Source organism: Sciurus vulgaris, assembly GCF_902686455.1.
Source record: "Sciurus vulgaris genome assembly, chromosome: 1".
NCBI lineage: Eukaryota > Metazoa > Chordata > Mammalia > Rodentia > Sciuridae > Sciurus > Sciurus vulgaris.
Genome location: NC_136461.1, coordinates 9,129,362 through 9,195,582, shown reverse-complemented (window position 1 = coordinate 9,195,582; position 66,221 = coordinate 9,129,362). Strand labels below are relative to the sequence as shown.

Here is a 66,221-nt window from a genome sequence, read left to right as displayed (position 1 = left end):
CTACCTGTGGGTGCCTTCTGACACCTTCGACAAGTGAGGAAATAGCAGATTTCATGACAAAAAAGCACAGGAGGAAAGGATTCATCCGATGGTGGACATATGCTGATGATTCCATTTCCACCTGAGTTCAGAATGAACGTCACCCTTCGAAGCACTGAGGAGCGTTCTACAGAGTTTCATTTTAGTATACAATTGTCGTAGATTCTGATTTAAAAATCATGGGGCTGGGAAGACAGCTCAGCTGGTAGAGTGCTTGCCTTGCAAGCACAAGGCCCTGAGTTCGATCCCCAGTACCGCAAAAATAAATAAATAAAAATCATGGAAATGGGTCAGAAATTTAACCGTGTGCAATAACTTATCTGAAATGACAGTGACGGAATTTCTCAAAGCAACTTAGAGTGGTTCCCCCTCACGAGAAGTATTTTCATGGCAATGCCTGTGACACCTGTGAGTGACTGTTTGTCAGCTGCACGTGGTAGACTCTCCTACCCCCGATCATACCTGGAACATGATATCGCATCCAGAGTAGGAGGTAAGAGCAGAGGCCTTCAAGAAGCCCCTTCCTGGCCTCCTGTGTGTCCGCACCTGTGGAACTCTGTGGAACTCTGATATTCAGGCAGGAGCGTGCATACTGTCATTAGAGACCTCTACATCACAGGGCCGAAAGACTATTTCCTGCAATACTAGCGTGCAACTTCTAGAACATTCTTGAGTCTTAGCTCATGGATTGTAAGGTGCTGAAAATCTGGAACAGAAATGATTTTACTCTGAGAATATCCAATATCATTTCAACTAATGGATTCATAGACATTAAGCATTTGGATAAAAGGAAGAAAATTCCATCAGCAACTCACGTGGCACATCAAAATTATTTCTAATTGGACCAGAGATCTTAATTTTATTTTTAATTAGCACCACACTGGGTATTTTATTTTATTGTTATTTTTATCTTTTTTTTTTTTTATTGAGACAGGCGATGTGGCTATCATCCTGGGGTACATTAGGATAATTTGATGTTTACGATCTGATGATCAAATTAGAGGAAGAAGCACTCCCGTCTCTTCAGATATGGGTGGTCTTTATGAATGGGAATCCCGTATGCTCCTACTCAGCGTGAAGTATGACAGATTGCTTTAACCAATGATTCTTGTTTTGTGATGTAGAAAACCAGGGCTAATTACCCCTCTCTAATTGTGTTCGGGGGCCCTTTTCTAACTTCTTTCCATCCCCCTCCTTCCTTCCCTTCCCAGACTCTTGTGACCAACCATTCCCACACCACAATTCTGTGAGATTCCCCTAATTTTTAATGTCCACAAATGAGTAAGAGCATGTGGTATTTTTCTTCCTGCGTTTCTGAGTCTGGCTCATTTCACTCACATAATGACCACCAGTTCCATCCATCTTGCTTCCAGTGATAGGATTTCAATCTTTTTCGTGGCTGAATAACATTCCATTGTGTACCTATAACACAATGTTTATTCACTCATTCACCAATTGGCATCTAGGCTGATTCCACATCTTAGCTATTGTGAGTCGTGTTGGAACAGACATGGTGCTGTGGTTTAGATGTGAGGAGTCCCCCAAAATCTTATGCATGAGACAATGCAAGAATATTCAGAGGTGAAATGATTAGATAATGAGAGCTGTAACTGGATTGATGGATTAACCCACTGACTGGATTAACTGGGTGGTAACTGCAGGTAAGGTGTAGCTAGAGAAGTAGTCACTGGAGGCATGCTGGGGGTTTATATTTTCTCCCTGGCAGCCCCCCTCCCTGCCTTCTCTCTCTCTCTGCTTCCTGGCTGTCATGAACTGAGCTACTTTCCTCCACCACACCCTTCCACCATGATGTTCCACCTCACTTTGGGCTCAAAGCTATGGAGTCTGCTGATCATGAACTGACCTTCTGAAACCATGACCCAAAATAAGCTTTTCCTACTCTAAGTTGTTCTTGTCAGGACTTGTGGTCACAGCGAGGAAAAACTGACTAAAACATGGGAAGACAAGTATTTCTTTGGGATAATGGTTTGACCTCCTTTGCTAGAGTATTGGGTTTCTATAAGTTGAAAAAAGACTATTTTTTTCAAGAGATGACAGTGTTCACAGAAAATGAGCAGCAAGTGAATTTTTTTTTTTTGTTTTTGTTTTTGTGCTTCCGTGTTCCAGGGGCAAGTGCTCTACCCCTGAGCTACCTCCGTAACTCAGCAAATAACCTGCAAAGATACATAGGGCTCTTGGGCTGGGGAGATAGCTCAGTTGGTAGAGTGCCTTCCTTGTAAGCACAGGCCCTGGGTTCGATTCCCCAGCACCCAAAAAAAAAAAAAGATACACAGGGCTCTCTAACTCACTCATTGGAGGGGAAATGACAAAAACGCACTAGCGTGCAATTTTTTCACCTATTGGATTGACAAAAATTCTCAACTCAGACACCGAACACTAAAGGCCAGGCTGTGGAGGGAACAGGGACTCTCCTACATTGATAGTGGGAACACAACATCCCATATCTATGTTATGGGGCGCAACTTAAGAACAGAGCGGTCACCACTGAGAAGTCCACATTTGAGAGTCTTTATTAAGCTGGTCGCTGACTGTCTCACACAAGGCCCCCAAAAATGGCTATCAGGAGAACAGCCCTGACCATAGGGTTGTAGAGGTTCTTATACCAAAAATCACATCAATCCTAAGTGTCTGTTGCTATGATTCAAGATTAAAAACTAACATCATGAGATCATCAACAGAGGGGGAAGTGGGTCAAAACAACCCTTACCTAGGTACAAACTAAAGAATGGTCACTAACATCCACACAATCACCATTTATATGGTACATTGGTTAAGAGCAATAGAGATCAAAAGAGCAGTTTTTCATTACATAAGCATTGTCATTCTGTATTGTTAAACATGTCACACTAAGTAACTGATGATGGGCACAGAGGTGGGGTGTTCCCATGGGAGAAGCTTATTTCCTACATAACTTGGAGTCTCAGAGCAGAATGGAGTCTGTTTAGCCATTTCCCTTAGAGTCTGGCCTAGAACATTCTCATGGAGCCAGATCTGTCAGCCTATCACATCTATGGAGGAGAATTGGGCAGCATCTAGTCAAATCCTATGTGCACACACGCTTATGGAAGATTGAAAGGAAAACCACAGACAAGCCAAATCTGACACAGGCACGTGAGCAGGGAACAGCTCACAGACCAGGCGGTACCACCAAGAGTGCAGGCAGCGAGCTCCTATAGGCCGGGCACCAAGCAGGCTCTGCACTTGATTGGCTACGGGTGAGGAGGCCTCTGCCTTAAGTGAATCGATGGGATGGGGGCGGGGTCTGCTACTCGTGTAACCAATCAGCTGGCAGGCTGCTTGTGATGGACTGAGATTCAGTTTTTTTTTTTTTTTTTTTTTTTTCTCAAGTCAGTTAAAAGAAGCATTTCCTCTTTAAGTGGCAGTGTGCTTACCAAAGGGCTCCAGGTACAGAAGCCAGCGCAGGCCTCTGGTCTATTTTGCTTCCACAGGAGAGATACCCAAGAAGTCTAGTCAAAGAAAAGAGGATCACCTGCAAGACCACCTGTGCAGTGTCCCTCCCTCAAGTAAAGAGGTTGAACTGGGCGCATGCGGGCGATTCCAGAGGCTCGGGAGGCTGAGGCAGGAGGATCCCGTGGTTGAAGCCAGCCTCAGCAAAAGCGAGGCACTAAGCCAGTCAGCAAGACCCTGTCTCTAAATAAAATATAAAAAAGACCTGGGGATATGGCCCAGTGGTTAAGGGTCCCAGGGTTCAATGGTGGTGGTGGGGGAGCAGGTGGGAGGGCACAACCTGGCAAAGATACAGAGAAACGTTTTCTTATACTTTAAAAGGAAATAAGGATAAGGAGAGCAAGAGCCCTCTCCAGATGTATCTTTTTTTTTTTTTAATTTGTTCTAATTTGTTGTGCATGACAGTAGAATGCCTTTATACATTTTGATAGATCATACATAAATGGAGTGTAATCTTATTTTTCTGATTATACATATGGTAGGATCACATCGGTCATGCAATCATATTTGTACCGGAGGTAATAATGAATGTTCACTCTACTATCATTCCTACCCCCAAACCCCTCTCCCTCCCTTCACTCCCCTCTGCCTGATATAAAGTAACTCTAGTCTTACCTAGCTGTGAAGCTTCTGCTTCGGAATTACTTAGATATTTTACATATTCGAAAAAAAAAACCAAACTAAATCAAAAGAAGGGGGAAAAGCCCTGCTGCCCCCTAAACATTGAAAAGAAATCAAAACAAATACTAAATTATTTATCAAATGGATGGTGTGTCCTAAAGATAAGAGAGTTATTTCAAGTTACATCTGAATGCAGCATAGGAAGCAAGCATCATAGCAGAACATACTTCAAAGTCAAAAGGCAGATGCAAAGCAAACCTAAACTTCACCAGTGGTCTTGTTAGTAGTGGTGTTGGTGTTGTAATTTTGAAATTATATGTGTATTACGGGTTAATAAGTCATTACAGCAATAACAATTATGGTTAAGAATTGAGACTTTTAGGGTAACAGAAAAAAACCACATGTTTAAATATAACATTAATCTAGCCAAAACTCGAGGATGTTAGCTATAAAGTGGACATATTATGAATTTTTGTGGCTTTTTCTTTTTGAAAACTATGTATTTTCTAGGCCAAAAGAAGCAATAACAACTCCATAGCAGTAAGCACAATATTCCCCACAAATAAACGAGAGCTTCTTAGAGAAAAATCAAGCCCAAATCAGAGGCAAGAAATGTTTGAGTTGGTTTTGGGGCTTCTTTTTGTACCAGAAGTCAAGAACACGATCCAAGACAAATGGGGTCTCATCAAAAAGCCCACTTCGTAAAGCTCCCACTGACCTAAGATGAAAGAACCTGAACTTCAAAAAGAATCACGACTATAATCAATTAAAACATAAGAAATAGATAAAAACCAGTGTTTACTGGTTGAGATAATCAGATTGAGACTGAGAAAAAAAAATAGCAGTTAAAAAAGAAAAATTCGTTGAGCACTTTGAGGTAGCCAGGACACCAACCCTGAAAACAGATAAAGGGAAAGGATTATTGCTGGACACAGTGGCACAGGCCTGTAATCCCAGCCTCGGGGAGGCTGAGGCAGGAGGATCACAAGTTCTGGACTCGCCTGGGTAACTTAGTGAGATGTTGTCTCAAAGATTTTTTAAAAGGGCTAGGAATGTAGCTCAGAGGTGGAACACTTGCCTAGGATGCATGAAGCCCTGGGTTAAATCCTTTAGTACTCCAAACAATAAAAATAAAATAAAATGAAATAAAGATAGATTTTGGGGGGGATGTAACTCAGTGGTAGAAGCATTGCCTAGCATGTGCAAGGCCCTGGGTTTAGCCTCCAGCACACACACACACACACACACACACACACACAATCGAATTGTTTTTTATCCTCATTTTGTTTGTTTAGTTTTTCTTTATGTGGTGCTGGGGATGGAGTCCAGTGCCTCACGCCGGCTAGGCAAGCGCTCTACCACTGAGTCACAACCACAGCCCCCAAAATTGAATTTTTAAGAGAGAGAATTAAGCATTGATCCTGTCTGTTCCATAAAAGCTGTATTTCCAGGTTAGTAAATGACCCAAGTTCATAAGGGAAAGTTCTTCTTTACAGGAGAATTTCAGCGAATCCATTTAGCAGGAATAATGGAATAAAAATCACCATGTTTTCAATTCCTTATTCAATAACTAGTCCAGAGATTTGATTGCAGCAAAACCTCGTGGACAGTAGTCAATGGAGAAAATTACAATGAACGTAATGACCAGCCTCAGCCTCACCACATGGGATGGCGAAGGCACGGGACAACGTGCCTTCTGATGAGCCGCCATGGAGAGCACACCAACAGACCAGTCATCATACGGAGCACCTGCAATGACTGTTTTTTTTTTTTGTTTTTTTGTTTTTTTGTTTTTTTTTGGCACTGGAATTTAATCCAGGGGCATTTTACCACTGAGTCACATCCTCAGCCCTTTTTATTTTTTATTTTGAGACAGGGTCTTGCTGAGTTGCCCAGGGTGGCCTTGAACTTGCCATCCTCCTGCCTCAGCCTCCCCAACCTCTGGGATTACAGGTGTTCATGACTGTGGCAGACATCCCATAATACATTCTATCAAAGGGGTTGAACCAAAACCCCATCAGGTCTTTAGACCTAACTCAATTTACAGGAGAAAAAAAGGGACAGAGCAACATGTTAAAGACCCGGATGAAAGTAATCAAGCAGACACAGCCCGGGGGACGTGCGGTGGGAAAACTGATCCAGTTTCTAAAATAAGTCCAGGCCTTGAGGAAAACAGGGGGCAAGGCAAGGGGGGTGTTCTAGGTTTTAAAAAGACGTAAGAACCATAATAACGCCATGCGTGGAGAGATTCGAGTATGAACTGGCACATCATTCTATTTAGGGATTTTAAGCAGTTAGAGGTGATGACGAGATTGTGGGAAGTGGCCTTATGTCTGCAGAAGTGTTTTGGGGTGAAATGACGAGGTGTTAAGGATGAGTTTGAGATGGCTAGAGAAGAAGAGAGAGAAGGAGGCAGCCTGGGAGGGAGCAGTAAAGAGGGTTGGATGTGGCAGGGGTCCCACCTGTGCCCAGCCTGGGACAAAATCAAAGTGTCAAGGCTGTTAAATCCCAGGATGGTGTCCAGCGGTTGACTATGCTTTGCTGTACATTTGCGATGGACACATTTATAATACAATTTTTTTTTTTTTTTTTAACGTTGGGGACTGAACCCAGGGCCTCTCATATGCTAGGCAAGTGATCTTTCGCTGCGATAAGATGGTTTTTAAAATCAGCCATCACTGAGGCACTTTGCCAAAGGTTTCGGGTGATGGGTACGTCCATCGCCCCTGGACAGAACTGTGGTCATGGCTGTGCTGGTATGGCTTTTCTCAGAGACACAGAGGGACACACAGGTGGGGTGAGCTGCCGAGTCTTCATTAAACACCAAAGAAGCGTCGATTCGGCAAACCCTCCTTTGCCTCACCTTCACAGGCTGCTTCAAACATTCCTTTGCCAAAAGTGTCCTGCAGGCCCAAACTGACGTTGGCTGCCCGAAATCTAGTGTAAAACCTAGCAGTTCGGTTCAGTACAGGCACCAAAAGGACAAGCGTTTTTATGACCTGGATTCAAAAACACATCGACCACATAAACAAGAACCTTCTGTGGGCCTTGCTCACGCTTGAGCATAAAGAGGTTGTGAGGATCAAAGAGTTAAAGAACTGCTGTTCCAGAGAAATCTGACGCTCCTCTACTTCTGGCCTCTTTGTAAGCATGACATTCACTCCTCCAATCAGCTCTTAAAAGAAGACACGGAAGAGGGAAGAAGTCTCTGCAAGGGACACACCAAGGGCAAGTGGCTGAGCCAGAATCCAATCAGGTCAGTGTGACTGTAAAGCTCAACCCATGAGCCACCAGGTGGCGCTCGCCAGCCCCAAGCTCCTTTTCCAACCCGGGTTTTGACTCTTGGCCATCCCGACTGCTTGAGAACCCATTCAGGCTGACCTTGAGGTCATGACCACGGGCCCTGGTTGTTCTTCCCATGCTGTGTTCAATGAACTGATTCAGTATCAGGTAAAGCCATTTGCTGAAGAACGAAGCATTGGCAGGGGGCATCCGTGACCGAGTCTTCAACGGCAAAGGACAACACAACAAATTTTCAAGGTGGCCGAAGCATAAGGGAATTTAACCTCCAAACGCAGCAAGAGGTGCACAGGTGACTGGGCTGCAGGCTCCGGTGCTGTGGCCCTGGCCTTCGTTCCTGTGTCTCTCTCACCCCTTTGTCAGCTGGGCCCCAATCCCATGGCTGGATGATGCAAGATGGCAGCCATCGTTCCTGGACGCACACCCAGAAATAACCTTTGCTCTAAGGGTCCCTTGACCTCTGGTTCAGAAAGCCTTTCGCAGAGGACCCCGCCTCCAGCAGTCTTCCTCCTTCTTTTCGTAGTCAGGATTAGCTCCTGTTCTTGTTCGAAATCGATCATGGGCCGGGGGAAGGGGAACGGGAAGGAGCCCTGGATTGACTTACGCTGACTGCCTGGAGATAACAGGTGTTGGGGAGTCCACCACATGTGGCCCACGCCCTTCATAACTGGAAAGTGGCTACGGTGACAGTGGACAGAGACAGGTGCAATCCCTCCTGGTGGATCAGACCCTTCTCGCTGGCTGTAGCAATGTCCCTCCCTTGTTACCAGTCCTCAGTAATGGGAGACCATCGCCAGGTGAGCTGGGAGTGGGGTAGAGCAGCCCCAGTGCCCCAATGTCCCTCTTCCCATTTCGCCAGCCAGACTTGGTGCTTTGATGGCTGCTGGTGACGCCGAAGTCCTTTTGCTACAACTCTAGTTGATTATCTAATGACATTGCCCAGGCAAGCAAACCCATAGCGGTTGAGTGTCCCCATCACAGCAGAAATGCTGTGATTTTCCAGAGCAAGGGTTCCTTTGAAGAAATGGTCGTGTTTCCATTTCCTGAGTGCACATTCAGAGGCAAGAAAACTGTGTTTGCTTTGATGAAATGTTAGGATCAATCACAGGTTATGTGAAGAGTCATTTGACAAATTTAGGAAGGTGGACTCATGCAAATATTTGTTCAGGTTCTTGGGACCACAGGCGGGGCTGGAGACACTAGGTTTTATTCTAAAGTAGCCTCTTTGGATCAGGAATAGATGGACTGTGTTCCACCCAAAGCTCAACCCCAGAGCGACTCTGCCAGCCACAAACCGCTTCCCTTGGCATCCTGGCAGTACCGTCACCGGGGGAGCCATGTGTGGTGTGGGTGAGTGGCAGAGCACATGCCCATCTGTAGCCAAAGGCAAACGGACATCCTCAGGGCCTGCGTCTACCGTCTTTGGGCCACAGTCCTCTCGTGGACATGTGTTACTTGTCAGAAAAAACACTCCTGAACAAATTGGAGGACCAATGAGAGAGGAGTCAGCTTGCTATCAGAAGCAGGACCATTCGGCGTGCCCAGTATAAAGACCAAATCCTTAACATGCGCGTGAGGCTGGGCTGGCCTGGCCCCACCTACCGGCCCGGGCTCCTCTCCTGCTCTCTCCCCTGGTCCTCAAACCCCAGCCACGGTGCTCTTCCTCAGTTCCTTCCTTCCGGAGAGTCCTCCTTCCTAGGATGTTCCTTCCCTGGGTTGGCCTGGCTAACTCCTAGTCCGTCAGATTCATTGGAAACTTCACTTTTCAGGAAGGTCTCCGTGACTCCTCATACTGGCTTGCATATCCCTTCTGTGGTTTGAGTATATGTGTTCCTCCAGAACTCATAGCTGAACTTGACACCCCAAGGTGATGGTATTAAGAGGTGGGACTTTGGGAAAGTAACTAAGTCATGCACTCTCCACCCTTGCGATCTGCAATATGTACAATCAGAAAAGTGACAAATTATACTCCATTTATGTATGACCTATCAAAACACATAAATGCATTCTACTGTCATGTGTAACTAATTAGAATAAATAAAAAATTTAAAAAGGAACTAAAGCATTTATAAAAGAAACTTCAGAGAGCTTCCTGGACCTTTCATCTCTTCTTCCGTGTGAGGGCACAGTGTCCCTTTGCCCTTCTACCTTCAACATGGAAGGACACAACACCTTCCAAGGTGCCATATTGGAAGCAGAGAATGGGCCTTCACCAGACAGTGAATCTCCCAGTGCCTCGATCTTGGACTTCCCAACTTCCAGAAATGTGCAAAAATAACTTCCTCTTTTTTTTTATAAATTACCCAGCTTCAGATATTTTGTTATAGCAGCACAGACTTAGACACGGTCAGGCGTTTTTTATCTCCTGCTCCTTCGACACACTACCTATTTGTTAGTGTGATTATTCAATCACTGTCTGACGCTTCATCCCATGACAGAAATCTTCACACAGGTAGGAGCCAAGTTTGTACAGCTCACTGCTTGACTTCCAGCGCTTGTCACAGTGCTAGGCACACAGTTGGCTATCGGGGATCTCTTCTGAACATATGAATGAGGTATACTTCATAGCTCTCTGCCTCCCTTCAGAAGGAGTTAGTTACTCTCTTCTCAAATATGGCTTAGAGTGAGGAACGGTCCCCACCGAGCCGACCCGAGTCTTCTGTGTGACAGTCTTCTCCTCCACCTCCCCTAAAGCGTCTTCTATCCCACTCTCCAGGACTCTCACTGACCAGAGTTGGCCTTGGCACTCTTTTCCAAAACTTACTCTTCACCTTCACCTTCATGCATCAGCAAACATCCCTTTTTGGATTCCATTATGCTCCAAGCCACATCAACAAACTAGACTTCAAGGTTCCAAAACTGTTTCCCATATGAGTTATGTTACTGCATGGCAAATTACTCATGGAGAATTGAGCATCTTAAAAGAACAATAAGCACTGACATCATAGCCTCTGTGGATCGGGACCTCCAGAGCAGCTTAGCTGGGTGGTTCTTTCTCTCAGGAGATCAGGTGCTCTCATGAGATTGCACACAAGATACCAGCCTGGGCTGTGGCCGGCTGAAGGCTTGCCTGGGGCCAGACAATGCCCTCTCAAGTGGTCCACTTGCACAACCTGCTGGCCAGGGCTGATGGTCACCAGAAAGCCTCCGTTCTTTATCACACGGCCTTCCCCACGGGGTTCCTTGAGCATCCTTGCAACATGGCCGCTAACTTCCTCTCTGGCAAGTGAGCCCAGAGCAAAAAAGAGAAGCAGACCATAATATGTTTTATGGACCTGCCTCCAAAGTCGTATTTCTTCATTCCCACAACTGCTGTTGGCTGCACAGGTCAGATCTAGTTAATGTCGACGGGGGCTGTATTAGGGTGTGGATCGCACCGCGGCCATGCCCAAGGCTTAACCCAACTGGACGGTCTCCTTCCTCTCATCGAACTTTTACTCTCCTGCTCCAAACCCTCCAATAGCTTCCTGCAACTCACAGAATGAAACCTAAAGTCCTTATCAACATTTCTCCCCATGTGATATGGCCCTTCCCTCCCACTCCTTTCTCTCTCTCTCTCTCTCTCTCTCTCTCTCTCTCCTTTCTCTCTCTTTCTCTCTCTCTCTCTCTCCCTCTCTCTCCACTCCAGCCACATTGGCCATCTTTTCTTCCTCAAGCTCCACACTCTTTCCTCTCTCAGGGTCGCTGATCGTGTGGCCTCCTGAGTCTGGAAACCTCTCCCTCCCGCCCACACTGCATTTCACAACCATGAGGCTGAAGACCGTATCTGAAGTGCTCGCAGCTCCAGCTGCGCTGTTTAGCGCTGCCTCTAGTTCACGCTCTGTGCTCAGCTGCTGTTTGGCGAAGAAATGAATGGTTGAATGACTACATCTGTGCCAAGAGGAGGCTGGATTCGATCTCTTTGTAGAGAACTGTGTGACGGGCACACGGACGGAGACTGAGAAATTGCAAGTGCACATTGAGAAACTTTCTTGGCAACTTGATATTGCTGCAATATACAGCTCAGGGCCCACGCTGATCCCATTAAAGCTGGTAGGACATCTCTGCGGTAGAGTTTGGATGCTGATTCACTTCTATGGTGAATCACGTGCATGTGGCACATGCCACAAACAAGTCACCCACAGCCGGACCACTTTAAGATGGATGATATTTTAGAGATAACTTGTTGGCTCTGTTCTAAGAGCATATAAAATCCAGATTATATTTCTTCCATTTAAAATTATTTAAATGCAATGATTGCTTTCCAGGGCAAATGGTGAGTGATGAAAAATTAAGTACAGAAATTACAGTCTCACCTGCTTTGTCCTAAATAAAGTGAGTACCCTGAGCTCGTGTCCCCTCTCCTCTGCAGTGTGGACCTTGATTTCCAAGGTTCAGATCGAGGCTTTATTTTTCTTCTCCAATAATGCAGTGGTATAACCCATAAGTAAAAGTGTTTGCTGGAGAGCTCAGAATGCTGCATCCAAGTTTCATTGCTGTGGCAAAACTGATTATGTACCAGCCAAACAGATTTGGAGATGTCTCTTCAAGCTGTGGTGTTTGAACACAAAATTATATTTTTCTCAAGTTACCATTTGAAATAAAATTCCCCTGTGTATTTGTAATGTCTAACCTAATTTTAAGTTTTTCTGGAGCCGTGAAAGAGCCTGCTGTCTATCCTGTGATTGTCCATTCTTATTGACTCTCTTCTACTTGTAAGTTTAAGCCGGGTGGCGTTTCTCTGGTCAGAGCGCATCACTAACACGAATTGAGCTTTTTGCGTGTGGCTCATGCCTGAAGTTCACAACGCCATGAACAGACCCTTTGTTCACCCTCTCTGTGCGACCTTTCCTCGTGGATGCTGAGGACTCTGCTTTGTGCTTCTCTGTCCCTAATTGCTCAGTGCACAAGAAGCCCAAGTCCTGTCCACACTTGGGTGGTAGCCCAGCTCACGTCCTGGTTTTCATTTCTGTGACAAGTCTTCCCAGTGAACTTCTTAGCAAACCAGGCTCATGAAAGCGTCAGAGAAGATGGACTAGACTAGAGGGTCCTGCTGAAGGGCTCTGGGATGGAACAAGAGCCCAGAGCCCTTGTGTGCATTTGGAAGTCCCAGCCTCCAGAACCGTGAACCAAAGGAGCCTCTATTCTTTATAAACTTCTCAGTCTGTGACGTTCAGTTATAGCTGCAGAAAACAGGCCGACACACTACCTTTCCCATACAGAGGGCGCAAAGGTCTGTGCCGGCCTCCTAGGAAAGCCCTGTGGGAACTGAGTGCCCAGGGATCCCCGTTCGCGCTGGGTAGAGTAGGAATGAGACACAGTTCCTGCTCTTTAAGAGGAATGTTGGGCTATCAATAAATGGGCAAGGAGCCGAACAGACACTGCTCAAAAGAAGAAATATGAATAGTCAACAAATATATGAAAAAATACTCAACATCTGTAGCAGTTTGAGAAATGCAAATTAAAACCACACTGAGATTTCATCTCACTCCAGTCAGAATGGCAATCATCAAGAATATAATAAACAATAAACGTTGGTGAGGATGTGGGGGAAAAGGTACTCTCCTACCTTGTTGTTGGGACTTCAAATTGATGCAACCAGTCTGGAAAGCAGTATGGAGATTCCTCAGAAAACTTGATATGGACCCACCATTTGACCCAGCTATCCCACTCCTCAGCTTATACTCAAAGGACTTAACATCAGCACACTACAGTGACGCAGCCACATCAATGTTCATAGCAGCTCAATTCACGATAGCTAAGCCATGGAACCAAACTAGGAGCTCTTCAATAGATGAATGGTTAAAAAAAAAAAATAGGTGTATATATACATAATATTACTCAGCCATGAAGAAGAATGACTTTATGACACTTGTTAATAAATGCATGAATCTGGAGAAAATCATGCTAAGTGAAATAATCCAACCCCAAAAACCTAAGTTTGAATATTTTCACATGTGGAGGCTAACACACAATAAGGGGTGGGGGAGAATAGAAGTTCAGTGGATTAGACAAAGGGGAATGAAGGGAAGGGAGGGGGGTGGGAAAAAGAAAGCAGAACAAATCACACGTAACTTTCCTACATACATATATGAATATACCGCAGTGAATCCCACCACTGTGCACATCCACAAGACTGGGGTCCCAATTAGAATAAGATATATTCCATGTTTGTATAATTAAATCAAAATGGACTCTACTGTCATGTATAACTAAAAAGAATCAATTACAGAAAGAGTTATATTGGGCTAAACGTGCCCGCCCCCCAGCACCTGTCTGTGTCTTAATCCCTGGAGACTGTGAATATTTCCTTACATGCCTGAAGATAATATTAAATTAAGGATCTCAAGAGGAGGTACTCATCTGGGATTATCTGATTGGCCACTAAATGCAGTCACATGTATCCTAATAAGGGAGAGATGGGATTTGGGGACAGTCACAGAAAGGAGAGTCACACAGAGAAGTGGTGTGTGAGTTTCTGTCACTGTGACAAAATAACTGAGAAAACCAACTTTAAAAATTTTTTTTTTTTTTTAGTTTTTTAATTTGTTCTGATTAACTGTACATGGTAGCAGAACGCATTTTGACACATTGTACACAAATAGAGTACAACTTCTTCCTCTGGTTGAACATGGTGCAGAGTCACACTGGTTGTGAATCATTCATGTATGTAGGGTAATAATGTCCGTCTCATTCCACCCTCACACCCCTCCCCTCCCCCCACTCCCCTCTGCTCCATCCAAAGTTCCTCCATTCTTCCCTATACCAGTCTGCCCCACTGTGGATCAGCATTTGCTTGTCAGAGAAAACATTTGGCCTTTGGTTTTTTTGAGATTGGCTTATTTCACTTAGCATGACAGTCTCCAGCTCCATCCATTTACTGGCAAATGCCATAATTTCATTCTTCTTTAAGGCTGAGTAATATTCCATTGTGTATATATATCACATTTTCTTTATCCATTCGTCTGTTGAAGGGCACCTAGGTTGCTTCCATGGCTTAGCTATTGTGAATTGAGCTGCTACAAATCTTGATGTGGTAGTATGCTAATGTTAAGTCCTTTGAGTATAAGCTGAGGAGTGGGATAGCTGGGTCAAATGGTGGTTCCATATCAAGTTTTCTGAGGAATTCCTCAATGCTTTCCATAGTGGTTGCACCAATCTGCTGACCTACCAATAACGTAAGAGTGTACCTTTTTCCCCAAATCCTTGCCAACACTTATTATTGCATGTGTTCTTGATAATTTTGCCATTCTGAATGGAGTGAGATGAAATCTTAGAGTAGTTTTGATTTGCATTTCCTTAATTGCAAGAGATGTTGAGCATTTTTTCATGTATTTGTTGATCGATGGTGTTTCTTATGTGAAGTGTCTGTTCAGTTGAGAAAACCAACTTACACAGAGGAACTTTTTGTTTTGGGTCATGATTCCAGGGGTGTCTGTCCATGGTCAGTTGGATCCATCATTTTGGGGCCTGTAACAAGGGAGTTCCTGATGGAGTGAATCTGCCCACCTAAGGGTAGTGGGAAGCAGAGGGAGAGAAGGAGGAAGGGGCTGGGGTCCCGATAAGTGCATGCCCCCCTCCAGGACCTCACTTCCTTCACGAGGCCTCACCTCCTGAAGCTTCAGCCCCCTCCCACAGAGCTGCAGGCTGTGACCAGCCTTCGACACGTGGGCCTTTGGAAGATATTCAAGTCCAGACTGCAGCCGAGAGGAGACCAGCTGAAGACAGTGATGAGCCGCAGCCAGGGGTCACCGGGAGCCCTGGAAACTGGAACAGGTGGGAAGACTCCCCTAGAGAAAGAGCAACCGCTGACGCCATGCTCTTGGATTCTAGCCTCTGGGACTGCGAGGGGAAAGAGCCTGCTGTGTCAGGTTGGTGGTTAGAGGTCGTTACCTTGGCCCTGGGAAACTCAGACAGGAGTCTACAGCCCAGCCGGGGAATGGACGTTGAAGGAGCTATCACGGACATCCTGTGTGCACAAGAGCGACGGCGACCACGGAGAGGAGGGTGTGTTGTTGATGGTGTCTTCCATGAAAGGGGGACCTGAGCTTGTCTGGGGGTGGGGAGGGTTTCAGGGAGGCCACACAGAGGGACAGCCATAGAGCCAGAGGCTGAGAGCTGTGGCGTCTGGGCTCAGCTCCACCTGCGTGCATGGTGACTGCAGGACAGCTATTTGATGTCTTCACGTCGTGTCTCTTTGGCTAGGTGAGAAAAACAGTCTTCACCTCCTGGGTTGCACACGGGTGTGGAAGGCCTCCCTTGCCAGGGCCTGGCGTGGCGTGAGTTCCGTAGAAGGAGCGGGGACAGAAAGGAAAAACCGCCCTCTGCAGCCGTCTGAAAACTGATCGCTCCTTGGTTTCCCCATCACAGAAGGCTTCTGGCTAAGAATGAGCTGTGCCCTGGGAAGCCCGCCCTCCGACCATCAGCATTGTTTCGTTTCCATCTGCCTCTGTGGCTGCGGTAACTCCAGGTCAACCAGTGAGAATTCTAACACAGGAAAGAACACCAGAGACCCATCCATCAAGCCCCAGTGGTTCCTGGGCTTCTTGACTAAATCAGGGCCGCAGCTGCTACTGGGAGGACCTCCCTCCAGTCACTGTGAGGTGATCCTGGGAGTCTTAAAGGACCCCGGGACCTTGGCCCTCTGTAACTTGCCCACCTCAAGGTGTGCGTCACGATGAGATGTTTGGTTTCAAGAACTGTCAGGCACTGGGACTCTGAATGCTGAGGACCAATCTGATTCAGTACAAAATGCCAGGTTCAAAGCTGCAGGTAGAGCTCAGCAGCAGAGCCCTTGCCTGGCGTGCACGAGGCCCTGGGATCCATCCCCAGTACTTCAGAAGTGAACAAAGCGCAAGCAAGAGCACGCCAGGTCCTCTCAGCCCCATGATCCTTCTACTCCACGCCCGGGACACTTAGGTACCAAAGCTCTCCAGGCCAGAAGCAAAGGGGAAAAGCCTCCGGCCTTGGATCCTTGGAAATGGAGGCAAGACTATTAACATGCCCTCAGATGTGATCTGTGCAGGGCTTTTAGCATGGCTGTCCTGAGCCTGGAGAACTTCCCAAGCAGGGAGGGTGAATGGAGACCTTTGTGTGTCCGCCTGACCGTTTGTGACTGAGAGGGTTCTGTGGGTTTGGTCTGATGCCTAAATCCACAGAGCAGACAAGAGACCACAGCTAGGGTGACGCAGGTTTATCTACAGAGCTGTGGCTAGAGGGCGGGCGGCACAGGCTGTGATTTAGATCCTTGTCACAGTGCCATGTCCTCCTGGGCCCCCCAGGCTGCATGCATCCTCCCCACCTTGTTGCTCACCAAGCCACAGACTGATTCCCCATGGTGGGCTGTGATTGACAGGAGCTGATTTCAGCCTTCGGGTCACAGAGGCGGGTCTAACCTCACATGAGCTGCCTGGTCAGCTATTTCCCCTGTCAATAGTCCTGCCCTGCCTGTGGAGAGGGACCACAGGCTAAAATCCGAGATGTCATGCTAAGACGGTTGCATTTGGTGGGTCCTCTCCAGGATGGTCTGGGGGCGCTCCGAGGTTGGCTCTTTGCCCACCAGGCCTAGGTTAATGCAGCAAAGGCAGATGATCCTGGCCCATGCTCACGTGCCTCTGCCTGGTGAACTGGTTTCCTGCAGCTGCTGTAACAGGTTCTACAAACTGGTGAGCCTACACAGCAACTCTATCCTCTCCCAGTCCTGGAGGCCACGAGTGTGACCTCTGGTTGTTCCCGAGCCACACTGCCTCCCAAGGCTCTTGGGGAGAACCTGCTCCTTGCCTCTCCCAGCTCTGGTGGCTGCCAGCCAGTGTTCCTTGACTTGTGGCTGCGTCCCTCCCATCTCTGCCTGCTCAGGCGCCGTCACCTCCTGTTCTGTTTCTTCTAAGAACATTTTCAGATTTACAGTCCAGCAGGGCAATCCAGGAAGATCTTCTCATCTCATGATCTTTAGTGACATCTGCAAAGACCCTTTCTCCAAATAGATCACATGTGCAGTGCTGGGGACTTGGATGTGGACACAGCTTTTGAGGGCCACCAATGAACCCGTCACGCCTGGATGCAGATTCTCTTCCCAATGTCAGTGTTCTTAAGTCAAGAACATGAGAGGGCGTGCTGTGGGGAGAAAAAAGTCCATGGCCCTCTGTCCCCGCAAAAGGGTTTTCCAGAAGAGGGTGAGAGGAGAGGGCTCAGTCCTCGCTATGTTTATGCTGATGGGTGGGTGACGGGGGGTGCGTTGACGGGCAGCTGCCAGCACCCCTCAACTCACCCCTCTGGATTTGCTCCTGCTGTCCTCCTCAGGAAGCCTCTCTGGGCCTCTGCAATTCCATTCGGCAGGTGCCGCGCAAATATCCGTCTCTGTGAGGGAGCACACACGACACTTGACCTAGAGCAACGGCCTTGGCAGGTGGGCACGGACAATCATCCTTTGGGGTGCAAGAAGATTTGGAGACTTCTTAGTGTGTACCTTCAAGAAAGAAAGAAACTAAGCCTTTCTAATATTCAATATGTGAATATCCAGAGGTCTGTGCATTTATGATGTCTGAACATATACTGGATTGCACGGCATGAAATTGTGATTAATTTCTGACCAGTTTTTTCCTACAAAAATGGCAATTTCATATGTTATGGGAGTGAGTGCTCACTGAGCTCACGCTGCTGGGACATGTCCTGGTCAGTACAATTGACACTCCCGCCTTATACCGTCCAGGGCTCCTGCAGCCGCTCAGGGTCTGTGTGGCTCCTTGCGTGTCTTTGCAGCCTGGGACTGGGCCTTATTGTGACCTGGGGCACTGGACTTGTGAAATGCAAAGTGAGCTCCCTCCCCAGGACTCCCCGCCTCCCCTCTGCACCTCTTCTCCTAATCCCGTTGCCAGACTTTTCCCTGAAGGAGCCCAGCCACACCCACCCAATAAGGCAAGTGGAAACATCTCGAAGGTACCCCAAACTCCACCCCACACTAAAAGACCAGGTGTGTGCGGCGTCCTTACCCAGGAGCTCCGGCTCTGACGCAAGATGGTGGCCAGGGTGATCCTACAGTGTCCCCAGGTTTTCAAGGCCTCAGAACACACATTCACAACAGCAGTGATAGAACATGACTTTGACAGGTGGCAACAATGGACTGGATGGCCACAGAGACTGGCCAAGGTGTGTGACATAGTCATCAAAGCGTAGGCAGGGACCTGCCGCCTGTTCCATGCCAAAATCCCAGACGGGAAGAGTCTCTGTTTGGAAGATCTTTTGCCACCTGTCCCCGGACACTGAAATTCCTCCATTGGTGATATTCCTTTGGTTCTTGGATTTTAAAAGAAAACATATTTCTCTAGACTAGACATGGGGATTCATGCAGGGGAGCTCTGCAGGTGTGACGCCTCATATTTGAGACACAGCAAGAAGAGTGTTATGGGGCGCAACTTAAGAACAGACCGCTCACCGCTGAGAAGTCCACATTTGAGAGTCTTTATTAAGCCGGCTGCTGACTGTCTCACACAAGGCCCCAAAAATGGCTATTGGGAGAACAGCCCCGACCATAGGGTTGTGGGGGTTCTTATACCAAAAATCACATCAATCCTAAGTGTCTGTTGCTATGATTTGAAATTACACACTGGGGCTGGGGAGATAGCTCAGCTGGTAGAGTGCTTGCCTCATAAGCACAAGGCCCTGGGTTCAATCCCCAGCACCGCAAAAAAAAAAAAAAAGAAATTACAAACTAACATCATGAGATTATCGACAGAGGGGGAAGTGGGTCAAAACGACCCTTACCTAGGTACAAACTAAAGAATGGTTACTAACATCCACACAATCACTGTTCACATGGTACATTGTTCAGGAGCAACAGGGATCAAAAGAGAGCAATGTTTCTTTACATAGGAATTATCACTCTGTATTGTTAAACATGTCACACTAAGTAACTGAGGATGGGGACAGAGGTGGGGTGTTCCCATGGGAGAAGCTTATTTCCTACATAACTTGGAGTCTCAGAGCAGAATGGAGTCTGTTTAGTCATTTCCCTTAGTCTGGCCTAGAACATTCTCATGGACCCAGATCTGTCAGCCCATCACAGAGAAGGAACCACGGAGAGTGATGGGTCCTGGGCGCCCACCACCAATGCAGCTGCCCCCGCTTGGCTTCCTCACCTGAAGAAGGATGAGGATTAGCAGCTCTGGGCACTAGAACCCACTGAGCACGGCGCCTGGACATGACGGTCCCTGTCAGACATTCCACGGCCTCTGACAGTCCCTGTCGGCCATCCCACGGCCTCTGCTGCTGCTTATGAAACACAATAGCTCCTTGCTCCAGGAGCGGTCTCTGAGCCAGCCTGGACGAGATAGCCTTTCTGTTTTAGAGAGAGACAGGCATTGAGCCACCGTGAGCTGCAAGCCAGGTCTGCCCCATGCCCAGCTCCTTCTACTCCTGTTCTCTCCCCTCTGGGAGACCCACTGGCAAGCTGAGGCCAAGCTCTTGGCAATGGGCAGAGCCCAGGAGCCGGAGGACCGGAGTGAGCGAAGGGGCGGAGAGAAGGGGACAAAGAGGTCTTTATTTGGCCAGCACCTTTCCTGAAGCTGTGGCCCCCGGAAGCTCCTCTACCCGCACCCCTGAGTGGCTGCTCTTACTGGGGGGCCGTGTGAATGGCTGCAATAGCCTCACCTGGGGGCTTCCATCTGCACAGTGCCTGGCGGGCGGGCGGACCCAGCCAGCGCTCACTAAGCAGACCTGGGGACTTTCCTCTCTTCAAAGCGCTTCTGCCCGCATGGCGGGCATGTTCGGAAGGAAGGCATTTCAGCCTTGGTCACGGTGGGGGAGGAGCAGCAGAGAGCGCCTGCCTGTCAGTCCACTCGTCAGGCTGGGGTTGGCTCTGCCTATTGTTCTAGGCCATATTTCTCTCACCGCGGGTTTCCTCCCACCTGCATGACAAACTGGATGACAGCACGGAAGGTCTGGTAACATCTGCCCGTCACAGAGGAAGCGCCGGGGCTGCCAGCGCATTGTTTGGGAGGATCAGGGGGATGCTGAGGTCAGAGCTGTAGAGGGCAGTGTGGCTGTCCATCCGGGATGGGCTGGCTGGGCAGCAGGGCTCTGCGGAGGCGGTTGCTCAGAAGGCTCATTAACTTCCTACGGAGGTTGTCACGCCGGCCACAAATCGGATGGCCTAAGACCACAGAAGTTTGTTCTCTCCCAGTCTGAAATCAAGGTGTGGGCGGGACCGTCTCCCTCTGGAGGGACTAAGGGAACCTTCCAGCCTCTTCCAGCTCTCCAGTGTCTCCAGGCCATCCTTGGCTTGTGGCCGTATCCACCTGGGTCACATCGTCTCTGTCCTGATCAGCACGTGGCCTTCTCCTCTGTGTTCCTTCTCTTCTGTCTTCTCGTCTGCTTATAAGAACACTGGCTTTTTGGATTTAGGGTCCACCCAGTTAATCCAGGATGATCTGCTCTTGAGATTCTGAATTCAATTACATCCATAAAGACTCACATTTCAAAAGAGATCTCCCTCGCAGGGAGCAAGGGCAAGGACTCGGAAATGTCTTTTGGGGACCTCCGTTCAACCTCCTGTATGTGGAGTTGACCCAAGTTGCTTTCTGAAAGTGACTGATAAAGTAACACATGGAGAAATCCTGATCCACATCAAGCTCCGGCCTTACTTCAAAGAGGAAATAATTTGAATCTAATTTTGTGTGCCTGGCTCTGCTTCATCATTTTGGAGGTCATTATTATGAAATCTTTCCAGTCTTAACATCTTCCCCATGAGTGTTGTGGACTCCGGTTGCCAAGAAGCGTTTCTCTTTTGAGTCAATTTCACATCTTTCAGTTCTTTTTTCTTTGACTCATTTATAAAATCTCTCTCATCTTCTGATAAATCTTCTCATATTTTTAAACAGGCATACCGATCTTAAAGTTCACTAAGTTGTATTTTTGTTAGGAATAATTAGCTCCAAATATATTTTTGTGGAAGTAGTTGAGGCATGTCTATCATTTGGAAAAAAAAATAATAAACATGTTTTATTCAAATGTTTTCACCTAGAAAAATGGTCAGGGTAGGTGGTCATCTGAAAGAAAACAGGTGGATAGGGTGAGGATCATTATAAATCCAATTAATTTAGATCTTTCTATAAGAATCAAGCTTATAATAAAATGCTAATTCCTGGTCAAGTTGGGATATTTAAATATGCAAAAAAGAAGCTCACTTAAATTTTTTTCTAGAGGACAAAATCCTGCTCTTTAGAAACATGGAAGTTCTTTGGATGTGACCCCACGTCGTGACACTGGAGTCAATGTCCTACGACACCTATTGACAGGTATTGTCAACACATGATGGTGTCCCCGTGACCCCATGCTCACCAGCTACCTGGTGATAGCAGAGTTCCAGCTGTCAGCTCGGATGAGGCTGGGGAACAGACCGTGGGTGGAGAAAGGAAGCGGCAGAAATCGATTCCACATATATAAAAGCTGAAAATACCACACAGTGATGCTCTACCTGATTGTGGATAAGTTCCTGTGACAGAGAAGGGCAAGGAATGTGCCCGTTTTCAGCCGAAATGCATCCGATTCAGAGAGTGGTCCCCCCGGGAAGGAGACAGGGAAGAAGTTGGTGTCAAAGGGTCCCCCAGGGACAATATGCTCAAGTTTTTATGTTTCAAGAAAAATGTGATAAAATGTTGGAATTTGTAGGAGCTGGATGGTGAGCATCTGGGATTTTGCTATTACTCTGGATTTTTCTATCTGTTTAAATATTTCATAATTTAAAAATAGGTTCTCTAATTTCCACCGGACAAACAAAGCATGCCTTCAAAAGCCACTGCCACCGAGCTGATGGTACGAGCGCTAAATGAAAGAGGACCCAGAATGAGTCGCGGCACCGCATCCTAGGTGTGCTCTGAGTGTTGCCTAACCCTGTAGTTTCAAGCGACTGTTTGAACTGCAGTTTCTTCATCTACAAAATGGGGGTAATTTCTGCCCCGCCTACTCACTTCACAGGGATGTTGTGAGAGTAAATGAGACTGTAAACACGAAGTGAAAAGTGACTGTTGGCTTAATTGCCGCCCATTATTGAGCGGTCGCTGTGATTGCAGATAAGCACTGAACGTTCATTATTTACTTTCCAGCCGATAATGACTGTGATGTAGGTACTGCTTTCCACATTTTTTTCCAGCTGTTCCTCCTTCTCCAACACCTCCCTGCAACAAGGAAGGGGGGATGGCTTGAGGGGCAGGTGGGGACCCATAGCGCTGAGGTGGCCTGGCAGGTGTAAAAGAGGATGGCGAGTAGCCAGGGGACCCACCTTCCTTGGACATCAGAAATGCTGGAAGCACAGAGTGAACCAGTCTGCTGGTCGCAGGGGCTAAAGCTGAGCTAACGCACCGAGAGGCCCCTGAAGCAAGGCAGGGGGCTTGCGGGCAGCCGCGCCAGGTAAGTCGTGAGTCGTAAATAAGCAGAATGGATGCTGTGAAGAGGCAGAAGCCAGGAAGTAGAGGATCGATGTGTCGCTTGGTTGCAAAGCAAATCACACTGATGGACACCCACCAACACCCGTGGGCGTCTCAATCAGGTGTCAGCGGCAGCACCTGAAACCTCAGGAGTGATGGGAAGCAGCTGAATGAAGGGGCTAGTTACAGGAGGAACCCAGGGTCAAGGAGGGACCGTGAGGCACCCGAGGGTCAGCAACCACGGGAAGCCCGTGACACCAACAGACCCAAAGAAGCAAGAGGAGGGATGGGATCCTGAAGCCTGTGAGACCCTGGCTGCGGGAGAGGCCCATCCCGCGGGAGCCGGGGCTTGTGGAAGACAGACAACCACAGGCGCACGCCGCCTTGCGGGAATAGATGCCCCAGCCGGTCTCGTCTGTCGCCTTTGGATCACGGCTCAGTGACTCCCGTTGGCCAAACTCAGCCTGAACGAGCAAACTCTACCTGAGCCGGGAAGCTCGGTTGATTTGATCCAGGTAGTTTCGTGGGTCACAGAGGTGAGGAAGGGTAGAAAGTGGACGCTGAGGGACAAATGAACGCTCTCCAGAACAGTGACATGGGTGTCCGGATAGTCCAGAATCCAGCCCAGTTTAGAAAACTCTCAATTTCTTGAGACTGAGCTCCACAGCTGCTTGGGAGCTCCCATGGGATTTATGTCCCTTCTTTCCATACGTGTCCGTGTGTTTTAGTCAGCCCTTTCTGTGCTGGGACCAAAGACCCAAGAAGAACAACACAGAGGAGGAAAAGTTTGTCTAGGGCTCACAGTTTCAGAGGTCCATGGACGGCAGCCTATTGCTCTGGGCCCAAGGTGAAGCAGAAGATCATGGCGGAAGGGTATGGAGGAGGAAAGAGTTCAGGATATGGCAACCAGGAAAGAGAGAGAGAGAGAGAACGAGCTCCCCTCACCAGGGACAAAATATAATCCCAAAGGCAAGCCTCCAGTGACCCACCTCCTCCAGCCACATTCCATCACCTGCCTACAGTTACCGCCCACTGAATTCCTATCAGGGGATTAACCCAGGGATTCAGTGAAGGTTCTCCTAACACGAGAAATAGAAAGAAGAGCCTTCAGCACGCAGGCAAGGGAAGAGGGAGAGGTGAGGGCCAGAGCTGGCAGACCAGCAAGCAGAGCTGGGAAGGGCAACCAATATGGCAGCAGGTCATGCGTGAGGGAAGATGGGTTCAAAACAGGGGTCAACTCATTGGTGGGATTGCCCATGAGTGCAAGCACTTTGGAAAGCAGTACAGAGAGTCCTCAAAAAACTAGGACTAGAACCACCCTTTGACCCAGCTATCCCACTCCTTGGTGTAAATCCAAAGGATTTAAAATCAGTATCCACAGTGACACAGCCACATCAATGTTTATAGCAGCTCAATTCATAATAGCTGAGCCACGGAGGCCAACCTAGGTGCCCTTCAACAGATGAATGGACGAAGAAAATGTGTTATATATACACAACGGAATATTACTCAGCCATTAAGAAAAATTGACTTTATGATGTTTTCCAGTAAAGAGATGGAACTGGAGACTATTATGTTAAATGAAATAAGTCAAACTCAGAAACTCACAGTTCGAGTGTTTTCTCTCATATGCGGAAGCTAGAGTAAAATAAAGGAAAGGGGGAGGGAAAGATAGGATAATATACAGAACCAATCAAATACCAATTAACAGACAAGCAAAAGGAAGTCTAGTAGAGTAGGGGAAGGAGAATGCGAGGGGCAGGGGAGGATGGGAGAGAAGGTGAGGAGGGAAAAGCGGGGATCGTGAACTGAATTGGATTCCCATGCATGTGTGATTTTGTCAGGATGAACCCAACTACTATGTGTAACTATAAAGTTCTAGTACAAAAGTGGGGTGGCGGGGAGTCAAGAACAGGGTTGATTGCTGTGGACAATGAATGTGGACAAGGCCAAGAAGAGGCCACTGGTATTGGAGATGGGAGGCCATTTGGAAGTAATTGAATGGAGTGGGTGGAAGCTGAACCCAGAGGCCACGGAGCTGCCTTTACGGCCTGAGATTCACGGTGTAGCATGGCCAGTGGGGAAAGCTGGGCTCCCCCACAGCAAGGGCAATTCAGTGTCCTCATTCTTCTCTAACCTGGCCCGATACATAGTTCCCGAGATGCCAGGAATTTTCAACAGAGGACATTCCTTTCCAGCGTTGGGGAAGTTTGTGTCCATCCATGGCAGTACTAAGCAACTCGGGGGGCTGGACTAGGGGTCAGAAGCTTGTCAGGCTGTGGTCCAGGACCCCTTTGGTGATCCCTCTGCCAATCTCTGACCCCTTGACTTTAAGGGACCCCAGAGCTCAGACCTTGGTCTTGTCCGTTTCGGATCACACCTCCTGTGTTTCAGTGTCATGGTGGTCAGGCACTGACAGCTCCTGAAATGTGTCCCAGCCAGCCAGCTGTGACCGAAGCTCACACGTCCAGCTGCCTGCTTGCCACCACCACCTGCAGGGCCTCAGACATCCCTATCCCGGCAGCCGCAGCCTGCCAGGCGCTGGGGCCAAGGTCCTCGGCATGACCTTGACTTCTGCTTTCCTTGTTTCCCACAACAGATCCTCCAGGTGGTTCTGACTTCATTGGGAATCTCACCAGAACCTGACCACCTCAGGCCCCGTCCACTGCTGTCATCTGGCTCTGAGCATCCATCACCTCATTGGCATGATCACAGGGGCCTTTTAACTGACCAGTTCCTGACATGAAGACAGACTGCCTGTTTTGTTTTTGTTTTTGAGATGGAGTCTTGCTAAGTTGCCCCTGCTGGCCTCGAACTCCTGGGCTCCTCCTGCGTCAGCCTCCTGAGCTGGCACATGAACGATTTTGTTGAAATGTTAAGTCAGATCATGCCACTCCTCTGCTCAATAACTTCCCAGGGCCCCGCATCTGCCAGAGCCCCCCTCTCCCCGTCCTCCACCAGCCTCCCTAATGCTCACTTTGCTCCAGTCGGAGCCTCAGGCCTTTGGTGTCTCCCTTGCCAGGAATGCTCTCCCCCAGGAACCCATTCGGCTCCCTCTCTCCCCTGTCGCAGACGTTGCTCCAATCTCAGCGAGGCCTCTCCCACACCAGCATCAACACTACGGCCTCTCCAACCCTGCACTCCTTCCCTCCGCTGCTACCTGCCTCTAACCTTCCATAGGCTCTGCGACAGACGCTTCATGTTGCGTCCGATCTGCCTCCCACGCTAGAAAGTGAGTCTCAATTGGAGGATCGATGGGTTTTGCTCACCACGTAGCCCCAGCACCCAGGATGAGCCCGGCAGCCCACCTCTGTTGAATGAACAGATGGTTCCTGCTCTGCGAGAGTTCTCAGCAACCCAAAGTACCTTGTCCACCTGAGCGAGTGTCCCTTGTTTCTGGACCTTGCTGGACAGACATCCGCACCACACCCCCCCTTTTCCAGCTCAGTCCGTCACGCAGCGCCAGCCTCCTCTGCAGGTGCTCCACGGGGGAGCAAAAGGTAGACAGGACCCAGCTTTCCCTCCAGTCAGGACATCGCACACCTCCCTGAGGCCGCACACGGCACTACTTGTGGGTTTGGCTACTCGAGCACACATTTTAGACTTTTTACTCATTGCAGGAGCGTCCAGGGCAGACCATGTCAAAAACACCTGCCAGCTTCCCCCAGTGCATGTGATTCTCTCCTCAAAGATTTATAGCAGGGGACATTATAAGCACTCGTAGAAAAAGAAGAAGGTGGAACAAGTTCTCAGGGCCACATGAGGGACATGGCTAGGAGCCCTGGATGCAGAAATAGAACACCACGCTGTACTGTGGCCTATTAAAATGATCCCACTGGCTGGGGATGTAGCTCAGTGGGTAGAGTGCTTGCTTGCAAGCATAAGGCCCTGGGTTCAATCCCCAGCACTGCAAAAAAAAAATTAATAATAATAAAAAGATCCCAGAAGCACAAAAGTGCAGAGGAATAATGAGTCCAGGCATTCAGCTGACCCTGGGACCAAAACTCAGCTCCTTCACACCCGTGGGACAGTCTTCAATCTTCTACTCCAAGGCTTCGGGTTTATTCTGTGTTGTGGACCAGTAACCTCAGTCATGCCCTTTTGCATTTATTGAATTTAGAAACTGAGGCTCCACCACACATTCAGACCCGATTTTAAGCTTCGAGAAGGACAAATGCAATGTGCCAGGAAACCAGTCTCCCACACACGGGCCCCAAGGGCACAACTGCTCCCAGCAACGTGTGAACGTTCAGCTGTGCTTCTGGCACATCCTCCCCCACGCGCTGGACCTTTAATTAGCAAAAAAGCCTAAACATCAAAGTATGCATCCTTCCCGTGGGTCTCTGCAGCCCCCGGCCCTGCAGAACAGATAACAGGAATTAAAATAAAGAGGGATTGAGTTACTCATCCCTCCCTGTCCATTAAAGCCAGTCCTCGGAGGTGGGACATGAAGCAGAACCAACCCCGGTTTTCAATTGGCTCTTTTGGATTGAAAGGAGGAAAAACTGGGGTTAAAAACAAGGTTTCAGTGGAGTGCAAACAGCTAACTTCAGCAAGACCAGGCCCCAGATGTGCCTGATGGAGGAGTGCGGAGTTGTTCCTTAGACTTCCAGGACCTCTGGCAGCTGTCAGTCTCTCGTCATCTCCTGGGCGTAGCGTGTGATGGGATATAAACATGCTCTCGGCATACAGAGGGCCCGTCAGCCTAAGGGACAAGGTCAGCACGCTTAGCTCTCTGCTAGAAACTGACCACCTGCATGGAACTTCTTATGAAGAAGCCCAAAGAAGCCAAGTGACTGTCCGACGGGGGCAGAGCTGTCAAGAGGCAAGGAAAGTTCTGGAGTCACCATCTTTTCCAGTGGAACAGGCACCTAGGACTCCTGGGGTCTGGCACGTTGAATCATCCCGATTAAACAAAAACTGAGTGCAGGTCGAGTATCCCTTGTCCAAACTTCTGAAATGCTCCCCAGTTCACACCTTCGTGAGAGGCGACCTGATGCTGGGTCTTGGATTTGGAGCATCTTGGATTTTGGAGTTTTCCATTAGGGATGCTCACGGGTACCTGCTGCATGGTTATTCCCAAATCCGAACCACGTGCCATCTGAACACTTCTGGTGGCAGGCGTCTGGGGCAAGGGTTACCCAGCTTGTATTAATTCTGCACCTACCACCGACTTTTTCGAGGGGACTCAGGCATGACAGTGGAATCCCCAGGGAGCAGTGGGGTGGGGACAGAGGGGGCCCAGCCCCCTGGCCAGGGCAGTGTCCGGGCAGGATTAGGACAAGCAGTTCTGGGGCAGGATGCTGCCACACAGGCCTGTGGGCAGCTGGAGACCCTCTGAGGGTCTCCTGTTCTTGGGTAGCCAGGCCCTACACACCTGAAGTCAGGTTCCCAGGGTGGACCTGACTGGCAGGGCAAGACGAAATTTCCCCTCACTGGCTTCTCCCTACAGTGCAGAGAAACAAGGGACTAGGGAAAATCCTCGCTAACCCTTTGGAACCAAAGAGGGAACAAAGAACCCAAAGGTGCCGCTGGTCTTTTTCTCTCCTGGAGCTTCACCCCTTGACTTTGGCAGGACCTAGGTGACAACTGCAGTTCGTGTCTTCCCTGTGGAGGAACTTCCTTGACCATGACAACAGACTGTCCATCAAGTGGACGGGCAGACAAGACATTCACAGATGTCAGGATCTTACCTGGAGATGTTCCCAAGTGTGGCCCAGAGATGTCCCATCACAGATCTGACTCACTCTGATACACAATCATCCGTTTTATTTGAAGATGTGTCTACACTGCATTGAACACCAACACAGGTGTGACTAAGAAACCCAGAGCCCTGTCCCAGCAGGCATGGGGTCCAGTGTGTGACTTGGGAAGGACTGTTATTTTTCACAGTGAGGGAGGCACGGGGAGAAAGAAGGGAGAGGAGAGAAGTGGGCATTACTCCTAACGCCGGTTCAAGAGTCTGAATGCTGAAATGGAAAGATATTGAACTCCGCTGGCTCCTCCTAACTGCTTCCCTCAGTCAGCTGATGTTCAAGTGCAGGACCCAGTGGGCCAGCTGGACTTGGACAGTGCACGGATGCGCTGTTTAAAATAACATCCACACGGGACTGCAAAGACTGGGCGGAACAGGCTGTGCTTCCGACAGAGCGTTTACTTTTTCCTGTTTTATGAACTCTTCTGCGCTTATAGGACATGGGATTGCACAACCCCAAGCATGCAAGAGCATCTGGTAAGCAGAAAAACCTCTTGGGTAGGAAAAAGAATTCGTGTGTTTGGGGGGAGAGAAGTAGTGAGCATGAAGGTGCTCCTTTATTTTGAGCCCTTTAGTACGACCCTGTTGAAAGATGTGGTATGTCACAAAAAACGGAATTACTTTTATTTTTAAATCAGACCTTTAAATCCAGCTGCTTTTTTTTAATAAAAAATTAGTATTGTACAAGATTATGTTTTGCTTTCCCCAACTTTCCTTGGAGAGAAAAAAAGGGTTAAAAAAAACCTGGTGGGTGTTACTTTCCACGTCAGAGGTACACGCAGGGCTTCCTTCTGCTTGGGGATCAAGCTTGGTTCTTGTTTTCTAGAATGATGGAGCCTCTAGCTTCCTGGGGCATCCAGAAGCTTCCTCCACATCTGGAGCCGAAATCTCCATGCTCACAACAAAGCAGCGAATCCAGAGGATTTGCGTCACAGGGAAGAGGGAACGTGGCCCTTGACTGGGACTCAAGCGGAGAGGCCAGGTGGGACCCAACCTTGGCATCATCCTCGTTGGCCTGGAAGATGCTCGGGGAGCTTGTGAGAAGCACAGTCCCTTCCCCAAGTAGACTTCCTGCTTATGATCTACAGGGATGGCTTTGAAATGTTCATCTGAACCTTCTAAAGGCAGAGGCTTTATCACGTCTTACCCAAGTTTAGGCTTTCTGCTTGATTATTCGTAAAGAACAGGCCAAACTAGCCTGGAATGTGTGCACGTCAACAGACCCCAGTGGCTAAATGCCTGTGCCACTTACTGGCGAGCACTGGATCCAAGGACATAAACATTCCAGATTCCTCTGCACTTTTACGAACAGAGAACAACCGGACATCTCCACCGCCCACGGAAGGATGCCCTCTCAGTTACAGATCAGTTCACGTAGTTGTGCTTCCTTTCTGTGCATTTTGTCCTGTAAATTACCTTGTATAAAATTTATATTTAAAAATGTGTTTCAACAGGTTCAAGCTCAGAGGAGCCAGGTCTTGTGGATGATCTTGCTTGTGCTTCCTTGGCAAGTGGAGGGGTCGCCATGGACTCTGACCAGGGTGGGTGAGCATTCCATGGGTCATCTTCTCCCGGAAGCTCGGGGAATGGGCTGAGGGGTGTCAGAAGCTCTTCTTCAACATGTTGACAGAATGGCAGGATCTCTCAGCGCGTTAGGGCCTGTGAAAACAGAGAGGGGCGATGGCTTCCTTTTCGGGCACCGTGATTAGCATCTACTCGCATCCTAGTTCTCTAAGTCTGGAACCTTCTGGAACCCTTCTCCTTTCCTCCTCAGCCTCCTCCATACCTAGTCCTGCACAGCCAGGCAACTTCCTAGGCACTTCCAGACATGCTACTGCCCTGACTGTATGGCCAGCCACAGCCCCAACCCCCTTCCCAATTATCATCTCCCCAAGAGACATAAGAAAAGGTTTTCCTCCAGCCCTGAATTTGAATATTCTGAATTCTTGGGCAAGTTTCATTAAGTAGAAAGAAGGCCTTCCCCTTGTCGATCATCAGCCTGGGAGGACGTGATGGCCAAGTGTGGAGGTGTGTAGGGCAGGAAAGGAGGGATCTGAGTCAAAAAGACCCCGTCACCGGTGGGACCCCGTGTCAGAACGGGAGCTTGGCTCTGCGACAGGTGCTTCTTCAGAAATCACCCTCCCCTGATGGCTGGCGACAGGGGGATTAGGCCTCATGCTAAAACTTGGTTTGGTTTTTTTTTTCCCCCCCTCAAGTTCAGTTAGTTGGGAAATTAAGACAAGGACCGGAATTTTGTCAGATCTCACGAGAAGTCAGTAGAAGAGTCCCGTCTGGCCTGAGCAGACGTCTGGCCTGCTGGGGAAGCTTCAGGCAGTACTCGAGGAGGTGACGGGCTTTGGAACACCACCTTCCCTAGGAGGGCTTCTATGAGTTGGCAGGTTTGAGTTCTGAACCTGACGGCGCTCACTCACCCCCCACACGGGTGTGCGTACTTACGAGTACCCTCCCGACATTTTCCGAACAACCACAAAGATGATCCAACCAATGAAGCCAATGGCCAGTAAGACCCCGACTATGATTCCAACCAGGGTCACCGTGGCCAAGCCATCTGCACAGGAGGGAAAAAAAGCATGAGCCCAGATGAGAAATAGCCCATGGTAGCACATGTCACAATAACCACGCCACTGCCCTACTAGCACCTACGAGCGAAGGTGCTCTGTGCTGTTTCTCCTGGGTCCGGGTGGTTGGCTTATGAGGGAAGAGCTGGGCTCTTTTCCTTTCCAGTGCTGGGGAAGGAGCCCCGGGCCTTACACAAACCAGGCAAGCACTTGACCCCTGAGCCACGCCCCAGCCCTTCTCTACCTACTCGTCTTAGGAGCAAAAAGATCTTTGGGTCTCAGGATCTGTCGTGCCTAACACACTGACTTCTCTTAGTGCGTGGTGTTTTTATATGGCTTGTCAGCGGGCTCCTACTTTGATTCTTCATGACCCTAAATGGGAGTATAATATCATTCCCATAGCTGTCTTTGAGTGAAAAGTTTGCTTTTTCTCCTCCTCTTTATCTTTTTCACAGTGCGAGAGAAGGAACCCAGGACATCATGTACCCTATTGCTGTCCCTGTGCTACACCATCAGTCAGTTCTATGTCGTTTCAAGTAAAGGGAATTCTTTGTACTTGCTTAAAATATATAAATAAACAAATATATATATATATTTTATATATATATATATATGCGAAAACTGTTCTCAAAAGGTTTTCTCTTCTGCTCTTGTTGACTATAATCCAGGAAAAGTACATAACTCATCAAAAAGATTGGGTTCAAAGAAACCTTGCTTTCTAAGCCCATAGGAATATTTTGAAACCATCATCTTGCCTACCTTTCTCAACTGTTGTTTGTGTCTCTTCACCTGCTTTCTCTGTAAAGAGAGATAATGATATCGCATTATTAGGATTTAATAACTATAATTTAACAATTGGCAAAAGATATGCAATGTAGCAAAACACCCAAAGGATAATTTCTTAAATAAATCGGATAGGGGGCTTTTAAGCAAGCTCTGACATGACGCAGTCTGGGTACCTGTCATTATCAAATTCACCAACGCTTCTTCACATCTACGTGTTCACAGCACATCTGTGTACATTTTTTTTTTTTTCCTCATCCAATTTAGAAAGCAGAGTCAAGGACACTAAGCCACAGAGATATGAAATAAATGGTCAAAACGTTTCAGAGATTACAGTGGCCAAAGAATCCAGAGCTGTGGCTATTTAGTCCAAAATTAAGATCACGGAAAACTTACAGACCGTGCCCAGGGCTATTACTCACTTGGAGAGTAATACTCTAATCTGGGAAGAGGTGACAGGGCTGTGATTTGTCTCATGCCATCTATTCCCTGGTTTGGTGGACTTCACAAGGCAGCAGGATGCCTAGCTTAGTTTCATCTGTTTATGCCACTGAGTTACTTAAAGATTTCTATCAACAGTCAGATCTACTCTAGAACTTATAATACAAATATTCTCCATTGTGAGTCCTTCTAGATAATTCGACACAGTTCCTAATTTAAAATAAAAGTGTTTTACTTTGTTCCTCCATATTGAGTCCTTAACTTGGGGCTCACAGTTGGCCCCTAAAGTGGTGTGGGGAGCTGTCTTGAAGGACTGAGCCCTCAACCTATAGGATCTGACACCATGTCCAGGTAGATAACGTAGGAACTGAATTGAATTAGAGGATGCTCAGCTGATGTCCAAGGTAGAAAGGCTTGTTTGGTGTTGGTGCGGGGAGGGGCATGCATTTGATGTGAGGAGTGCTCTGTATTGGGAGGAGGAGAGACAGTCTTGAGTTTGAATTTGGGGTTGGTTTTTCCCAACACACTAGTCAACCACCATCTAAAAGATGCTTACTTTCACCAGTCTGTTGGGTTTGAAAATAATCCACCCAAAAACAAGGTACCTTTTCAAGATGGCCCCAGGGTAGTGTCCAGACCCAGGTGTCCTTGCAGTAGCTGATCCCATGGCTCTGGAACACTTATTCGGAGTGCATGCTGACTGCACTATCCCCAGAAAATGGAGAGGAGACTGCTGGGGTTGAGCTGGGGTTGAGAGGTGTCATTGAATCAGACTGCCCTCCTGGGCAGCCAACCGCAGCAGAGATAGCTGAGTCATTGGCTTATCAGGTCCTAGCCCGGTGGCTGCTAGTTCCAGGCTCAAAACACACGATTATCACCACCAAAGATACCATCGGTTAGAAAATATATTACTGAAAATAAAGTTGGTGGAAGAGCTTTTTAGTTCTGTATTCCCACCTTCCCAATGACACTGTCCGTGACTACGAGCATGTGTCACGCATGGGAACATCATCGCACTTGGACACTTCATGGGGAAACTGGCCATCTGCTGCCCTAATAATATTACCTCTTAAAATCAAGTGCTCATAATGACATTTTAACTCCCATGTGCAGTATCTTGGGATAATGGCACACAAAGTGAGAATGAGCATAGGACAGAATCTCCTTCCCCTGTGAGGCTGAATAATATTCCACTCTATGTATACACGATATTTTGTTTATCCATTCATTGGTCCATGGACACTTGGGTTGCTTCCATATTTTAGCTATTGTGAATGCTGCTGCTATGAACATAGGAGTATAAGTATAAAAGCATTTATTTTAATCCTCAGAAGTGCTGTAGAGTTTTAAAAACGAGATTGGCAACTGGACCCAGAAGTGTTTACTGAAAAATAAAGAACAACTTTATAGTTGGGGGCAGTGGTGTGTGCCTGTGGTCCCAGCTACTGGAGATGCTTACACAAGAGGAGGGAGTTTTTTGTTTTTGGTATCAGGTCTTGAACCCAGGGACACTTAACCACTGACTTACATCCTAGTCCTTTAAAAAAAAAAAATTATTTAGAGACAGGGTCTTGCTAAGTTACTTAGGGCCTCACTGAGTTGCTGAGGCTGGCTTTGAACTCTCAATCCTCCTGCCTCAGCCTCCCAAGTCTCTGGGATTACAGGCCTGCACCACCATGCCCAGCACACAGAGGGGTTTGAGTTCAAGGCTAGTCTTAGAGAGCCGATCTCAAAGAAAAAACACAAAAATGTGCATTGTTAATGGAGATATAGCTCAATAGTAGAGCGTCTGCCTAGCATGCACGAGGCCCTGGGTTCAATCCCCAGCACTAACATACACACATGAGCGCGTGCACGCATGCACACACACACACACACACACACACACACACACACACACACACACAAAGACTGACGACTTTCTGGGTGTTCAGATGTGTAGTTGGTTTGGGGAACATTGCTTCAGCCATGGTCTTTACATTGGTTTCGTCTTAAAGACAGAAACATAAAACCTAATTAGATAACATAATTTATATAAAACCTCTTCTGTTAGCAAGCACGCCTTGGAGTTACTTGCGGATTCGGTCATTTTCTCTCCTACAAAATAAGGTACTTAAAAAAAAAAAAAACAACTCAAATAGCTAAATTTCCTTTACAAAATCTCTGGACGTAGGAATGAACCATCCATTGCTGAGAACAACCTTCCCTCACGCTCATCGGTGACGGTGTGACTCTCATAACGGTTATGACCCCAAAGTCCCTGCCAGAGCTTCTCCATTTGCACGGCTGCCCTTGCCGACCACAGATCAAATATCCAACCCCAGAACCACATCAATCTGGCATCGAAGATTCTCGCTCCACGGAGGCAGACGTGACCTTCGTGGGAAAGGGTCAGTATTGGAACAGAGTCTATTAAGATGTCCTGGCCGAGTTTCATGCGGCTGAGTGCTGACACCAAGTTCTCCAAGAACTTCATAGGGTCGGCAGCACAACCTCAGGAGCTGCTTAGCTCACCCCGGCAGGGGCCCTAGCACTAGCTATCATTCAAGGTAGAGCGATTTCTAGTAACCTGACAGTTCGAATTTGATTTAGTAACTCATAAATTGAATTCTGAACCCACCACACAAAGCTTGGTTCAGAATTCATTCTTCCCTCTCCCTCCCCTCTCCTTCCTCCTTCTTCTTCTTCATCCTAGGAGTTGAACCAGGAGTACTTTTCCACTGAGCTCTACCTGCAAGCCCTTTTTATTTTTTTATTTTGAGACAGGGTCTTGCTAGGTTGCTGAGGCTGGCCTCAAACTTGCAATCCTCCTGACTCAGCCTCCTAAGTAGCTGGGATTACAGGAATGTATCATGGTGCACACTCTTACCTTCCAATATGTCCCCTGGAATTACATTTGGACAGCACGGGTTATGCAAAAGCAGATCAACCCCACGGGGGTGACGGGTCTCCTTACCTACGGAGCGGCTAGTTGCCACGTCGGGGGCTGCGGTGCTGTGGCTTTCTTTGTGGGTGTGGACTGAGCCATCTGGGGTGGGCAGATCCTCAATGCGAACCTCCGTTCTACCCTCTGCACCTGTTGGCACCTATTAGACAGGCAAATGAGGCCAAATGGAAAAAAAGCCTAAGGTTTTAAAGCTCACACTCTGGCTTACAGCAGAATAGGGTTTGAGGTGGCACAAAGATACACAATACAGAGGGCACGAATCCCAAGTGGAAACAAGGAAGCCAAACACCAGGGGTGCGAACGGGAACGAAGCCAGGTCTGCTGCAGGAGTGGGTTCCAAATGCCTGGCACGCCGACCTCCTGGTGGCTGACTTCCTCCAAGGCCACTGGATCCCCCGGCTTTGATTCTTGCTTTGCCCTAGACCCCAGTAGCACCTTCCCCTGAAACATGTATTGGGCATACATTTCTCTCATCCTAATGTCCTCCCTCCCGCAACGAGAGTGACCGCTGGCCTTCACGGAGAGCTTATGGGATGCCAGGCCCTGGAGGTGCTTTCTCAGTCCACGCGCGACCTTGGGAAATAGATCCAACTATTAGTCCTACATACAAACACAGCTCCGAATGATGTGACTATATGCTCAACTCTTACTGCCCTCTAAATGACAGGGAAGGACTTGAAGTGGTGCTGGCTCGACAGTTCATTCTAGAGACTATTACAAAGGATGCAGATGAAGAGATGCAGGAGGAAAGATTATACAGGGCTTCCAGGCCCTCTCTGGGCACCGCCCTGCAGGGGCCTCCAGGGGCCTCCAGGAATTCAGCTCTCGGCACCTTGTCCTGAGTCCAGACAGAGACTTCGTTACATATGCATGATCGATTCAACCACTGGCCAATGGCGATCAATTTCACCTTCAGCCCTTCCCTGGAGGTTGGGGTGAACCTGAGCGTCCTTTTAATCCCACCCTGGTGACCAGTCCCCCTCCTGAAGCTACCTAGGGGCTGGCAGCTCTCAGTCAACTCATTAGTACAGAAGAAGACACTTTAGCACTTTGAAGATTCCAAAGAAGTGGTTCTACTGACTCCAAAGTCCACGCCAAAGTAGCATTTAACAAACTAGTGAGCCCAGGCAACACAACCAAAATCAAACAAATAGGATCACATCAAACTTAAAACTGTGTATGTCCCAAGGGGCACTAACCACAGGGGGAAAGGCCACCAACCCACCCGGGAGAAAATATCTGCAAACCATTTCTCTGATAAGGGTATAAAGAACTCCTCCAACTGAACAATGAAAAGAGCCCAATTATCACAAAACTTGGGCAAAGGACTCCAACAGACATTTCTGTAGAGACGCTCTACTTACGGCTAACAAGCTACAAGTCAATGCTCAGCATCACTGTCCAGAGAAATGCAGGTCAAAACAGTGCGGGAGGACTAGGGATGCAGCTCAGCTGGTGGAGCGCTCGCCTCGCACGCACCAGGCCCTGGGTTCAACCCCAGCACCCCACAGACACAGTACCTGTGACGAGGCAGGAATAGGGATGGACTCGCTTCCGTTAGAATGATATCAATCAGGGGTCGGAAAGGATGTGGACAAGTGGGCTGGTTCATGCTCATTATTGGTCTACGTAGCGAGGCAGGCAATGGGGGTCCCATATTTAGGAACTTCTAGCAGGACATTGACACAACAGGCAAGAAGACGGTGGACTGGATTAAAGCTGAGCCGTAATGCAGGAGAAATTTTAAAACCTGACCCTTTCCTATTCTGAGCAGCCCTGGTGATCACTCTCCATACTGTTGCCAGCGCGCTACTTCCTCACCGGATGGAAGCGGGAGGTGGTTTTTGCCATGAGCGCGCCACTCATGCTTCCTTTGCCAGGTGGCTTGAGTTGATTTTACAGAACATACATTATGCTCATCCTTCCGAGGGGAGCAAATTCCTCTCCTCCCAAGGCACTCACCAGAGCTGTAGGGCCGGCAGAGGCATAGGGCTCTTCAGTGGTACCTGTAGTCACGATGCTGTCTTCTATAGCCGGGGTGGCCGAGCCGTCTCTTGCATCTGGGGTCACAAGGTCATCTTCCAGCTGGACTGTAATGGCTGCAGGAACACCAAGCCGGGTTAAGGTGGGAACTGTGTGGGCCGACCCCGCGGCAGCTGCAGTCAGACCTACTGACTCACGAGGTCCAAAACCGGGGTCTCTCTTTAAAGTCAAGCTCTCAGGGCTGGGGTGGAGCTCGGTGGTAGAGTGCTTCAGTAAATAAATAAAGATGAAATTCTCTCTCCATTTAATTTGCGACCACCGTCTGCTTGGAGGACTAGGCCCACTGGCTCTGAGTACGAACCTCATAGACAGAGTTCAACTTGTTAGTTCACTGCCTTGCAGGAGGGTCGGTAATGTCCTCATGGACATTGGGATACCAAGAAAACTCTTGTGCCAATAAATAAACCTATTAGCCCTCACTGCCCTGGCTCTGGCTTTTTGGTGCCAACAAGCGGATGAATGACTGAGTGGTGCCATTGAGAAGGGTCTCCAAGGGGAGCAAGGGACTGGTGGGAGGGAGAACAGGTTGAATCCCACGATGGGGAGTGTTGGGGTTCAATCGTGTCCCCCAGGCTTAACGAATTGGAAAACCAATCCCCAAATTCATGTGGATGGAATTTGAAGGTATGGCCTTTAAGAGGTAATTAGATGAGGATTAGATGAGGTCATCAGGGTCGGTCTCCTATAATGGAATTGGTGGCTAAATAAGAGCAGAGCAAGAGAAAGCTGAACCGTCACACTAGCTCTGTCTCACCATGGGATACCCTCCCCCATGTTTGAATGCAGCAAGATGGTCTCTACCAGATGCCCTTGGACTGTTTTCCCAGCTAGAACCATGAGCCAAACAAATGTCTTTTCTTTATAAACTCCCTGGTCTCAGGTATTTTATTATAGCCATAGAAAATGGGCTCAGACAGGAGAGAGTAGAAAAGAGCAGTGTCCTCTTCCACCTCTGTTGCAACGGTCCGGAACTCGTCATGACTATGCCCAACTACCATCTCTGAACTCACCAGATAATCCTTTTCATGAGTTCAAAATCTGACTCATTGGCCATAGACTTCCTCTTAGACTGGCGTGGCTCTAGAAATTCCATGACTAAATACAGTTGCAAAATAAGCAAGCACGTGCACCCGGGGAGCAGGAGGAGGGGTGCTTGGAGACCTCTTTGTGTAATTAAAGAGCAGATGTTCATCTGTATCTAGGCAGTGCTCAAATTAGCAACCCATTCCTTGCCGATGAAGCCTGATTTTCCCTCTGTTTAGACAGCCCAGCCAGAGGCACAGCTAATAAATATTTGATCATAAGTTCTCTGCAGATGCCCGGAGGGAGGAGGCCCCCAGAGGAGACCGGCTTGCTTCCTGAGCCTTCTCTCTGCATCTCAAGTCCTCATCGAGCTGTGGCTCGATGGCTCAGAAAACTATCTAAGCATATGCAATCACTTCTCCATCTTGGGGTCAGGGAGGCTCAGGACCGAATAACTGGGGGCATGCAAATGGTTGCCTCTCCTCCCGGTCATTTGCTGGGATGGGGGGAAGGCAGTGTCTGGTCCCACAGGACTTGTGACTGTGGAGTAGGCAGATGTTTATTGTATTTATTGAGGTCATCAGGAATGTCCTTTTGCCAGGCAACTGTCCTTATTAAAAAACTAAGCAGCCCACTTTCCTTTCTTCTCTCCTCTGGTTTGAACTGAGTTAACAAATCATCAACTTAAAAAATGTCTTTTGGAGAGGCTCAGCCAAATGCTTACTAGGTGGCGCCTCTAACTTAAAACAATCCTTGCTTAAAAAGAGCACCAAATGAAGTTGGTTTGAATTCTTTCATAGAGAGTTCAGTTCATTGAAAGCGTAACTTGATAAAAATTCCCTCTGGTTCTTTCCTGACCCTGGCCCACAGAGCCAAACACTAAAATCGCTCTGAATGGACAAAGGAGGTCTTATGAATGACAGTCGGGAGCAAGAAGCAGGTCCTTTGTCCCATGGCCCCTGCTTTCTTTCTGCGCCATGGGAAAGTTGATTTTTAACAAGAGATCCTCAATTATCCGCTGATTATTTTGGCCGAAGACTTTCCTGGGTGAAGAGTTCCTCCGGGCCGGCTGCGGAGTTTCCAGCCAGCGTTTGACATTCTGTCCCCCTGTCCTCCTGAAGCCGCATATTGATGTCTACTTGCTCACTTATCCTTCTGAGACACACATGCAAGCTCACACGCACACAGGCGGACGGATGTACTCACACACATCTGTTCATGAAGAACCGCAGTCGTAACCGACATGCACAGTCAGGTGACAGAGAGAGTTCTAGAGCCTCCTAGACGTCTGTGTACCTCCTCCTGCCACACCGGACTCGAGCAGCTGAGGAGTCAAAGGAAGTTTCCAAACGGGGCAGGAACCGTCCACTTACCTGGAAACTTCTTTGTCGTTAAGAAAGAAACCCTGCTGCTCAGGAGATTTGACAAACCAACTTAAGGTTCTTCATTTTGGAAACAAAGAGCTGAAGCAATGTTTATTTGTACCAAAGTGCTAATTATGAATGATTCTTATCTTTGAATTAAACTCCAATATCTTGCCAGGTGCAGTGGCGCACGCCTGTAATCCCAGCGGCTCTGTAGGCTGAGGCAGGAGGATCGTGAGTTCAAGACCAGCCTCAGCAACTTAGCGAGACTCTAGACAACTCAGTGAGACCCTGTCTCAAAATAAAATAGAATAAAGGGTTGGGGATGTGGCTCAGTGGTCAGGCACCCCAGGATTCAATCCCTGGTACCAAAATAATAATAAAAATAATAATAATAATTAAAAAAATAAAATCCAACTCTAAAGAAATGATTCTAGTTCACACACATTTATGGGATGGCATTTCTTAAAATAAATTTTAGAGTTTAGAGACAACATTAAGTCAGGATAGTACTGGAGTTATAATAGCCCCAAATTCTTAACAGAAGTCTTTTGACTTAATCCTCTGGTTTATCCGCCTCTCTGGTTTGTGGTGACGACCGTCTGTCTACCTGGCTGTTGCCCCTTATTCCTTTTCTGGTGTTATCCATCTTTTTACAGTTGCCAGTGGCCTTCGTACCTGAAGAACTCATTCCTGGACCGCTTGCTGCAGACGGCTTTTGCGCTGCTGGGCGCTGGCCTCTTCTGCAAATGGCCAGCACTGTTGTTTTTCCTGTTTTTTTCTCCCTTTGACGCCACACTCCCACATGCTTCCTCTAGAGTGTGTAAATATCCACCTCTGCTTTCCCCGAGGTTTTGCTCTTACCATTTCCATTTTTGTTGTGTTTCTTTCGCAGTCTCGTGTAAAATAGGAACAGATTCCAGAGCCGCACGACATTTCAGTCGACGGCAACACCACCCTGTCCCATGAGATTCTAATGAAGCTGGAATTTATTTTTTTTCTTTTTCTTTTTGTACTGGGGATCTAACCCTGGGGTGCTCTACCACTGAACCACATCCCCAGTCCTTTTTATTTTTAATTTTGAGACTGGGTCTTGCTAAGTTCTTAGGGTCTCCCTAAGTTGCTGAGGCTGGCCTTGAACTTGCCATCCTCCTGCCTCAGCCTCCTGAGTCACTAGAATTACAGATGTGTGCTACCACGCCCAGCTGGAAAATCCTTATCACCTAGTGACACCACAGTTGTCATAATGTCATAGCACCACACGTTCCTTACATGGGAAGCCAGTGTGTGCAAATCTACTGCACTGCCCGTCAGATAAAAGTAGGGCACACACGAGTATCCGAAGCACTTAATGTAGCTAATGACAATAAACAACCACATTGTCAGTCGGCGAGTTTAGTGAGCTTTTCCTCGTATAGTAGCGTGTACTCCTACCGCTTACCGTCGACGGCGGGCCACTTGTCCTGAATGCACCCAAAGGCCAAGTCAAGAGGCTGGCCTCTTCCACCCAGGTTTGTGTCCGCCCTCCAGGACGGTCACACCACAACAAAATCGCCTTGACTCTTTTCTGAGTGTCCCCCCGACAGGAAGTGGCACGTCACTGTGATCTGACTGATTCTAGTAGATCCTTTACCCACTGCTTCAAACACCAGCTCCATGAGACAAACTTCTTCCAGGCTCCAAGTCGCAGTCACAGGACAGCTTCCCAGCGCAAGGCCAGCTCCAGCGGTCACGCTGGCCCCCAGCCCGGCTTGCCTGCAGTCTCGCGCCCGTCCTCTGGCTGGCAGCTCCCAGTGACAAGGGTGTCCGGGATGTAGGAGACTAGAGCGCAGTAAGAGGGCAGGGGCTCCTCGGACACAGGTGCACGGGGTCTCCCAGAGTCCGGCTGGCACGGCGCTGTGTTCTAACTGGGAAGGCGCGACCCCCACACCCCCACTTCTGTTGGCCAGTGTGGGTTCGTGTCCTCTTGCAGCTGCCTGTTCCACAACAGCCCGAGGGGGGTGGAGGGGCATCACTGCCCCCTTAACAGACAAGGAAATGAGGCCAGCAAAGACTCCTTGACCAAACTTCCTGAGGCTCCTCTGAGCCCTCGTCTCAAAAAGGCCCCGCCTTGGGCTCCCCAGTGTGTCCCGCAGAGTCCAGCTTCTCCGCGGGTCCTGCCAAGCCCGCGGGGTCAGAGCCCCGTGCTGGGCGTCTGAGCAAGGACGGCATCCTCCACCTTTGAGGCCTAAGCCCTGGGCCTGTTTTGGCCAGAGCCTTGTCAGGCCACTTTGGCCACCTCTGAGGCTCCTCACGGTGATTTTCTGTCCACGGACTCCCCCCTCTGCTGGTTGGCTCGTCGTCCTTCGATTCAGAGTTGATCCCTTGCGATGGCCCCCATTGCAATAATGTAAAGTGTCTCCCTTACATTTTAACATGTTGTCGGGATGACCTTTTTTCAGGCAAGGTCACAAGTTAAGTGCTTTGCTGAATTCGTCTGGTTCATGCGTGATACCACGCCAAGCACTCTGGCTGTGTGCCATGGGTCCACCAACAGAGGACCAAGGCAGCTTGGCCCCATGGACATGCGCGCTTAGGCAGCTCTCCAAGCCTGGTCCTGCTCCTTAGGTGCCACCGTCCTGCCTCTTCTGCCCACCTGCCTCCTTGTCCCCCATCCCAGGTCAGGAGCAGCAGCTTCCCCGGTGCCCCACTCCTCCTAAGAAATCTCATCTTGCTAGGATCTTCCAGTCTTCCATTTGGTGACCACAATCTTGACTTCCTCCAACATGCCCCCGGCTGGGGAGACTCTTGGAGGATCTAAGCTTTCGGAAATGTCTGAGGAGGAGGGTGGAATGTGCTCTAAAAGAATGTCCTTCTGTGAGCTGCAGCTCTCCTGGCTGTAGGAGTGAAGTCGGCAATCACGGTCAAGACCAGGACCCGGAGGCTGGGGTGTCGCTCTGGTAGCGTCTCTGCTCAGCAAGCAGAGGTCCTGGGTTTGATTCCTGCACTAAAAGCAAAATAACAAAACAAGAGAAAACCCAAGCACATGTCTCTATCTTAAGCTCCCGGGACTTAAATTTATTTTACAAATATTTCTGGAGCAGCAGTTGTGTGCGGAGCTCTAGTGTGTTCTAGAGTGGGTGGCCAGGTCGCTGGTCTCCTGGACTCGCTAGAACTGGGGAAGAAAGGGTCCTGATTTCATTTGCGTATGGAAGGGAGCCAGGAGGTGCTGGGTAGGGGAGGCCTTCATCTGAGTCCCGGAAAGCAAGGCCACTCTGGGTTCCACGTGAGGGGACTGTGTGTTGGGAAGGCAACAGGATCAGGCTAAAGCAGTGAGACCATGCAGGCCGTTTCTGCCAACCTGGTGACAGCGGCTGGTGCGCGCGCCAGGACAGTGGTGGCAGGAAAGGAGAGAACCAGACAGGTAAAGGCCAGGAAGCTTCCCGAGTCATGACCCACTGACAATTGGAAGTATGCACATCCTGGAGCCGAGAATCCACCTCACCATCCGTTACGGCTGAGTTGACAAACATTTAGGCCAGGGGTGCGCCACCCCGCAAAGCAGCTGCTCGGGGTGGTGCTCAGCCCTCCACCCCGGCGGCGTTCACCTCGTTTGATCAGGATATTCATAAAAGTCAACAGCGACTGTCCTGGTTTCCACCTGCACGTGGGTTTTAGAATCTGACAGCTGGCCAAGCGGTGTCCACAGCATTCTGTCTTGAGATGGTGAAGCTGATTTTTTAAAAATATTTTGTTTTAGTTGTAGGTGGACACCATACCTTTATATTATTCTTAATGTGGTGCTGAGGATGGAAGCCAGGGCCTCCCGCATGCTAGGCAAGCGCTCTACCACTGAGCTGCACGACCCCAGGCCTGGCAAGGTTGATTTTAAAAGCAAAGGAGTCTCCAGCTGAGTCGCTCTTGGGGTCTTCAAAGAAAACCTGCAGCGCTGGTCAACAGGGTAAGCCAGGCCTTCCTCCAGCACCCGGGCGGCTCCAGGGTCCAAAGGCACAAATCGGCCTTTGAAGAGAGCTGACCAAACAGCCCAGGGGAGACTTTTTTTGCAGCCACCAAGAAAAGTAAAATGCTCTTTTATTTAACAGCACCCTAGGACGCAGGGAATCAGGTTTTCCCTGCAGGAGAAACTGTCGGATAGCTGATGAGCAAGGAGAGTCCGGCCTCCCAATTGCACACGCCCCCCCACCCCCCTGCTTTTTCAGTAATGCTTTTGGAGAGATGTCAAAATGTGTATCAGGAAAGGAAAAACACCACTTCTTTTTCTTTTACACAGACACGGGCTTTTGAGTCTTAGTTTCCCATCAGGTCTCCAAACTGTGCCCAGAAACCTGAAAAGAACAGCTCAGACTGTGGAGAGGAGCCACCGCGACAGCCCGTTCTAGCCCAGCCGGCCACCAAACCTCTGCAGAGACCTTCATCTCTGCTCCAAATGCGCCCAATGGCGCTGTTTGCAGCCCTTCCCTGGGTTACCACCAGGTGGGTTCCTGCCACCAGGAGGAAGGCGCCCCACCCTGACCTTGTGTCAAAGACTTTCTCTGGAATATGGACGGAGCTGATAGCCTTTGAAGTTCCAAAGCTCCTCTGCACAAAGACAGCCACTGCCCACCGCAGGCCGTGTGCCCTGGACTCCTGGCTGTCACATCCGTGAGGATGTGGCCAATGGGCTACTTCTCTTCCCCGCCTCCCCGCACCCTGGTGAATTGCTTACTGGATCAGAAGCCTGGCTCTGGAAACTCTAAGCAACTCGATTCGTCTGGGCAACCCTAGAAGGCCGGGCCCTGCCACCCCAGGCACCCACAGAGATGCGCTCTCTTAATCTTCTGTCAGAAGCCACGCAGCCCACGTTGCCAGCGACTGGCGCCGTGGTAGGCATTGAGCAGACATCCGTGGGGCAGCTGACTGTGTAAGTATGTTTACGAGCCAAGAAGGAAATTTCTCTTGAACGACCCCTTGGATTATAGTATCCCTGCCACTGTTCACTGGCCTTCACCCCAGAGTTGGTAAACACTTCCCCTTAATGAAAGGGACAGCGTAGCCCAAGACAGAACCCTTCACCTGGGAGAGGAGGTGAACTTTACCACCCTGCTGTTTGATTTCTGCTGGGCAGTGGCATGTCCACTCACTGATGGGTCCTGTCAGCCCCTGCAGGCTGAGCCCAATGATGAGCTGCTGGCATTTGGGATGTGCCTCTTCCTCAAAATTGAAGAGAAGTGCGTCAAAGCTGAGATCAGAGAAGGCCACTATCTCTTTTGAAGGAATCAGGAAAGGTCCTACACTTTTAAGGTTTGGAGCAGCAATTCCTTGAAGTGAGCCAGGGGACACAATGACCCAAAGTTTTCTTTGGGCTTCAGGTGGGGTGGCCTCACTGCGTCACCCCCCAAAATTGGAAGCAGCATTTTATAAAAGTTTCTACAGCTGCTGGGCACAGTGGCCCACACCTGCAATCCCAGCAATTCAGGAGGCTGGGACAGGAGGATCGCAAGTCTGAGGCCAGCCTCAGCAACTTAGCAAGACCCTGCCTCGAAAAATAAAATAAAATAACGGGCTGGGGTTGTAACTTGGTGGCAGAGTGTGTGCTTAGCATCTGAGATCCTGGGTTTGATCCTCAGTGTCAATTTTTTTAAAAAAGAAAGAAAAATAGGGGCCAGTGATCACTAGGAAACCTATTTTCATTTCAACAGCAAGGAGTCACATTTTAGGTCACTGGACAGGTGGAAGAGACAGACTGATGGATCCATAGACATAATATCAGCTTCCCAGTTAGATCCATCTTCTCTCCCTTTGGAAGGGGAAAGGAACTGAGACCGCCTGCATATCCTACACAAATTCTGCATTTAATCTCCACAGGCATGAGGGGAGACTTTGATCATGGCCACTTTTTGTTGGATTTACAGAATGTGCAAAACGTGCTGCCCGGGCCCTGGGCTGGTCTTCACCCGTATGGAGCAAGCGGCAATGCGGAGCTCACACATCAGGATCTGCCAGACCCAAAGCCCCAAGAGCCCACGCCCTGACCCCGTGACACGGCCTCACCAGCGTTGCTTCACGGTTCAGCTCCCACACATGGGCCTCTCTACTCCTTAAAGAGCTGCAATGGACGGAGGCGGCTCCAAGAGGCTTCTGCAGGAGCTGGAGGCTGGGCTGCAGCCAGCCCCTGCGGTTCACCTCTCAAGACCTGCCATTCAGGGCCCAGCAAACCCCTCCCTGGCACCAGCACAGGAGGACACCTGGAGTACTCTGCCGGTCACCTGTCTCCCAACCAGCATCTGCAGCTGCCAGGGTGACCTGCCGTTCTGCTGTCAGCGGAGGTCCAGTCGTGAGCACGGTGTCTGCTGGCTGGCAGATTGAACGGCTGGGTGGCACTCAGACTTTCCAGTGCTCGACTTCCTGGGTGCCCCCAGGCAGGCAAGGCTCAGCACGCCTCGGCGTTCAAACGAGGCCCTGGATTCCGACCTCAACCAAGATGACTCAACCTGGGGAGACGTTTCACCCTGGCGGAAGAGCAGAGCGTTCTCGGTAAAAGAGGAAATGAGTTCACAGTTTTTTAAACTGGAACCACAGCCCTGTAATGGGGGTCTCCGAAACTCAGTGGGGGGCCTGGGAGCACAGTCAGGTAGGAAGGGTCACTTCCCAGGGAAGACTGCCTGGTTCTTGAGTCATCAGATGACAGGAACCTGTCACAGAAGCGCTGCTCCCAGAGAGTCTCCCTGCAGGCCAGGGGTGCGGGAAGTCGAGCGGGAATCTGAGCTTCTGATTCACTCGGGTGTCATCTGGCAGTTCAGTTTTGCAAGAGTGAATCCGTTGGATCAGACCTCACCGTCCCCCCCTGAGCTCAGAGAGCCCCGCGTGAGCCCAGGAGGACGGGCCTGCGGGAAGGTGCAGAACGCAGCTGTTTCCGCCAGCCGCCTGTGGTCTTGATCCTGAGCCTGGTTTGGAGGCTGAAGTGCATCTCCGTAGATGCTTTTTTAAATAGTTGTTACTGGCCAGGAGGATCTCTCGATCTTCCTGTGCCATCTCTCTCCCTCTGTTCTGACGCAGGGGAAATCTGGACACCACGTTGACTTCCAGGCTCACCTCGGATGCCCGTGAGCAGGCCATCCCCGACGTGCTGGTGAGACAGAGCCAACTGCACGTCCTGCTGTAACCTCGAGTTCCCTGCCTCTAAACCAGAGTGCCCCCTCCCCACCACATCGGCTCCCAGCCGCCATCCATCCTACCTGGTTTCTGTAATGTTCTATCACCTGCCTGCTTGTCCTTCCTACTGAAATACCACCTCCTCCTCCCTCTTCTTCCTCACACGTGGACTATGCCCCACCTCTGGGTTTTGTCTTGTTTTTTGGCGGTGCTGGGGATGGACCTGGGGTCTCTGCATGGCAGGCAAGCGCTCTACCACCAGCCCCCTTGAGGTCTTGTAAGGCCTCTCTCTCTAAAGGCAAAAAATGTACATAAATAATGAGAATAGAATAGGAAGGATAGTTAGCACAATCTTCATAAAGAGCAAAGGAAAAGGTCTCACACTTCCTGATTTCAAACCTTACTACAAAGCTACAATCACAAGACTGTGCTTAGCGGGGTGTGGTGGTGCGCACCTGAGTCCCACTTACTTGGGAGGCTGAGGCAGGAGGATCGCTCGAGCCCAAGAGTTGGAGGCCAGCCCGGGCAACAAAGTGAGACCCAAGATCCAGTATCCAAAATATAATAATAGAAATAAGCCAGGGGTGTAGACAGTTGTAGAGTGCTTGCCTAGCATGGAGACGCCCTGGGTTTGACCCCCAGCACTGGGGAAAACTTTTTTTTAGATTAAAATAAATTTTAAAAAAATAAAGGGCTGGGGATATAACTCAGTTGGTAGAGTGCTTGCCTCGCAAGCACAAAGTCCTGGGTTCAATCCCTAGCACTGCAAATAAATAAATAAATAAAATAAAAATAAATACATAAAAAATAAAGACTATGCAGTATAGCATAAGGTTAGTAATATGGATCAATGGAATAGAATTGAGAGTTCAGAAATAAACTTTACATTGTGGGCAACTGGTTTTTGGCAAGGATACCAAGATAATTCAGTGGGGAAAGGATCATCTTTTCAACAGATGGTGCTGGGACAACTGGAGTCACATGCAGAAGAACGGAGCTGGGTCTCAGCTTCACAGCACACACGCAAATTAACTGAATGAACCCAAGACCTACACGCCAGAGTCAAAAGTACACAACAGAAGAGTGAATCTTTGCAACCTTGGTCTAGGCAACAGCTTTCTAGATACAACTCTAACAGTACCAGCAAGAAAGGGAAAGGAGAGGAGTTTGATTTTCAAAAGTGTTCAGTTTGTTGTTCAATGAACACGATCAAGACTTTGAAAGAATAACCCAGTTCACAGAATGGGAGCAAAGTCTGCAATGCATGATTTGTTAAGGGTCTAGCATCTAAATTAAAAAAAAAAAAAATGGTTTCAATCACAACAAAAAGACCACCCAATTTAAACATGGGCAAAGGACTGGAACAGACATTTTCTCCAAAGATCTACAAATGGTCAACACACACAGGAAATGACGCTCAACATCATGTGTCCTTAGGAGAAGACGAATCAGAACTACTAGATACCCCTCTGTATCCATTAGAATCGTACTATTTAAACACAAACACACAGAAAGCAAGTGTTGGCAAGGACAGGGAGAAACTGGACACTGTACATGGTCGGTGGGAAAGTAAGATGGTGCAGTCACTGTGGAAGATAGCAGGGGGGTTCCTAAAAAGTTAAATCTAGAGTCACCATATACGACCCAGCAATTCCACTCCTGGGTATACCCTAGAGAAAGGAAAACAAATGTCCATACCAACGCTTATCCATGAATATTCACAGCAGAATTATTCATAAAAGTCCCAAAGTGGAAGTAAACCTGAATGTCCCTCAGTAGGCAAATGGATAAACAAAATGTGGTAAATCCATATAAAGAAGTATTACCTAGCCATGAAAAAGAACAAGTTCAGTTATAAGCTCCGACATGGATGAACCTGGAAAACACAGCTATGTGAAAGAAGATGGAGATACAAGGTCACACGTCGCAGGATTCCAGTGGTATGAAATACCCAGAATGGACTAGTCCATCGAGACAGAAAGCTGATGAGCGGTTCCCAGGAGCAGAGGGGACAGGAAAATGGGAATGACAACTCATGATTTGGGGCTTCTGGGCAAAGGGGAGATGGGCACGTCCTAACAGCAACAGTGGTGATGTTTGCAAAACTGACTCTACTAAGCACCACAGAATCGCTGACTTTAAAAGGGTTGGTTTTACGGTGTGTAAATCATGTATCAGTAAAAAATGTAATATAGCGATGAGCGCTGGAAGGCATGAATAGTAAGACCTCACAATGAGGCGCCGAGGGAGAGCTATCGGTAGTTTACCGGTGGATTAAGACCCCAGTGAGGGTCAGAGAGGGACACACAGACATGAAGCTAGGACACGGCAAGAGCAAGACCCGACCCCAGGCCACCCAAGCCCCTCACCTCTCAACTAGACAGCCACCTGCGCCTGCAGTCCACGCACAAAAGACACCCAGGCAGCAAAACCACTTGTTATTGCTGTGTATGTATTTTTTTGTTCTCATTCTGTTTGCTGTATACATAATTGTGACCGATTAAATGTACTTGATGCCAACAGTACCAAATCGAAGGAAGGTGTCCTTGTCCCCTTCGGCACATACAGAGCAGAAGCACTAAAGAGAGTTTTGGAGTTTGAGGCAGGGGAGGGAGAGGGGATGGTACGAGGGGGCCACTGGGTGGGCGGGGTGGCTTCTAATGTCACTGCAGGACAGCTAGCCGTGACAACGACTGACCGGACGTTTACAAACGTATCGGCAGCTCTTCCAACACAGCTGATAAAGGCTGGGGGGTGGACATGCCCCCAATCCTGAGCTGATCACATACGTTATCTACGATACTGACTTACCACACGGTACCCATAAAGAGGGGTGATTGTGTGTCCATTAAAAATTAGAAAATTTAAAATTTAAAGAGAGGAAGTGTGAAGTGCGGTGACAGCTTGAGTTCAGGGCCACGGACAGGTGCGCGCTGTGGACGGAGAAGGGGCACACCAAGCAGCAGGCCCGGCTCGCCTCGTGTCCGAGAGAGTCCTGCAAATGTGAATGGAAAAAGCCTCGTGGGGAAGATGGGACTTGACCTTGGGATGGGGCAATCCAGGCAGAAGAAGCTTCTTGAGCAAAACCATAGAAACAGGACTGACCCAGGGTCGTATGCAGGAATTGGCGAGGGCTGGAGGGTGGGACAGTGGTGAAGGTGGCCGGAGTCACTGTAGGGTGCATAGGCAGGAGGTAAAGACACCAAGTGTGGGGTCGACAGCGGGGGATGAGATCAGATTTGGGGGATGAAGGGATCTAAGCCCTTAGTAAATGTCAGCTGTTAAAATACAGTTAATGCTTCTAACACCTCCGTGCAGAATCTGGTTCCCTCGGCCCGAGAGGTTTCCAGTTAGCCTTGTTCTGGGGTGACTGGCTCAGGTGGGCTCCGGGGAAACTGTCTCACGTTAGCAGAACTCCCGACAGGCTCGGAAACCAACAGGCAAACGCAGAACGGGAAATAGTTTTCTAGAGCTGCCGCACCCATTTGCTGTCTGAGGCATGCTCTGCTCAGGAACAAAAAAAAAAAGAACCCCGAGATGCTGCTGGGTGGATGCGTTTCCAGAGTCCGGATTCTCAGTGAACCACCCCGAGTGAGCTCAGGAACCCCGGGGCCAGCAGAGAAGACGCTCGTTTGCTAAATAAATGAATTCCTTGGGCGGGGCTGGCTCCATGTCAATAAATCCCGTCCCTTTCCTCTGCCTTTCTAGATTCTAGACACACTGGGACCCCTCTCTTTGGGTGGCATGCTATTCACTGGCTCACGGCTTTTCTGATCGTCCCTGTTTTGTTCTCCTGGATGGGGACACGTTGATGACCTGTGGGAAAGACCCTGTTTTCGTCAGCGATGGTGACCGACCTCCCAGCATCCCCTGCCTGTTCCCACTTCACTCCATGTAATTGGCATTCCCCGGAACGCCTCGCACGTGACAATGGGGACTCGTGCCCAGTGTGGCTCTCCAGGGTCTGGGCCCGTTGCTGGTCTGCCTGCCTGGGCGGAGGCTGAGAGCACATCTTCCTTTGGAAAAGCGATTGTTTCATAGGCTTTTGTTTCGTTTTGTTTAAAAACTGCACTGAAGGGCTGAGGGAGCCGCTGGCTGGTAGAGCACTAGCCTCGCACGTATAAAGCTCTGGGTTCCATCGTGGGCACCGCGAGCAGACAAACCAACCAGGACAGAAACAACAGCAACCGGGCAGCTGTGTTCAGTCTGTCGTTGTCCTAAGTTTTCAGCGTCTCAAACAACTGAGCAAACAGCTGGCCAAGGCTGCTCGCCTCCCCGTGGACTTGGCCTGATCTGCCTCCAAGGACAAACCCATCTCCTTGGAGTAATTCTTAGGCAGGACACTCAGCCAAGGAGAAGGAGCACAAACCCATCCTCTTATGGCGGAAGCTTGAGGGAGCTCGCCATCCCCGGGAGGCTGTGAACAGGCTGGGTGAGGGTGCTGGGCTTCGGCTCGAGGGGAGGACGCGGCCACCGTGGTTTCCTGCCTTGGATGAACCGGGCAGGACTCCAGCTGTCCCTCACCTGGCCTATCTCACAGCCCCCAGATAAAATGCCAATCGCTTTCCTTCTTCAAAAAGCTCCAAGAAACCACTAGAGGGGCTGCAGATGTGGCTCAGTGGCACGCACGAGGCCCTGGTGCCATTCCCGGCGCCAAAAAAGACATCAGTAGAGAAAGGACTCAGAAATCCAGTCGGGGGAGCTTCATCTCTGGTCCAACCACGAGAATCCTGGCAAATCTCAGTCACTGCCCGCGTGGCTTTAGAAGGACCCCTGGTCTCCCTGACCATCTGATGCTCTTCCAAGGAAAGGCTCGGGGGCGGCAGGAAGGGCAAGGCCTCTGTGCAGAGCCCGGGGGTATCGCTCTCACTCACTGTGTGAGCTTCACAGGGCAGCACTGGGCACTTGAGCACCCCCTCCCTCCTCACCTCCCCCGCAAGCATTTCACAAGTTGTAACCTGGCCTGCCTGGCTCTCAGACGCCCAAAATATGACAAATATTCAGATAAGCCAGTGGAATTCAGAGTGCAGGTCTGTCACTTCGTGAAGAGGGCAGAGCATGCTCTGTGCTGGTGCACCCATCCCCAAAGGACCAGAGTTCAAATCCTGCGCCCAGCAACACACCCAGCGCTCAGAGACGGCCGGTCCCCATAAGCAGGATGAACTCCCGAGTCCTGTTCTAACACATTGCCACCGTTCCATTCGTAAAGGGTAGTGTGGGCTGGGATGTGAAGTTTTTATAGCTTCAGAAAATTGTTTTCATGTTTAAGAGGCTTAAAGTGAAGTTAAGCTTTAGTCTCAAGTTCAACTTTTTCTTTCTTTCTGTCTTTTTTTTTTTTTTTTTTTTTTTAATGGCGGAGTAGTGTTGTAAAAAGGGCTTGAGGTTTGGCATCAGACCCATTTCTGAATCCCCAGTTCTGGCATATTCTGAGGTAATGAACCGTTTACAGGAGTTATAACGATTAAACAAGGTACTGGTGGCATTCCTAAGCATGGATGGGGGATGGGAACGTGGGGAGCCATATCCTCCTGGGGGTCTGGCCATCCTCTGTTAAGGCTTGAGGTCTCTATGGGTCCTACGGATAGTCACTCTCATGCTGCCCATTCACGCGAGTGAGAGGAGTTAGTCCCGTTGGCCACATCTATGCTTAGCAATCTCCTGCCTGGACACATTTTCTTTAAAATGTGCTTTTCTATATTGGATGCTACTGGAATCTTATACCCCTGTTAACATTTAGAACTTCCTCCTAAATCTTCTAAGAAACCCGACCTTTATTACATGCCTTATGTGCAACAAAAATTCTTAGCAACTCACAAAGATTTCAGGGCCTCCAAAACTGGCAAGAATTCCAGGGAAATCACAGGGAAATCCATTCGCTGGGTGATTAATCCTGGGTGAGTTGGTCCCGGAAAAGCGCACATGGCTTACAGCAAAGCAACGCCTTGCGGAATTTCACAAAATAAACCGCCTAACGGACAGGCCCCAAAGTGCGCGTTTTGGAGCAAAGTTCAGAGTGAGGGTGGGGCCGGACACAGGAGAAAAATGCCAGATGTGTGGACAAGCGTCTTCTTTTGAATCCACTAACACCCCAAGAGACGCACATGGGGCCACATTATAAAACTGAACCAGATTACAGCCCTGGATGGGAGAAACCCAGTAGGGCCCAGGACCCTAAGAGAAGGATAATAACATTCATCACCATAATTGCCCCTAGCCCGGCTCCCCAACAATAGCGCAGCTCAGTGAAGTTAGTCATCCATATTCAAGTCGCCTCACTCTTTATTCCCAGACAAAAACCCTGCTGGGCCTCAGCCCCTGGCCAGTGTGGCATCCACACACAGCCACCCAGGCCCCTCCCCAGGCTGCCCACCCCAGAGGGGCTTCTTTCTTTCTTTCTTTCTTTTTTCTCCAGTGCCAGGGATGGAACCCAGGGCCCCAGGCACAGTAGGCAAGTGCTCTACCACTGACTGCACCCCTTCCCAGTCCCTGGCCGTCCTTCCTTCTTTAGCAGGGGACTTTCTAGCTGTTTTTTCAGACAAGACTGAACACCTCCTTCAAGGAGTGCTTTTGATGCTCAGGAGCTGGCTGGCCATGAGCACAACTAGCCCTAGCCCTGGGGGAACAAAGGACTGGAGAGTGGGCCCTGTCTTTCCTGGGATGCTGGGGTATGTGGCTCGGGAGGAGGCCTCCCTCACCTTGCTCTGTTGAATACAAAATGTTGTCATTTGCACATTGTCTGGCCAAAACGGAAACGAAAATACAGAACTGTATATATTCCAGTGGAAAGAGAAGTTCCAAAGTTAGGACTGCCATGAATAGCTCATGGGCCCCGTAAAAAGAGTGGCTCAGTCTCTTTGAAGCAGACAGCCCGCTGCACTCTGTATAATTTCCCTAAGACTAGGGGTTCTTGTCTGCCCTGGAATTACAGAAATGCAGGGTGGGCACCCTGAGACCACACCCTCTCCAAGAAGGACTCCCCTGGGGCTAGGCCTACCTGGATCCTCAGTGTGGAAAACTTGAATTTACCTTTCAGAGAATGTTCCAGCAACCTACAGACTCAAAGATCAACAGCTTGCTTACAATTCCTTCGACCAATATTTGGTGAGCCACTACTATTACTAGACATTATTTTGATCCTGGGGAGCAAACCTACGGGCATCAGAGACCTCTGGAGCTTCTAGTCCTTCGGGGAAACAGACACAAATAAAAACCCAAGAAAAGAAATAAAATACCGACAGGTGCTCCTGGAGACCCCCACACAGCACACTAGGCAGGGAGGAGCAAGAAGTGGACACAGGGCTGGGGCATGTGTGGATGATGGCCTGGTCTTCAGACTGAGTCCATTTAAAGTCCAAGAAGTCACAGGCACTAATTCAGTCATTGACATATGGCTACATTGGGTATAGGGCCCCAAACCCACTGTAACCTCGATGTCTGGAGCTGGGGGTGCACTTGTCTAGCTTGCCACAGGCCCTGGGCTGGGTCCCTGTACCCAATGCCCTCCCTTAGAGGTAAGTGAGGCCTCTTCCAATCTGCCCCCCAAGAATGGAGTCCTGAACCGGTAGGTGCTGGCACACAGAGGGAGACCTAGGCCACTGCAGCCAGCGGTCGACTCCAGGGAAAGCCCTGGGGGCTCTTGCCCAGGCAGAAGCCCACCTTGTCTCCTGTGAGCGCCCCCGAGGGCGGCCCCTCCGCTCCCAGCCTAGTCGCCTGTGGATTCTGGGGTGCCTCCCGCCACACCCACTCCGCTGTTTCTTCGGGACTTGTCCCCAGCCAAGCCGCTGCGTGGCAGGCCCGCGCGCCCGCCCGCTCCCCCGCGCTCTCCGGGGCGCGCTGGGATCCCGGGCCCCGCGTCCCCGCAAGTCTCCGCGCGCCGGTCCCACCCGCCCCGGCGGGCGGCCAGGTTCGCGGGCGCTCACCTCCCGGCGCCGCGCCCCAGAGCGCCGCGCTCCCCAGCACCAGGAGCAGCACGGGCGCCTTCCACATCGTGCCGGGGTGGCTTCTCGCGGTGGCGGCTGCAGTCTCGGCGCAGGGCTCGGGCGGAGCGGAGCAGCCTCAGGCCCCACGGGAGGAGCGCAGTGGGTGCCCGAGCTCCCGGCCGCGGCGCTCGCAGCGCAAACTTGGCCGCTGCCACTCGGGCGCCGAGTCAGCATTTATCCTCCCGACGAGGGCGGGGAGCGGGGGGCGTCAGGTGGTCCCCGCGGCCCGGGGCGCTGGGACCGCCCTCGGGCTCTGTTTGGCCAGCGCCAAAGCGATGATCTCAGGCCAGGTTTAAAGTTACAGGGCGGCCGCCGCGGGGACCCAGCCCTGGCAAAATGGGCTTTTTATTCTGTTCCACAACCGGAGGCGAAGGCGCCGCGCGCAATAAACGGTTTTGCTTTTTGATTTGAAGACAAGATTTTTCTTTTTTGCTGTGTTTATTCTTCTGTTTTAAGAGGAAAACTCAAGCCTCCGTGTGTCTTGTCACGGGCTGAAGCGAGAAGTAAACCGATCCTTGGGTGGTCAGTTGTTTTAGAACCAACCTTGGAATTGTTCTTTTGTAAATATTGAATTTGAGGACTTAAAAAAAATTGGCCATCATCTGGGTGGGCGAGAGGCGGCTCCTGCCAGTCAATTGCACCCTTGTCCAGGGGACCGGGATGGGCAGGCTCAGCGGAGGACTGGCTGATTTGGTAGCTTTGGTAATTTAGAAGAAAGGCTGAGCCCCAACCACCCCTCCCAATCCAGAGCTACAGCCGCTGAGGCCGGCAGTCAGATCCTGCCTGGGCAGGTGGTCACTCACCTGTGTCTACTAACAGCTTGGGCTCCTCCCTCTTAATCCACAGTTTGGCCCCTTAATCCCCACTTTATTGATTTAAGCAATCTTTGCTTGATCTCAGGGACTGCGTAGGCAACAAGAAGAGAGCTGTTGGAATTTTATTTTTCAAAGAATGGGATTTTGAGGGGTGATCTCTGCACCCAGATGCCCCAAAATTCCATTCGACAGAAAAGACTGAAGATTGGTGCCCCACCCCCTGCTTTCCCCAAGGACCACCCTGGGATAAAGCAGGTTGTTTTCAGATCTCAGTCTTTGACCCCTGTGTTCTAAATTTATTTTGTCCTAAGAATCACTTGGGGGAAATTGTCTCAGATTCCTGGGTTCCACACCAAGCTCATTAAATCAGACCTTTGGGGGAATTTCAAGTTTAAACCAGTATCCCAGGGAGAACACAGGCCGGGAACAGTGAGCACACCCTGCCCTCCAGCAGCCCTTCCCATTGTGATCACTAGGCGTTGATTTCCACACCTGCAGATGCAGAAGTCTTGTCCTGGGGCCACAAGGTAGGACCTGAGGTCCTGAGATGAGCTGAGAGAACCCTGGAGGAAGATACCTTCCTGATCTGACCCCCCTCCTCCCCCTGCTGATACCTTATTATTATTTCTCCCACATGAATAATATCTGTTGGTAGACTGGATGGCGTGGGCATTGTCTGTGAAGCTTGCAGGTGGACAATAGATGTCAGCGATCTCCAACTTGGAAGCCGAAGCTCATGTGGAGTGATGCTTGGGGCTAGATACTGGTTCCAGGAAATCCAGCCCTTAACCCTTCTCCTTGCCTCTCGATTCGTCTAGATTCTAGAAGTTTGGTCCCTTGACCTTGTGGTAAAGGATGAGGGAGGGGGAGATTATAGGGAGTAGGGTCCTACTCGGGGCACTGGGGATAGTGAGAGGTTCCAAGACAAGGGGAGCTCTGTGGACAGATTCTGGGCACTTTTGGTCTGAGTGTGGCTGGGCCCAGCAGGGGCTGCTGAAAGGCCAGGGGTCAGAAGGTACCTTCCTCAGCTGCAAAAACTCCAGGTTGAGAGGGAATGCTGGCCTGGGGCAGAGGAGAGACCCAGGGTCAGCTAAGGGTGGCGGCCTTGGCGCACAGGGGACGTGGAAGCCTCAAGTCCAGCCCTGCTCGGGGGGAAGTGCCAGAAGAGTCCCCTACTCTTGTGAAACAGTGTGAGGACTGTGAGTGAGGATGAGGCAGAGGGAACAGCCAGATAAGAGTCACAACCACCCCCACTCAGTGGCTTGGCCTTCTCCTGGGGACGTGCACTATCTCATTTGGTCCTCAAAACAACCTTCGATCTAAGAACAAAGTACTCAAGGAGTTTGCTTTAGAGCTGACTCACTGGTTGGGCTATGAAGACACGGGTTGCAGGGCCCCTTCCCCAAATTCTAACTTATTTGGTCTGGAGTGGGGCCTGAGAATTTGCATTTCTAACAAATTCCCAGGTGCTGCTGCTCCTGCTGGTCCTTGGGGCCCCACTTTGAGAATCACTGTTCAGAGGACACCAGGAGAATTGCCCAGAGTCCTCCAGCCAATGAGCGATGGAGCCTGTGATTCAGGACGAGAGATGCCATGGGTGTTGGGCCTGGAGTAAGGATTCGGTAGGAGAGGTCTGTAAATAGCTTTCCGGGATCAGGAAAGCCCCCAGGGAGAGGGAGACTAAGTTGTGGAATGAGAAGGAACCAGGCTGGAGCATCCAGGTTGGGCCCCTGCGCCCTGCGAGATACTGGAGATGGAGGCCGGGGGTCTCTCGAGCTCACTGCCTTCTCTGAGGCGTCTGTGCAGTCCAGAGAGCAGTTGACTGAGCTGCCCCAGGTCGTCTGAGGAGACCCAGTGTCCGGGGCGGAAGCAACCCCAGCTGAACCTCCGAGGGCAAGGGCCGTTCTGTGGCCACGAGTAGGTCATGCACTTGGGGTACAGGCTGGGACCAAAACGTATTTGGCGGGAAGGAGATGAGGCTGTGGGTGGTGGGAGGCACTGGGTCTGAAGGAACTTGTTCTGCTGGAAAGGGCCCAAGTGTCTGGTGATTGAGATCCCCACAACCCAAGCCTATGGAGTGTCCTTCCTCCTTTAAGGGCTCCAGGCTGCAAGGAGAGCAGCTTCTTGGCTCCCTCCTGCGGTCCTCAGCGTCTGGGGCCCTCTGGTGCCCACCTGTGCCCACTTGAATACTCAGCCAGCCCTGGTCTCTCCTGCAGAAGTTCTCAAAATGAATCCAACAAATCGGTTTCTTTCAAGTTTAGGAAACCCAGCAGGACCCGGCCACAGGCGCTTCCCATCACATCACCCTCCTTGCCATTGTGACCCTCACCTTAGGCCGCATGTCTGAGCTGCTCTTGATCTTGCCTGCCCCCTGGGCCCCAGGCCCCCTCTGGGAAACTGGATTACCTCCCAACTGCACTTGGGAAAGAGCATGGTGCACAGGACCCCAACCTGGAGGCTGGCTCCTGCCATCCCATGAGCAGGGCGCTGGCTTGGCTTTCTGGCCCACCAGGTCCCCCGCTGCTCTCCCCGTGGCTGACTGCCCCTGCTACTGTCAGAGTCACACTGTCTCCAGTATCTGACTTGCCTTCTCCCAGACTGCATGCAATTTCGCTTGCAAAGCCCCCTGAAAGGATTTTGAAAAGCTGGGAACCAATTGTCTTTCACCACAGAGTTAACCAAGTACGCGGGTCAGTCCTTGCGTCTGTGGGGACCGACTCCAGACACCCAGCGTCCCCGGGTGTGGACCTCTGTGGATGCTCACGTTCCTTATGAGGGGTGTCATGATTTTTAGATCACCTCTAGATTACCTGCAATACCTACTACAACGGAATGATAGATACGTAATCGTCATATTGTATTATTTAAATAGAGAGCGGAGAGAAGGAAAACCGTCCAATTGTTCAGTATAGATGCAAAGCTTTTATTTCAAATAGTTTCAATCTGTAGTTGGTTGAGCCTGTGGACACAGAGGGCCGAGTGTGCGTGTTAAACACTCCATAAGAAGGAATCGCTCGGAGATTGCCGTAACTGGAAGAACGATGTCATGACATGATTTGATAACATGGACCATGAAAAAACTTACATAAAATTTTGCCTGTGAATTTTAGCCCACCTGTCTTGACATTGTTTCAAAAGTTTTTATTTTTTTTAATTTGGGGCTGAGGACGACAGCATTTGCCTAGCGTGTTCGAGGCCCTGGGTTCAATGCCCAGCACTACAAAAAGAAAAGGAAAAAAGAAAGAAAAAGTTTTTCACTTTTCTTTGTTTGTGTGCTCCTGGGGATTGAACCCGGGGGTACTCTACCACTGAGCTACAGACGTCCCAGACCTTTTAAATAATTAATCATTTGTATGTATGTATGTATGTATTTATTTTAGAGGAGAAATAGTGGATTCTGGCACATGGTTTCAGAAGTTCAGTGTGTAATTGGCTGACTCCACGGCTCTGGCCAAGATGAGACAGAAGGACATGGTGGAGGAAAGCAACTCAGGACATCACAGACAGGAAGCAGAGAAAGAGAACCCTGCTCAACTCTGCTCACCTCACTGGAGACAAAATATAAACCCCAAAGACACACCCCCAGTGACCCGCTTCCTCTAGCCACACCCCCATCTACCTACAGTTACTGTCCAGTTAATCCATATCTCTGGATTAATCCACTGGTTATGTTAGAGTGCTCATAGTCTAATCATTTCACCTCTGGACGTTCTTGCATTGTCTCACACATGAGTTATTGGGGGGCATCTCTGAGCTAAACCATAATGTTCTGCCCTGGTTCGCCAAAAGCTCATGCCCATCTCACAATGTAAAATAAAGGTATTTCATTTCCAAGAATCCCCATAATCTTAACAGGTTCAGTATTGCCAAAAATCCATGTCCAAAATCTCTCTGAGACTCAAGACAAACTTTAGATGTTTTCCCCTATAATGATCAAAACAAGTCACATATCCAATATATCATGGTACAGAGTAAATATTTCCATTCTACAGGGAGAAATAGGGGTATAGAAAGAAGGGATGGAACCAAAGCAAGACCAAAATCCAGCTGGGCAAACAAGTCCTGCACCCTCACATCCAGCACCTGGGGCCCTGATGTTCCTTCCAAAGGACTTGCACAGCTCTGTCCAATGGCAATGCTGACTGCAGAGCACATGGCCTCACTCTTGGCTTCTTTCTGCTTGATTCCTGCAGCTTTCCTTGGTGGATGCCCATGTTGCTGGCATCTCTTAATCTCAGAGGCATCCATTGCAGCTGTAGCTTTCTTCTCACATCTTCATGTGTCACCCTCTGAGGGACAGCCCTCAGGGACTCTGACCCTGGAGCATCTTGCCTGCCCTCCCAGACCTTCCTTTGAAATCTTGGTGGAAGCCTCTGTGACCCCCTAACTCCAGCGTCCTGCGTTCCTAAAGAACCAGGACCATGTGGTTGACTGCAAGGTCTGCTGCCATCTCAAACAGCTGCCTCTTGGGACCGTGGCTACAACAGCCTTTGAGTGCCTGGGTGGCTAAGCATGGTGAAACAACTTCCTAGGTGCCTCATCCCCCCGTGCAAACAGGGTACTCCATGGTCACTTCTCAAAGAAATTTTTACTGTTACACCCTTGAGCCTAAGATGGGTGTGATCTTGCCAGTTCCTGAGATGCTCTCAAGCCAGCTTTTCTGTTTTCTCTGTGCAAAGTCCTTAACATCTCTTCAGTGGCTGCAATGTCTTTAACAACCACAACTTCCTGAGCCCCAGCTTTACTTGCACTTTTGAGGCCAACCTGCAAATTTTTCAAATATGTCTGCTTTACTTTCTACTCCTGACTATCACAGTGAACTCAGCTACAAGTAGCCAGCAAAATCCCTGCCACTGCCTGAATGCTGTGCTTCCTTGAAATTTCCTCTGACAGATGAATTAGTCCATCATCTTTAAATTCAGCCTCACAAAAATTCTCAGGACATGGGCAAAATGTGAACAACTTTTTTTCCTTTTATTTATTTTTTTTGCCAGATGATAACACAAATGATGGACCCTCGTCCAATTTTCAATAGAGTCCTTCTCCTGTGAAACCTCTTGAGCCAAGTCTTTACTGTCCACTGTCCTATCAGCAGTCTGCTCCTCTGAGCTCCCACAAGAATCACCCACTAACCTCCACTTTCAACATTCTAATCAAACCTGCATCCCTAAACTTTTCAAAATCCCTTACCTGGCAAATCAGCTCCAAAGTCTTCAGAAGCACAGAAATGACCCCACTTCTTGGTACCAATTGCTACATTAGTCAGGTTTTTTTTGATGCTGTGACCAAAAGACCTGACAAGAACAACACAGGAGGAATGGCTTATTTTGGTTCACACTTTCAGAGGTTCAGTCCATGGTCAGCTGACTCCATGTCTCTGGGCTGAGGCAGGACATCATGGTGTAAGGGCATAGGAGAGGCAAGCAGCCAGGACATGAGAGTCAGGAAGCAGAGAGTTATTTTTAATTTTGAAACAGTGTCTCCAAGTTGCCAGACTGTCTTTGAACTTACAATCATCCTGTATGGACCACCTCACTGAGCCACACATCTTGACATTTTTGATACAAGTCCCAGATAACTTTCCAGTTACACTTAGAAGAATCGGCATCACTAACAGGCATTCTTTAAAAAAAAAAAAAGATCAGCATTTATTAAAATTTCATTGTAAAAATAGATTTTCATTAAAGAAGATATCCAAAGGACTTAAAAACAGCACTACTGTGATACGGCCACATTGATGTTTATAGCAGCTTAATTCACAATAACTAAGCTCTGAAAACAACTTAGGTGCCCTTCAACAGATGAATGGTTAAAGAAAATGTGGTACATGGGAATATTACTCAGCCATAAAAAAGAATGAAATTAAGGCATTTGCCAGTAAATGGATGGAACTGGACACTATTATGCTAAGTGAATAAGCAATCCCCAAAAAAACAAAGGTTGAATGTTCTCTCTGATTTGTGGATGCTAACACACAACAAGGAGAGAGGGGAAGAACAGAAGTTCAGATTAGACAACGGGGAGTGAAGGGAAGGGAGGGAGGAGAGGAAATAGGAAAGACAGTAGAATGAATCTGACTTAACTTTCCTATATACGTATATAAATACACCACAGTGAAGCTCCACGTCAACCCAAGAAATGTGCCTTCAACCCAGAAAATGCTCCATAATAAGATTCAGGATGAGCAAGACTCTGCCTTTCTTCCGGAAATGGAGAAGGGTTACTGTGGAGGTGTGATGTGCTCCCAGCTGGTTGAGAAACAAGAAGGAACAATGAGGCTTTGGAAGAAGATCCCCTTGAGCCCTCCACGGTGTCGTTCTCCTGAGGGAACCTGTGTGCCTCTGCCATTTGAAGCCCCCTGCCCTGTCCCTCCCCTGGGCTGGATCTCCCCCTAGCACCAGCGCCGTCTCGCCCCCATCCTGTGGTAGTTAAAGGGTTGAGCCCAGGGTGTTCCCAAGGAGGGTGCCTTCCTGTCCCCTTTGAGAAGATCATGGCAGCCTTGAAGCCAGGGGTCTAGCTTACTGACATATCACTTTCAAATATAAATATATAATATAATATAATATAATAAGTGTTTCCTAAATGTTTGTGAAAGGAAAGCTTGTGATTTTCTCCAGTTCTCTGAAAGATTCTCACCAGGGAGGAACCCAGCCCAGCCCAAGACTAGGACACTGAGTCACTTGCACATGATCAGTAATCAGACAGCCCGACCAGGCAAAGACAAGATGAGTGAGTGACTTCCGGATGGCTGGGCAAGTCCTGCTGGCACCTCCCCAAATCTTGGCGCACCTCCCAACACCATCCAGGCGGGCGGATGGCTGACATGTCCTGAGGTGCATTCCTTGGTCTCAAGCCTCCCTCCCTCCTTCCCTCCTTCCCTCCCTCCCGGCTGCAAGTTCTCCCGGGAAGAGTGGCACCTCCAGCACACACTGTCGCGGACCTGATGCAGACGGGGGCGGGGCTGCGGCCGTGGGGCTGCATCGGGAAATCTGGGACCCAGAATTTATAGAGAACAGACATGTATAGAGGGGAGAGGGGCTGTATCCCGGAGCGCCTTCTGTGTCATGGTGACATGGCCAGAGAGCAGCAGGAAGGAGACCCAGACCTTTCTTCTTATAAAGGCTCCCATGCCAATGTGGGACCCACCCTCACGACCTCATCTAACCCCAATTACCTTCCAAAGGCCTCACCTCTAAAGACTATCCAGGTATGAACTTGGGGATTACATTTCCAAAACATGAAATTTAAGGGACACGGGAAACCATAGCAGATGCATCTCTCCCTCTGACAAGAGAAGTATCCGCGGTACTACTTTCTTGGATACCGCAAGAAGGAGAAGCCGGGTACAGCGGTGCGCACCTGCGATCCTAGTCACTCAGGAGGCTGAGACCGGAGGATTGTAATTTCGAGGCCAGCCTCAGCAACTTAGCAAGACTCTGTTTCAAAAAATAAAAAGGGCCGGGGATGTGACTTAGTGGTAGAGCGCCCCTGGGTTCAGTTCCTGGTACCATAAAAAATAAAATAAAAAGAGGAGAAAGTGTGTAAATCAGCAAGCCCCCGATGCTGAAGACGCCTTTTACCAGTCTTGTGCATTTTTTGGTGCAGCGGGGCTGGCTGCGGCGCCTGCTGGGTTTGGCAGGAACTGCCGTCCTGTTAGGCAGACAGGGTAGGCGCCCAGGGCCTTGGTCAGCTCCGCTCTCACCCGCCGCCTTGCTCCAGGAAGGTTGAGTCTCCAGGACTGTCCCCGTGGCCCTGTGGCTGAGGGCAAGGAACAGGTGTGACGTTCAGCCTCTGCGGCCTCCATGCAAAGCATCGGACTTTCACTTAAAGAAACAAGGCAAACATTCAGCTGAGGATCAACAGGCTTCTGTGCTCTCCGTTGTCCCGGGACGTCCTTGGCCCTCACTGCTGGACGCAGGCCGACGTCACAGCCGGTGGGAGAAGGGAGCGCTGCTCTGGCCAACAGGGTGGACGTCACCTTGGCGGTGAGACAGCCCCTCTCAGGTACTCCTCGGCCAATGCAGCTCCAGAGAAGCACAAGAACTGCTCTGGCCCCTCTTAATCTGCCCCCAGCAGGTCCCTTTTCATACACGCTGCCCTTCCCCCAGCCAAAGGAAGGAGGCCGAACGGCCGGTCCACTTGAATCCAGTGTCTCTGATGCTTTTGGTGAACAGGGTCATTGTCGCTCCAGTGGTGGGGTCATGGAGCCAGGCGGCTCTTCTGCTTACTTTTAAGATAAACACTGCGTTTTAACGGGCAGAGCCACGTGGGGAGGTCCGTGTGTCTGCAGAACGACATGCACAGACGGTGCCTTTCACGGTGCCCTTGGACCGCCTGGTTCCTGAGACCAGGACTCTGGGCGTCCCTGAGAACTGCCGCCCGGAAAGCTCGACCCCAGAATCTTCACCGTGTATTCTGCCAGCTGTCACACATGTGCTGGGCACGATGACAGCAAACTGCCACTGCCACCCAGCCCAGAGTGCCTGTCCCCAAGGTGAGGCCCCAGGCGGGGCCCAGGCCTCACCGCCTGCTGCGGACGCATGGGACACCTTTGGAGCCGCCCGGATCTTGTGCGGATATGAGAATCTCTTTTGTCCAGGTCCCAAATCTGCCTTAATCACCGCTCAGGAATCCAATTCAAATATTCAGACTTCAGGGGCTGCCAAGAGGCGGGCGTGGCCGAGACAGGCAAACAGGAAGGGGCTTTCAAGTTCAGAAGGCTGGAAGAAACAGCTTCTACCTTAGCCGTCCATGGCAAAGCCCCTGCTCCCCGCCGCCTCCAGCTCGGGGGAGCTCCAGCGGGAGGGGCAGGGCGCCTCGTGTCCCCCGCAGCCTGATTCAGTTTGCTGGAGACAGGCAAGAGGCACAGGGAGTTTCTGGGAGATGTTATTGGAGCGAATTAATTGTTTTCCTTAGCAGACCCGGGCGGCCTGGTCACATGTCCATTACTGGCACCGAGGGCAGCGAGCGAGCACACAGACTCTGCACTCGGTGGGCAACTGTCCACCAAATGTGGACCGTACAGCAAGCAGTGTCCGGGGCGCCAGGGACCCGGCAGGTGCCTGTGTCTGAGGCCCTTACGTTCGGAGCGGGGACAGATAGGAAGGGCAGCCGTCTTCCAGGTGAGGCAGCGTGGGCCCTTCAGGGGACACACGGGCAGGAGAGTTCCAGGGCCTCCACAGTTCAGATTCTCAGCCAGTGAGTGTTCCCTTTCCTGACGTGCGCCTCCATCCCTCTCCCCAAGGTTCCTCTCTCACTTCTCTCTAGAAAGTACCACCTCTCAGCCATGCTTACCACACTGGTGCATTGCCTGGTGTAAGACCCTCTGAGCGCACAGAGGGACAGCTTGGAATATTAGTGACTGCTGTGCATTTGTGCATGTGTGCAACTGGGAATCAAACCCAGGACCCTGCGCATGTAGAGCAAGCACTCTGCCACTGAGCTACATCTCAAATGTGGGGTCTTCAGATCGTGAATGGATGGGATGACATCATCGGTGCAGTTCCCATGATCCAATCCTGGTGGCTTTATAATAAAGAGACCAGAAGATGCACGCGCGCGCACACACACGCATGTGCGTGTGCCCACACTCCAAAATGTGAGCACTTCCTGTCTCTCGCCATGCTCAGCCTTGGGACTCTGCCAGTAAGAAGGATGTCACCAGATGTGGCCCTTTGCCCTTGGATCCCCAGAACTATGAAACTTACCCCGCCTGCAGTACCGTCCTGCTGGCCCCAGAAAATGGATGGACGTGGTGCGTGTGCAGCCTCCCTTAAGTGGCCTCTGCTGCAGGAGGCCTTTGTGTGTATTCCCTGTGCACGGAGGCTTCTGTTCCGCTTGAAGCCTTGCCTTGTGTTGGGATGTTTTGACCGTGTTGGGTCATTCTGCATCCAGGTGGAGAGAATTGCGACAATGTTCACTTTATGAACGGGTCTCTGTGCCCTGGCTCTTGACCTAGATGTGTTGCTGGGCGGTGGAGGGGTAGGGGGAACCCTGGGGGGGCTGGTACTGTAGCAACTGGCTTCAAACCAGAGACAAACTCACCCCCTGCCCCGCCTCATCTGTCCCTGTGAGAATTTGCAAGGAAGTATTTAATAATGTGTTGTGCTGACTGGGAAATAAAGTTAGACTCCTGGTTGACAGATTTCATAAAGGAGGGTAAACCTTTGCCAATGAAGTGTCGTGGGAGAGATCTCCCATTGATTCAATGAGCAAAATTTGCAGCTCTGTGAATTTTAGTGAAAATAAATATAAAAATACATGTAAGCAGATAAATCAATTTATTTAAATGCATTGGCAATGACCTCTTAAAGTGAGAACTGTCATGATTTTCCACTCATTTTTTTTTTAGTATAGCCAATTAAACAAAATGCCTCTAAGTGAAAGAATAACAAGTAATGAGTAGTCACTTAAAAATTCTTGGCAATACCTTTTGGGAATGCTTTCCAGAAACTGGAAGTGGCTCAAATGACTTAGCAACATATCCTTTTAAAAACCAAATGGTATCTGATCCT

The 66,221-nt window shown here is 49.5% G+C and overlaps 1 protein-coding gene across 2 annotated transcripts; it reads right to left on the bottom strand.

The window, feature by feature from the left end:
• Positions 1 to 28,601: 28,601 nt before the first annotated feature.
• Positions 28,602 to 55,080, bottom strand: PDPN (podoplanin). Of its 2 annotated transcripts, none has more exons than XM_079143395.1 (6): positions 54,833 to 55,080; positions 37,315 to 37,451; positions 35,362 to 35,491; positions 31,941 to 31,979; positions 31,056 to 31,171; positions 28,602 to 30,261 (listed from the first exon to the last, which is right to left on the bottom strand). In XM_079143395.1, the coding sequence occupies exons 1-5, from the start codon at positions 54,897 to 54,899 to the stop codon at positions 31,056 to 31,058; spliced, it is 489 nt and encodes a 162-aa protein (XP_078999521.1). In that variant the 5' UTR covers positions 54,900 to 55,080; the 3' UTR covers positions 28,602 to 30,261. The 2 variants fall into 2 exon arrangements, with proteins under 2 accessions (XP_078999521.1, XP_078999520.1); XM_079143394.1 differs by having other exon boundaries at positions 31,060 to 31,171; positions 54,833 to 55,075.
• Positions 55,081 to 66,221: the final 11,141 nt, after the last annotated feature.

Bases quoted from the DNA above. Each gene is read 5' to 3' on its own strand.
- PDPN (XM_079143394.1), bottom strand. From the start codon at position 54,899: ATGTGGAAGGCGCCCGTGCTGCTCCTGGTGCTGGGGAGCGCGGCGCTC. The intron at 37,452-54,832 runs GTGAGCGCCCGC...GTGTTCCTGCAG, and splicing joins CTGGGGCGCGGCGCCGGGAG to CCATTACAGTCCAGCTGGAA. The intron at 31,172-31,940 runs GTAGGCAAGATG...CCTCCTGTGCAG, and splicing joins ACAAACAACAGTTGAGAAAG to ATGGCTTGGCCACGGTGACC.